Source organism: Bactrocera oleae, chromosome 6 (assembly GCF_042242935.1).
Source record: "Bactrocera oleae isolate idBacOlea1 chromosome 6, idBacOlea1, whole genome shotgun sequence".
Lineage (NCBI taxonomy): Eukaryota > Metazoa > Arthropoda > Insecta > Diptera > Tephritidae > Bactrocera > Bactrocera oleae.
In genome coordinates this window covers 30,890,064-30,962,152 of record NC_091540.1, presented here as the reverse complement: position 1 = coordinate 30,962,152, position 72,089 = coordinate 30,890,064, and the positions used below count along the sequence as shown (strand labels likewise).

General features: G+C 34.3%; 2 protein-coding genes across 5 annotated transcripts; one reads left to right on the top strand and one right to left on the bottom strand.

Moving 5' to 3' along the window:
- Window positions 1–34,669: 34,669 nt before the first annotated feature.
- On the bottom strand, window positions 34,670–66,467 carry Cnot4 (CCR4-NOT transcription complex subunit 4). Of its 4 annotated transcripts, XM_070112245.1 has the most exons (4): window positions 66,228–66,451; window positions 66,111–66,171; window positions 39,021–39,253; window positions 34,670–37,914 (listed from the first exon to the last, which is right to left on the bottom strand). In XM_070112245.1, exon 4 carries the CDS (start codon window positions 37,773–37,775, stop codon window positions 34,761–34,763), a length of 3,015 nt encoding a protein of 1,004 aa, XP_069968346.1. In that variant the 5' UTR covers window positions 37,776–37,914; window positions 39,021–39,253; window positions 66,111–66,171; window positions 66,228–66,451; the 3' UTR covers window positions 34,670–34,760. The 4 variants fall into 4 exon arrangements, 2 of the variants coding, with proteins under 2 accessions (XP_069968346.1, XP_014096644.1); XM_014241169.3 differs by lacking the exon at window positions 39,021–39,253; XR_011397209.1 differs by lacking the exons at window positions 34,670–37,914; window positions 39,021–39,253 and adding an exon at window positions 57,767–61,010 and having other exon boundaries at window positions 66,228–66,467.
- Dred (Dctn1-related) lies at window positions 39,714–45,429 on the top strand. The gene has a single exon (XM_014241167.3). The coding sequence runs from the start codon at window positions 39,967–39,969 to the stop codon at window positions 43,786–43,788; it is 3,822 nt and encodes a 1,273-aa protein (XP_014096642.2). The 5' UTR covers window positions 39,714–39,966; the 3' UTR covers window positions 43,789–45,429.
- Window positions 66,468–72,089: the final 5,622 nt, after the last annotated feature.

The window sequence follows — 72,089 nt, the reverse complement described above, 5'->3', positions numbered from 1 at the left end:
TATTTATTTTAGAAGTTTTATAAGATTTTTTAAATTTTACAATATTATAAATTATGTACATTATTAACAAAATTACAAGTTTTTACCATAAAAATTATTGATGTTTAAAAACTTTCGTTCGGTCAGCTAAAATATCTATGTTTTCAAGTTTCATTTCATTATTTTTTGTTTTAATTTATTCTATAATTTCAAAATTATTAATATGGTTGTTCTTTAAATATTTCCAAATTTTACCATCGAGATTTTCATATATAATATTGTTAATATTTGTATAATTCTCAAAAGTAACAAGGTAAACTCCATTTATAGCATAGCCATCAACTGTGTTATTTCCAGAGACTAATATTGCTCCTGCTTTGATTACATCCTGAATGTCCATTAAATCAGTTATTGTCAACCGTCCGTGTTCATTTTGAATTATATATATGTATTCAAGATTTAATATTATCTTTATGTACTATTCTATTTGTGTACAATAGTTAATTGTAACCTGATTCACTAAATCTTCTTTTATTACTTGTTTCTTGTATCTATTCTTTAGCTCAGTGTTTTTCAATCTGTGGGTCGCGACCCCTAAAGGGGTCGCCAAGCCTTACTCGGGGGGTCGCCAGCTGAAAGAAAAAGTCGAGGTTCTTACACAACAAAAACACAATTTTAATGAGAAAGATATGCTTGTTTATTTTTCATTAATTTATCAAATTGTGGTGTTATTTTTGAAACATTAATAATTTAATCATTTTCTAATTGCAGTCTATTTCTCTTTTTAGTTTTAATGTCTACCATTGAAGAAAATGTCAGTATGAAGTGGCGAATGGCACTAATAATTTAAGAGCTTCCCTAGCCAGCTCTGGATATTCGTGTTTTCTTTTCATCCAAAATACGTCAACACTTTGCGAATAAAATTCCATTTTAAGCATGCCATCAGTAGCTAATTTTAGAAGACATTCTTTCATTTTTGTGTTGACATCAGCCAGATTTATTGATTTGTCCAAAAAAGGGCTTAAAATCCATCTACACCCATTGTCAGCTTCAGAGTGCAAGTCTGGAAAGTATGTCAAAAGTTTATCTTGTAAATTATGCAAGCTTTGTATCATGCAAGGAATATGAGCCGATACTGCAAAACTTTGGTCTGATGCATTATCTTCAACAATCTTCTGAGCACACGGAAAAGACTCAAACATTTTGTTTTGCAGAGAGGTCGACCACAAACGAAGTTTTGCGTGAAATGCTTTTACTTTATCTTTAGCTGTTAAAATCTTTTCTTCTCTTCCTTGAAGGTTCTTGTTCAAATTGTTTAGGTGGCTAAAACGATCTGCCAAAAATGCTTATTTCAAGAGCCAAATAGGGTCAGAAAAACGGTTAGCATATTCTGAATTTGCATCTTGTAAGAACCTTAACAATTCAGCACTCAGTTCCAGAACTCTTGTCAATACCTTTCCTTTGGCGGAACCTTTGCACACCGAAATTAAGTATAATCAAAAGTTGTATACAAATAACAAAGAAATAAACTCCAACAGTAAAAATATAGTATAAAACAAGTAAGGAAGGGCTAAGTTCGGATGTAACCAAACATTTTATATTCTCGCAAAGTCAAATGGTATACTCGTTTGAGATTTCTTTGTGGATTGGCTGATATTTTCGGTAGAAGGTCAACTATAGGCACTGGGGTCCACATATTTAGTACTTAGGGGCTTAAACAGTTTTGGTTCGATTTAGACAATTTTTGGTCACAAGGTGGCATACTTTAAACGTATTATTCACGCAAACTTTTACCCAGATATAATCATTTTTGCTTGATATGCATAGTGGAAAGTGAAAGAATCAGATGGAATTGAAAATGGTGTTATATGGGAAATAGGCGTGGTTGTAGTCCGATTTCGCACATTTTCGCACTATAACATAGAAATATGAAAAGAACGTCATGCACCGAATTTGGTTGAAATCGGTTAAGCACATCCCAAGATATGGGTTTTCACCTAAAAGTGGGCTGTCCCACGCCCACTGTCTAATTTTGAACGCGGTTCCTATAAAGTCACCTCATACCATCCCAGAGATAAAATTTAATGTCTCTGGCGTGTTTAGTGCTTGATTTATCACGCTTTTAGTAGTTTTTAACAGTACCGTTACATGGGGAGTAAGCGGAGTTGCCACCCGATTTCAACTATTTTCACACCGTCAATAGAAGTTCTAAAAGCATTTGCTTCCAGTGAATTTTGTTATAATAGCATTAGCGGTTTAGGAGATATGCACATTAAACCTATTAGAGGTAAGACCACGCTCATTTTTTAAAAAATGTTTTAACTGAAGATGCCCCTTCCTTGTGTGATCTCGTGTACCAAATAACAGTCTTGTATCTTATTGTGGAGCTTAGTTATGGCAATTCATTTGTTTTTGATTAATGGCGTTTTGAGGGCGTGGGAGTGGTCCGATTACGCCCATCTGCAATACCAACCGTCTCACGGTACCAAGAAACATGTCTACCAAGTTTCATAAAGATATCTCAATTTTTACCCAAGTTACAGCTTGCACGGACGGACAGACGGACGGACAGACAGTCACCCGGATTTCAACTCGTCTCTTCATCCTGATCATTTATATATACATAACCCTATATCTAACTCGATTAGTTTTAGGTGATACAAACAACCGTTAGGTGAACAAAACTATTATACTCTGTAGCAACATGTTGCGAGAGTATAAAAATAGTATTATTGTGAAAAAAGGGTGGGGCGCTTTTTAAGAGCTGATTTATAGTGCACCCCACGCTTTTTTCATTATTTTCTTACTTACCTGAATTATAGTATTTTGCTGCAGACTAAGAGCTTTCAACTTTCGTCCAAAGAAATCAAACGGCTTACCAGCTTCTTTTTGATGCTTGGTTGTGAGATGCCGCATACGCTTTGACGGTTTCATACTCTCACGTGATAAAACATCGCCGCAAATTACACATTGATGTTTATTATTTACGACTGTGAACCCGTATTTCAAATAACTGTCATCATAATGTCTATTTTTTTTCGGATTCGATTCACCACCACCGCTATTGATACTCGTACCAGATGTTGAAGGCTGCGATCTTTTGAGAAATTTATCCATTTTATATTTTTATGAACTCATGGGCGACTACGCTTAACTGAGTGATGAGAGTTGAAACAAAAGAACATTGCGGGTGGCAGTATGATGCAGTATGACCCGCGCGAATAATAGATAAATTTGCCAAAATAGGAAAAACTTATTACCTAACGTATGTAGTCTTTTAATTAAAATTAAATTATTTCTTTGACTTACTATGACACAAGGGGGTCGCCAGAATATTTCAACCTGTAAAGGGGTCACGAAATCAAAGAGATTGAAAAACACTGCTTTAGCTTATTTTTATCCCCTATTATTTTTCCATATACATATAACATCTCCATATAAATACTTGTATGTTTGGTTAAATCTATTTTTATTTTGTCTTTCTAGCATCCTAGTTTGTGCTAATAAAAGTTTGTCTGGTAAATTATCATGAGAGACCTTATTTTAAAGGACTTCGAATGGTTTCTTATCAGTTGCCGAATGTATAGTTTTATTGTATTGGTGAGCGGCTCTATATATTGATTCCGAAAAGCTGATTAAATTATATTCTTGTTTTATACATCGTGATATTTCAATTATTGTTGAATATACTCTCTCTATCTGACCATTTGTGGTGAAATGATTTGGGTTGCAGAAATAAATTTCAATCTGAAGTCTCTGCATCCTGGTTCATTATCAATTGTTATTCTCTTTACATTAGGGAACCCTTGTAATATCTCTAACACTTTATCTTCTAAATTAATCCTATCTTCAATTTGTTTAATAACCAAAAACTTTGAATAACTATCGATACATGTAATGAATTTTAATGATTGTGCATAAAATATATCTATGTGTATTTGTATTCTCTCCTCTTTAGGTATAGGGACCTCTCCAATAGGTATTTTTATGGGATGTCTATCATATTTATTTTTATTACAAATTTCACAATTTCTAATGTAGGTATTCTTTAAATTGTTTATGTATTTCTGGCGAATAGTAAAAGGTTGAGATTTGTAAATGTTTTCGTCAAAGCCCCTGTGCGCTCTGTTATGCGTTTGCTCTATTATTGTTCCCTGGTCTTCCTTGTTTGGTATATTCATGGGAAAATATTTTGTAAATAAAACCTTGTTAGTAAATGTTTCTTTTAATTAAACCTTTATTTCATATAAGTCTTCAGGTAAGAATTCTTTTAGAATAGTCATTAAATTTTCAAGTGTATCATATTCAATAATATGCCTAGTTTTATTAAAATTATCAATAGATTCGAGTTAATTCTACTTGATTGGTTAGTAATTGTTTTAATTTTTCAAATGCTAAAATTGCGTCCTGTTTAATCAAACTTCAATTTTCTTTGACATATGCTGAGATACATGTCCATTTTCTTCTGATAAATGTTTGTTTAATGTTTTAGCTATTGCTGCGAAATCCTTGATAAATTTCCTATAATATCCAATCAATCCAATGAAACTTCGAAGTTGTCGTACTGTTTTTGGTAATGGAAATTTACAAAATCAACTTAATGCGGATCCGTTTTGATTACACCTTTTGCAATTATATATCCCAAAAATTCAACGTCATTTTCAAAAAATTTTGACTTTTCTAATGATTTTTATATTCGATTATTTAAGTATGTTGATTACTTGATATAAATGTTTTATATGATGGATTAAGTAGCGTGAAAAAAACAATTATATCATCAATATATACGTGACAGAATTTTCCAATAAATTCTCTTAATACATTATCCATAGCTCGTTGGAAAATACTTGGTGCATTCTTTAAACCAAATGGCATTCTCAAAAATTCGTATTTTCCATTATTTACTGAAAATGTAGTTTTCTCGATGTCCTCTCAGGCTTCATTAAAATTTGGTGAAATCCTGATTCTAAATCGATTGTGGAGAAATACTGTGATCCTCCTAGATTTGAAAATATAACATTTGTATCTGGTATAGGATATGTATCCGAAATAGTTTCATTTAGTTTTTTGAAATCCACTACCATTCTTAATTTTGCTGTGCCATCGTTATTGAACCCTTTTTTGGTACCCCCCAGATTGGAGTATTATAATATAAGAACTTTTACTTGGTCGTAGAACTTCGGGTTTTAAAACATTATCGATTTCTTTATTCACAAAAGCATTTAATGCTAACGGACGTAGGTTCTTATTTCTGCACCAATATCCATTTGAAACGGTAAATTCATGTTTATTGAAGAATGGATTTCATTTATTTTATTTCTTATTTTTTTCCTCAAATATTAAATATTTTCTTTATTTATACCGCTGTTTTTTTTGTTCGGCTGGTGCTTCAGAGAATTCTTCCTAAAAAGTAATTTAGTTTAGATAATTTCCTTTATTGTCGGAAAGTACATCGACTGGCGTTGTAGAACTTTTTTGTTCCACAGTAAATTTTATTCCTTTTTTGCCGGTATTACCATCGGCTGACGTTGTAGAACTTTCTTGTTTGATTCTCCCTTTAAAATTTTTTTTTTTAATTTTATCCCTTTTTGTTGTCTGAGGCGTCTGTCATTAGTCAAAGTTTTGGACATACTATTATTTAAAATATATATATTTTTCGGGAACTCTTTTATTCTGGAGGGTCTGGAGGTCAGAATCGCAGAAATGAGTTTATGTTATAAACCGGAGGGTCCCCCTTGCGGTGGTGAATCGCGGTTTCAAAATATTTTGTTATATGGCTTGTCGAGCCTTCATCTACAAGATGTTTTTTTTTTATAATTTTTGATCCTTTCTAGGAAGGGAAACTCTTTTATTCTGGAGGGTTTGGAGTGCAGAATCGCAGAATTGAGTTTATGTTATAAACCGGAGGGTCCCCCTTGCGGTGGTATATTAAATTATTAACTTACGACTTTTCGTCGGGGTTTGTTGATTGCTGTTTTTATTCCTTTGCTAGTGTTGATTGCTTTTTAGCTTCCCTGGTCGTTTTGTTTTTAATTAATTGTGTCCCTCGTTGGCAACGCTTCGGCTTAGTGTGCAATGCCTTAGTTCTTCTTTTTTTGTGTTATTCTGTTTGTTCTAGTTTTTTTGTTATTGTAAGTCATTTATTCACTTGTGGAATTAAGTAATTTTAATGTTGTTGTAAAATATTTATTCACTTGTGGAATTTAGTAATTTTAAAGTTTTTGTAAAACATATATTCACTTGTGGAATTTAGTAATTTTAATGTTGTTGTAAAACATTTATTCACTTGTGGAATTTAGTAATTTTAATGTTGTTGTAAAATATTTATTCACTTGTGGAATTTAGTAATTTTAAAGTTTTTGTAAAACATATATTCACTTGTGGAATTTAGTAATTTTAATGTTGTTTTAAAACATTTATTCACTTGTCGAATCTAGTAAAACCTTTATTCACTTGTGGAATTTAATAACTTTAAAGTTTTTAGAGAATTCGTTCTTGTTTTTTACTTTTCTCCTCCCGAGAGGATACTTGATTGTTAGATTTGCGGTTCCGACACTCGTCACTGTGATTGTCCTTTCGGCTAGGGATACTTGTTATTTTATCCCTCATTTTTTTCCTAGGATATCACTTAACAAATGTAACACATGCCCTACGTTGTTGGGCGCCAATTAACTTCCTTCTATTAGGAAGTATCAAAAAAATATATAATTATATAATATATAATTTTCTTATTTACTTAATTCTTACAATAAGTGTCAGATACAATTTTCTCTTATTCAGTAATTTTTATACTCTCGCAACCTGCTGCTACAGAGTATAATAGTTTTGTTCACCTAACGGTTGTTTGTATCACCTAAAACTAATCGATAGATATAGGGTTATACTATCGATCGATCGATCGATCGACTAGATATAGGGTTATATATATATAAATGATAAGGATGAAGAGACGAGTTGAAATCCGGTTTACTGTCCTCCGCAATAAGATACAAGACTGTTATTTGGTACACGAGATCACACAAGGGAGGGGCATCTGCAGTTAAAATTTTTTTTTAAAAGTGGGCGTGGTCCCGCCTCTAATAGGTTTAATGTGCATATCTCCTAAACCGATAACGCTACAATAACAAAATTCACTGGAAGCAAATGTTTTTAGTACTTCTACCTACAGTGTGAAAATCGGGTGGCAACTCCGCCCACTCCCCATTTAACGGTACTGATAAAAACTACTAAAAGCGCGATAAATCAAGCACTAAACACGCCAGAGACATTAAATCTTAGATTCGTATGAGATGACTTTATAGAAACCGTGTTCAAAATTAGACAGTGGGCGTTTTCATATTTCTATGTTATAGTGCGAAAATGGGCGAAATCGGACTACAACCACGCCTATTTCCCATATAACACCATTTTAAATTCTTTCACTTTCCAGCAACAATGATTGTATCATGGTAAAACTTTGCGTGAATAATGCGTTTAAAGTATGCCACCTTGCGACCAAAAATTCTCTTAACTGTTCAAGCCCCTAGGTACTGAATATGTGGACCCCAGTGCCTATAGTTGACTTTTTACCGAAAATATCGGTCAATGTATAAGATATATAATTGAAATTCATATAATAAAATTCTCGATAATGGTATGTTTTTGTGTCCAAAATGGGTTCAATCAGATCAATACTTCATATAGCCCTCATATACCTAATATAAAGATTTTTGAACTTCCGGGTGACTTTATACCGCGTATATCGGCCAGTATGTGAGTTATCTCAATGAAAATGAGAGAGCGTGTTTTACTCATAACAAGGTATCTTTGTGTCTAAAATGGATGAAATCGGGTAACTAATATCAGGATTTTCGAACAATTGTCTGACATTACTCCATATGATTAGTGATGTTATGTGAGGTGCCTTAATGAAACAGTGGGAGCATTTTATTAGTCTGTGGCATGTTAGTAGTATGTGGTATTGGCAAAAATTGATAAAATCGGGTTAATACCTACTACCCTCAACTTCCATATACTACTTATAATGCTTTTCGTTATTCTAACCAGTTTTATACCGAATATGTCGGTCAGTGAGTATTAATATCTTTTTATATATAAAATTGATTCAAAATATGTTCTCGAGTATAGCTGAGCAATGTCAAAATTAATATATTTCTCTATCCCCAATATATATATGATTTCCGTCTTTCCACCTGACTTTAAATCGTTCCGGTTGATCAAAATGTGATATTTTAACGTGATATATTAAATTTAATGTGATATTTTAAATTAAGTGGATAAGATTTCATAAAAATTATGTGGTTTGATGCTGAATTAGATTCAAAATAGTATATACCTTGGTCTAAACCTCACACCTTCATATAATGAATTCCGATTCTCTGTTAGACGTTTGCCACATAAGCTTATATTATAATATAAAATTTAGCCACTTTGGTAGAGTTAATATCACATTCATACTTATGTATATCTCACTTCAAGCAATAAACCTGAGACTAAGTTTATGGCCTTTTATATAAGTCAAGAAGATACCAAATTTGATTGTAATTAAATCATTATTTCATTTAATAATGCATGTTTAATACTTTCTCAACATTTTTTTAATATAAGATATGAAGGAATTTCCTGGCCTTTGAATCTATCTTTAACATATTTTATGTAAAAAATTAAAACTTCCACGAATTTTCCAGCTCACATACACTACTTATGGTATAATTTTTTTCGTTAATTTGATAATTTAATGAATTTAAATGGACAGTTTTTCTTAAAAATAACGTGGTATATCGCTGCATATGAATGAAATTGGTCTAGACCTTTGTTTAAACCTTATATAAGTTAATTAGATACCAAATAATAATCGAATAATGAATGTTAAATTCTTTCGCAACATTTTTATACTTTCGCAACATGTTGCAACAGAGTATAGTTTTGTTCACCAAACGGTTGTTTGCATCATCTAAATCTAATCGAGATAGGTATAGATTTCTATATACATATATTTCTTCTAATATTTTGTGATAATCAGTGGATAGGTATATTTTCTCAGCCATCATGTTGAACTTATTACAAAATATACCAAACAACAATGTAAAAAAGTTTCTTAGAGCGCTGCACTTTGTATAGAGCAAAAATATCTTTCTAGAAAAAATCGCATGAAATAAATAATAGTGAAGGCTAAAGACCCTTTTTATGTGGTTATAGATAAACTGCGACTCCTTCGGTTTAAATGCTACTGTCTATTATTTCAGTTTTACATCACATTTTTATATGAAGGTCATGAGGTGAACTGTAAACTCAAGAAAATTACATTTTTACCCAGCGCCGTTGGCAGCTTATGAAAGGTTTAGATATTAAGACAGAAAGAAGAAAATCTACATACCTGCTCTACATATGTGTATACCATACTTAATTATATGTCAGTTATTGTTAATTTAGCCTTCATGGGCAGACTCTTCAAAATAGGTACTGTTTTAAAAGTGTTAGACAAAAGCAATTTAAGGAGGGGTTTTCCAAGTACTTAATTTCAATACAATGAAATAAACTACTAATTTCTAAAATATAAATTTTATGTATTTCATGTTAGTGAATATCTAAGTAATATATAGGTATACAAAAGTACGTGTGTACAAAATATACAATCACAAAACTATTACACTCTGTAGCAATATGTTGCAAGAGTATAATAAATATCAGTACACTGTGCGTGTAGTTTCAGTTACACTAGATTTCTTTACCAGTAAAGTGCTTTATTCAAACTAATTTTAGTGTATTAGTAATATAGTGTTATTATATACAGTGGTGAGCATACACATATACATATGTGCACTAGTATACCATAGTACCTAAACACCGAACAGGAAAGAAGTCATAACAAGGACTAACAAGGAGTTACAGTGAAAGAGAGCAGCACCTAGGATCCAACTTTTCACACCAGGACGGACTGAATTATATAAGTATTATCCATAAGTATTTTATACATTAATTCATTTATTATTAATTAATTATGCCTAGATTAAGTAGAAAATTTGTATTACTAAGTCGTCTTCAGAATAGAAGACGTATGAGAGTTCTTCGTGCAAACTCTTTATATAGAGATAGTGAGCAGTCACAAAATACTGTAAGTCACGCTAATCGTAGGTTAGATACTGATGTTCGTCTGTCAAATTATCAATACAAATCAACATAGAACCAGGCGGGAAAATCTCGAGGTACGGTCTTTTGAACAAAATTTAAATACTGTTAAACATAGGGCAAGACGTCTAAATTCCCAAATCCGCTCTGAAGAGCAAAGCGGAAATACTCGACATAGATTTCGGCGCGAAAATCTCGAGGTTCGATCTGTTGAGCAAGTTTTAAATACTGTTCAACATAGAACAAGGCGGCAAAATCCACAAACTCGCTCTGAAGAGCAAATAAGAGATACTCGAGGTCATAGATCTCGGCGTGAAGATACCGAGGTTCGATCTGTTGAGCAAGTAGTAAATACTGTTCAACATAGATCAAGGCGGCAAGATCCTCAAATTCGCTCTTAAGAGCAAATAAGAAATACTCGAGATCATAGATCTCGTCGAGAAAATCCCGAGGTACGTTATGATGAACAAAGTAGGAACACTAGGGATCATAGAGAACTTCGCGCAAGAAATCCTGAGTATAGGACTTTAGAGCGCATTCGTGATCAAATGCAAAGGGAACATGCAAGAAGAAATCCTGAAATAAGGAGAGAAGAGTGATAGAGAAACACAACAAAGACAGCTTAGTGGGAGGGGTAGGAGGGAAGAAATTTTGAATCAGAGACGTCTTAGACAAGGTCAAGTTCGCCTTCGTAGAGATAACCCACTCAATAGGCAAATTGAAAACCAAAGGTAGTCCCAACGAATCCGATTAACGAGAGAAAATAATGTTATAGAAACTGACAATAGTGACAATTTAACAGATTTCAAATACATTTATTTCCAAAATATAAATAAGGGCCCTACTGAAATATGTATTTGCTGTGGCGGCTTATGGTTTTCACACCAAGTTCGCAAATTAAATTTCGAAACTATTGCGCAAGGTCACCCGAATGCTGCATCCGCCTTCTTTTTAATGCAAAAATTTCCTTCATTACAATTTTTGTGCTACTTGCAAAAATGCCATTGTTAAAAAGAACATTCCAAAAATATGTTTAGCTAACGGTCTAGACTTTCCTGAAATACCGGATTGTTTGAAAGGTTTGACCCCAATTGAAGAACGTTTCATAATGCCTAGATTGCCTTTTATGACAATCCGTCCGTTAAGATATCAAGGTCAGAGTTTGCTCAAAGGTGCTGTTGCTAATATACCAATTTCTGTTAACAATATTGTGACATCTCTACCAAGGTCCTTTGATGAGGCTCATGTTATACAAATTCACTTAAGAAGGCGTTTGGAATACAATCATGATTACATGATCGATACCATACGCCCCGCAAAGATTATGGAAGCTTTGCAGTTCTTAGTGAATACCCCTCTGTATCGTGAAGACAATATACATATTAATAAAAACTGGATTTCAGAATTTAATAGCCAAGAAGAAGCTCCGTTTGTTGCATCTGCAGAGGATTTCCGATTGGTTCAATCTTTTCATGCGGCACAAACTTCTCATGATAATCCCTCAGGTAATAATATTCCCACGGCTCTTTTACCTTCAGAGCTAAATCCAGGCGGTCAAGAAACTCTTTTGGACAATATTCCTGTAGAAAACTTAGACTATAACCGTTTATTTATAGCGCCAGGTGAAGGACAAAGACCAATTGACATAATTTAAAATAATAATTCAGAAGAGTTGTCATTTGGAACAATATACGTTGGGCAGAAGCGTACATGCTCTGAAACATATAGCAAGATAATACGTTCTGAAATTCGCCGTTTTGACAGAAGAGCGTGTACCATTCCAAAGTTGTTCTATGATTAAAAAAAATTAGAACTGCTACAAATTAAGAATAGTACATCCATTTGCCATAGAAAGTTTTCAGGTCGCAACCGAGTTACGGCCCAAAATCTATTAAACGAAAACTTTGTTCAAAACTTGATTCAACACGATGATGGTTACAAAGTTTTGAAAGGCGTTATATCCTCACCTGCGCACTGGGAAGCTGAGAAGAAAAAGGCAACTTTACTTGTGCTAGATATTTTGACTACCGCTATCGACAAATTCTTAAGCTTTTAAAAGAAAACGCCGGCATTTTCACAAATTTCTACTGGAGAGTGGAGTTTCAACAGAGAGGTTCCCCGGATGTACATGGCATGTATTGGCTTAATAATGCTCCCAGGATCAACCTTCAAGATCCTCAGACCTTCCCTGATGTCATTAGTTTTATTGACAATTATTGTATATTTCTACCGATGGTTCGATCAGCCACTTACAAAATTATTTGGGTTATCAAAAGCATAACCACAGTCGGTCTTGTACTAGGGAAATAAGAGGACAACAGTTTTGTCGTTTTAGTATACCATATCCACCAATGCCTTCAACGCAAATACTGTTACCTCTTACAGAAACAAGTCAAAATTCAGAAATACACAAGGAAAACTGTTTCAAAATTCAAAACGTTTTAAATTCAAATATGACTACAGAAGACACTTCTAATTTAAACGATTTTGAACACTTCCTGTCTGATAGTAGAATAAATATGTCTTTTGAAGACTATTTGTTAGCCCTTAGGTCAAGTTTAACAAAACCCAAAATTTTTCTAAAAAGAAAACTACAGGATCGTTTTATAAACGCTTATGATCCTCTGATTTTGGAACTCCATAGAGCAAATATGGATATCCAATATATACTGGATGCATATGCTTGCTGTTCATATATAATTAATTATATTAACAATTCTAACAGAGGAATTTCTACTCTCCTAAATGAAGCTATATCAGAGGTAAATGCTGGAAATTATACTATTAAGCAAAAACTTCAACATATAGGTCACAAATTTATATCAGGTACAGAAATACCTGCACAAGAAGCAGTATATTGCTGCATTGGGCTCCATCTTTCGGAAGCAAGTAATGCAGAAATATTTATAAATACCTCTCGACCTGAGGAACGTGTTCGAATGGTAAAACCTAGAGCGGAACTTCAGAATCTTCCTTCAGGTTCGACTGAAATATTCGTAGCCGGTATTTTATTTTTGCATCTAGGTATAAATATTTTAAATCTACTAGAAGAGCACAAGATAGTGATCATGAAGAAGAAGAGAGGGAAGACGATAATTTACCAGAAAGCGGGATTGTCATGCCTCTTAAAGACGGTAGCGGTTTTGTGAAAAAACGTACCAAACCTTGTATTAATCGGTATAGAAGGTTTAACCCAGATTTGGCCAGAGTTGAGTATTTCCGCGAAATGTTAATGCTTTACTATCCTTGGCGGAATGAATAGCAAGATCTCATTGAAAACGATAATGAGCAGACTTGCATAACACATCGTACTATAATTGAGGAAAATCAAAGAAAATATGATGTTTTTGAGCAAAGAGAACTTGAAAATGTTCTAGAAAGTCTTTATAATGAAATAGACTTGGACGAAGGTGCTCAAAATGAAGTACCTATCGCGAAAAATGAGTTCAGAGTGTTGGCACTTCCAGAAATAAACCCAAATATAAATTTGCTGGACTTGCATGGCGAAGATTCAACAGATAATGGCCTGAATCTGATTGCAATATTAGACTTATTAAACTACTCCCTTTAATTCCAGTTGAAGAATTATTTTCTTTAGTTAAAAGTCTAAGTACTAAGCAAAGAACCTATTTGACACATTTGATGCACCACCTAAAAACAAATCTCCCATTTTATAAGTTCATTGGCGGCGGTGCAGGTGTAGGAAAGAGTCGTTTGATATCTGCAATATATCAAGCTCTTAACCATCGTTACAATCTACACCTGGATCCAATCCAAGTTCATTAAAAGTTCTTCTTTGCGCACCTATGGGTAAAGCAGCATTCGGAATAGGTGGAATGACTCTTCATTCAATATTCTCTTTACCTGTTAATCAGTTGAATAGAGAGTTGAGGCCACTTAGCAATGACACAGTTAATTCATTGTATTCCAGACTAATCGATTTAAAATTAATCATAATTGATGAAATATCGATGGTACTTTAGTTGGTTCCCCTTTGTGGGAGTTATTTAAGTACTTTGAATTAACAGAGATACTGAGACAACGGGAGGATCAGGAGTTTGCAATTGCATTAAATCCTATGGCATCTGGTACTATGACAAATGAGGACATATCACTCATTGAAACTCGAGTAGTTAATTTCAAAGAAGTTCCCGATGATGCCATACATTTATTTTGGCCCAATGAAGAGACAAATAATTTCAATGCCCTTAAGCTCAGTCGAATCCCAACAGAAGCTTTCCTTTCAACTGCAAAATACTCAGTTAAAGGAATTGGTATAAATGAAAATGATAATATTTTGGAAAGAGTTAAACTTTTCAAAGCTTCTGAAACGCAGGGACTGCCCTATGAATTGACACTAAAAACCTCCGCCAAATATATGATTACAGTGAATATAAACACGTGTGATGGCTTGGTTAATGGGACAGCTGGACAACTTATGCAAATTGATTTCCATTGTTCTTTTCCAACAATTCTGTGGATTAAATTTTTGGAACCTTCTGTTGGTTTGATAGCACGATCAAAAAGGCCTCATCTAAAGGATGAAAGTTCTTGGACACCAATTGAAAAAGTTCTAAAATCTTTTCAATATAAAAGAAATGAACAAATTTCAATTGAAAGAAATCATTTTCCAGTTGTTCCGGCTGAGGGAATAACTATTCATAAAAGTCAGGGTGCCACATATAATAAAGTTGTAGTTCATACTCGACCCAGAATGCCTAGAGCTTCAATATATGTCACTTGTAGTCGAGCTACTTCTGCAGAAGGTCTATTCATCATAGGAAATTTTATTCCTCCTAACAAATTTTCTGAATCGGATGCTGTATTTAGGGAACTGAAGGAATTGAACACAAATAAAACTCTGACAATATCCGAACATCAGGACATCAAATTTTATTCCATAATGTTCAGAGTCTTCACGCTCACATTAATGGTATAAAAAGCGACTGTTTGATGCTATCCTCAGATATTTTATGTTTTGTAGAAACTTGGAGTTATCCTTGCGAAAGCTTTTGATATACCAGGATTTACTCCAATTAACGAGCTGAGGGTAGATAGCAAGGAAACAAGCAGCAGGAATAAACGGGGCATTATAATATATGCAAAGCATAGTATTGCTTGCTCTTTAGAATCAAAGGCTGTAAAGAAAATTTATTTAGGCCGCAAAGTTTTAGAAGCGGTTTTGTTTAAATGTTTCAATATTAATATTCTGGTTCTATATAGAAATTCAGCTTTCTCTGTCAGACATTTAATTGTAGAACTTCAGGAAGTCCTTACTTCTGAGTTAGGCAATCAAAATGTGCTAATTGTTGGAGATTTTAACATTTGTTTAATGTCTACAGGGACTGCAATAAGAAATCTGCTCCAAAAAAAAACTTTAGTTCCCTGCTTGGTGCAGAATATTCAACTACACCTGCCGGTACACAAATTAATTGGGCATATTCAAACATGGATCCTTCCCGTGTAAATGCAATTACTTTTGAGACAGTACACAGCTATCATGACAGTATTAGTGTCTCTATTTCGAACTAAAGTTTTCAGACTTAATGCAATAGTTCTTCATTTTTTTTCAAATATAATCGAATTGGAATGGTATAGCAACTTTGACAGTAGTTTTTAAGACAAATTTAAGAAAAATATGTAAATAATCTAATTAAGAAAATTTAAGTTATATGTATAATTTGTTATTATATATAACATTATTGTATAAATATATGACAGAAATTAAATATCAGCTGTGTTATTTCCAGAGACTCTCCTTGCTCCTTCTTTGATTACTTCTATTTCTATATTTTTATACTCTCGCAAAATGTTGCTACAGAGTATAATAGTTTTGTTCACCTTAAGGTTGTTTGTATCACCTAAAACTAATCGAGTTAGATATAGGGTTATAGATATATAAATGATCAAGATGAAGAGACGAGTTGAAATCCGGATGACTGTCTGTCCGTCCGTCCGTCTGTCCGTCCGTGCAAGCTCTAACTTGAGTAAAAATTGAGATATCTTTATGAAACTTGGTAGACATGTTTCTTGGTACCGTGAGACGGTTGGTATTGTAGATGGGCGTATTCGGACCACTGCCACGCCCACAAAACGCCATTAATCAAAAACAAATAAATTTCCATAACAAAGCTCAGCAATAAGATACAAGACTGTTATTTGGTACACAGGATCACATTAAGGAGGGGCATCTGCAGTTAATTTTTTTTTTAAAGTGGGCGTGGTCCCGCCTCTAATAGGTTTAGTGTGCATATCTCCTGCTTGAGATCTGCTTACCATATCTTGAGATCTGCTTACCAATTTCAACAAAATTCGGTACATAACGTTGTTTTCATATTTCTATGTTATAGTGCGAAAATGGGCGAAATCGGACTACAACCACGCCTATTGAGTACTAAATATGTGGACCCCAGTGCCTATAGTTGACCTTCTACCGAAAATATCAGGCAATCCACAAAGAAATCTCAAACGAGTATACCATTTGACTTTGCGAGAGTATAAAATGTTCGGTTACATCCGAACTTAGCCCTTCCTTACTTGTTTTCTTTGTTTTTTTTTACATTTATCTTTTTTTCTGTACACAATATCTGATAGGCAAGTATTTGTATTATTAATTTTGCAATAGGTGTTTATCATTTATTTTTTACAATTTTATTAATATATTCTTTTTTGCATTTTGCATTTTTTTTGTTAATTCTTAATTTACCGTCTTCTTGTGTGATTGCCCTTACTTCATAGTATTTGCAATCATTTATAATTTTTGGATACTTAATATAAATATATAACAATTACATCTTTATTTTGTTATATCTTAAAGTTAGAAATGTCTATTAAATCAGTTATAGTCAATCGTCCGTGTTCATTTTGAAATATATATATGTATTCAAGATTTAATATTATCTTTATGTACTATTCTATTTGTGTACAATAGTTAATTGTAACCTGATTCACTAAATCTTCTTTTATTACTTGTTTCTTGTATCTATTCGTTAGCTCAGTGTTTTTCAATCTGTGGGTCGCGACCCCTAAAGCGGTCGCCAAGCCTTACTCAAAAACACAATTTTAATGAGAAAGATATGCTTGTTTATTTTTTATTAATTTATAAAATTGTGGTGTTATTTTTGAAACATTAATAATTTAATCATTTTCTAATTGCAGTCTATTTCTCTTTTTAGTTTTAATGTCTACCATTGAAGAAAATGTCAGTATGAAGTGGCGAATGGCACTAATAATTTAAGAGCTTCCCTAGCCAGCCCTGGATATTCGTGTTTTCTTTTCATCCAAAATACGTCAACACTTTGCGAATAAAATTCCATTTTAAGCATGCCATCAGTAGCTAATTTTAGAAGACATTCTTTCATTTTTGTGTTGACATCAGCCAGATTTATTGATTTGTCCAAAAAAGGGCTTAAAATCCATCTACACCCATTGTCAGCTTCAGAGTGCAAGTCTGGAAAGTATGTCAAAAGTTTATCTTGTAAATTATGCAAGCTTTGTATCATGCAAGGAATATGAGCCGATACTGCAAAACTTTGGTCTGATGCATTATCTTCAACAATCTTCTGAGCACACGGAAAAGACTCAAACATTTTGTTTTGCAGAGAGGTCGACCACAAACGAAGTTTTGCGTGAAATGCTTTTACTTTATCTTTAGCTGTTAAAATCTTTTCTTCTCTTCCTTGAAGGTTCTTGTTCAAATTGTTTAGGTGGCTAAAACGATCTGCCAAAAATGCTTATTTCAAGAGCCAAATAGGGTCAGAAAAACGGTTAGCATATTCTGAATTTGCATCTTGTAAGAACCTTAACAATTCAGCACTCAGTTCCAGAACTCTTGTCAATACCTTTCCTTTGGCGGAACCTTTGCACACCGAAATTAAGTATAATCAAAAGTTGTATACAAATAACAAACATTTTGTTTTGCAGAGAGGTCGACCACAAACGAAGTTTTGCGTGAAATGCTTTTACTTTATCTTTAGCTGTTAAAATCTTTTCTTCTCTTCCTTGAAGGTTCTTGTTCAAATTGTTTAGGTGGCTAAAACGATCTGCCAAAAATGCTTATTTCAAGAGCCAAATAGGGTCAGAAAAACGGTTAGCATATTCTGAATTTGCATCTTGTAAGAACCTTAACAATTCAGCACTCAGTTCCAGAACTCTTGTCAATACCTTTCCTTTGGCGGAACCTTTGCACACCGAAATTAAGTATAATCAAAAGTTGTATACAAATAACAAAGAAATAAACTCCAACAGTAAAAATATAGTATAAAACAAGTAAGGAAGGGCTAAGTTCGGATGTAACCAAACATTTTATATTCTCGCAAAGTCAAATGGTATACTCGTTTGAGATTTCTTTGTGGATTGGCTGATATTTTCGGTAGAAGGTCAACTATAGGCACTGGGGTCCACATATTTAGTACTTAGGGGCTTAAACAGTTTTGGTTCGATTTAGACAATTTTTGGTCACAAGGTGGCATACTTTAAACGTATTATTCACGCAAACTTTTACCCAGATATAATCATTTTTGCTTGATATGCATAGTGGAAAGTGAAAGAATCAGATGGAATTGAAAATGGTGTTATATGGGAAATAGGCGTGGTTGTAGTCCGATTTCGCACATTTTCGCACTATAACATAGAAATATGAAAAGAACGTCATGCACCGAATTTGGTTGAAATCGGTTAAGCACATCCCAAGATATGGGTTTTCACCTAAAAGTGGGCTGTCCCACGCCCACTGTCTAATTTTGAACGCGGTTCCTATAAAGTCACCTCATACCATCCCAGAGATAAAATTTAATGTCTCTGGCGTGTTTAGTGCTTGATTTATCACGCTTTTAGTAGTTTTTAACAGTACCGTTACATGGGGAGTAAGCGGAGTTGCCACCCGATTTCAACTATTTTCACACCGTCAATAGAAGTTCTAAAAGCATTTGCTTCCAGTGAATTTTGTTATAATAGCATTAGCGGTTTAGGAGATATGCACATTAAACCTATTAGAGGTAAGACCACGCTCATTTTTTAAAAAATGTTTTAACTGAAGATGCCCCTTCCTTGTGTGATCTCGTGTACCAAATAACAGTCTTGTATCTTATTGTGGAGCTTAGTTATGGCAATTCATTTGTTTTTGATTAATGGCGTTTTGAGGGCGTGGGAGTGGTCCGATTACGCCCATCTGCAACACCAACCGTCTCACGGTACCAAGAAACATGTCTACCAAGTTTCATAAAGATATCTCAATTTTTACCCAAGTTACAGCTTGCACGGACGGACAGACGGACGGACAGACAGTCACCCGGATTTCAACTCGTCTCTTCATCCTGATCATTTATATATACATAACCCTATATCTAACTCGATTAGTTTTAGGTGATACAAACAACCGTTAGGTGAACAAAACTATTATACTCTGTAGCAACATGTTGCGAGAGTATAAAAATAGTATTATTGTGAAAAAAGGGTGGGGCGCTTTTTAAGAGCTGATTTATAGTGCACCCCACGCTTTTTTCATTATTCTCTTACTTACCTGAATTATAGTATTTTGCTGCAGACTAAGAGCTTTCAACTTTCGTTCAAAGAAATCAAACGGCTTATCAGCTTCTTTTTGATGCTTGGTTGTGAGATGCCGCATACGCTTTGTCGGTTTCATACTCTCACGTGATAAAACATCGCCGCAAATTACTTATTGATGTTTATTATTTACGACTGTGAACCCGTACTTCAAATAACTGTCATCATAATGTCTATTTTTTTTCGGATTCGATTCACCACCACCGCTATTGATACTCGTACCAGATGTTGAAGGCTGCGATCTTTTGAGAAATTTATCCATTTTATATTTTTATGAACTCATGGGCGACTACGCTTAACTGAGTGATGAGAGTTGAAACAAAAGAACATTGCGGGTGGCAGTATGATGCAGTATGACCCGCGCGAATAATAGATAAATTTGCCAAAATAGGAAAAACTTATTACCTAACGTATATAGTCTTTTAATTAAAATTAAATTATTTCTTTGACTTACTATGACACAAGGGGGTCGCCAGAATATTTCAACCTGTAAAGGGGTCACGAAATCAAAGAGATTGAAAAACACTGCTTTAGCTTATTTTTATCCCCTATTATTTTTCCATATACATATAACATCTCCATATAAATACTTGTATGTTTGGTTAAATCTATTTCTATTTTGTCTTTCTAGCATCCTATTTTGTGCTAATAAAAGTTTGTCTGGTAAATTATCATGAGAGACCTTATTTTAAAGGACTTCGAATGGTTTCTTATCAGTTGCCGAATGTATAGTTTTATTGTATTGGTGAGCGGCTCTATATATTGATTCCGAAAAGCTGATTAAATTATATTCTTGTTTTATACATCGTGATATTTCAATTATTGTTGAATATACTCTCTCTATCTGACCATTTGTGGTGAAATGATTTGGGTTGCAGAAATAAATTTCAATCTGAAGTCTCTGCATCCTGGTTCATTATCAATTGTTATTCTCTTTACATTAGGGAACCCTTGTAATATCTCTAACACTTTATCTTCTAAATTAATCCTATCTTCAATTTGTTTAATACCCAAAAACTTTGAATAACTATCGATACATGTAATGAATTTTAATGATTGTGCATAAAATATATCTATGTGTATTTGTATTCTCTCCTCTTTAGGTATAGGGACCTCTCCAATAGGTATTTTTATGGGATGTCTATCATATTTATTTTTATTACAAATTTCACAATTTCTAATGTAGGTATTCTTTAAATTGTTTATGTATTTCTGGCGAATAGTAAAAGGTTGAGATTTGTAAATGTTTTGGTCAAAGCCCCTGTGCGCTCTGTTATGCGTTTGCTCTATTATTGTTCCCTGGTCTTCCTTGTTTGGTATATTCATGGGAAAATATTTTGTAAATAAAACCTTGTTAGTAAATGTTTCTTTTAATTTAACCTTTATTTCATATAAGTCTTCAGGTAAGAATTCTTTTAGAATAGTCATTAAATTTTCAAGTGTATCATATTCAATAATATGCCTAGTTTTATTAAAATTATCAATAGATTCGAGTTAATTCTACTTGATTGGTTAGTAATTGTTTTATTTTTTCAAATGCTAAAATTGCGTCCTGTTCTAATCAAACTTCAATTTTCTTTGACATATGCTGAGATAAATGTCCATTTTCTTCTGATAAATGTTTGTTTAATGTTTTAGCTATTGCTGCGAAATCCTTGATAAATTTCCTATAATATCCAGTCAATCCAATGAAACTTCGAAGTTGTCGTACTGTTTTTGGTAATGGAAATTTACAAAATCAACTTAATGCGGATCCGTTTTGATTACACCTTTTGCAATTATATATCCCAAAAATTCAACGTCATTTTCAAAAAATTTTGACTTTTCTAATGACTTTTCTAATGATTTTTATATTCGATTATTTAAGTATGTTGATTACTTGATATAAATGTTTTATATGATGGATTAAGTTGCGTGAAAAAAACAATTATATCATCAATATATACGTGACAGAATTTTCCAATAAATTCTCTTAATACATTATCCATAGCTCGTTGGAAAATACTTGGTGCATTCTTTAAACCAAATGGCATTCTCAAAAATTCGTATTTTCCATTATTTACTGAAAATGTAGTTTTCTCGATGTCCTCTCAGGCTTCATTAAAATTTGGTGAAATCCTGATTCTAAATCGATTGTGGAGAAATACTGTGATCCTCCTAGATTTGAAAATATAACATTTGTATCTGGTATAGGATATGTATCCGAAATAGTTTCATTTAGTTTTTTGAAATCCACTACCATTCTTAATTTTGCTGTGCCATCGTTATTGAACCCTTTTTTGGTACCACCCAGATTGGAGAATTATAATATAAGGACTTTTACTTGGTCGTAGAACTTCGGGTTTTAAAAGATTATCGATTTCTTTATTCACAAAAGCATTTGATGCTAACGGACGTAGGTTCTTATTTCTGCACCAATATCCATTTGAAACGGTAAATTCATGTTTATTGAAGAATGGATTTCATTTATTTTATTTCTTATTTTTTTCCTCAAATATTAAATATTTTCTTTATTTATGTCGGTATTTTCTTCGGCTGGTGCTTCAGAGAATTCTTCCTAAAAAACAATTTAGTTTAGATATTTTCCTTTATTGTCGGAAAGTACATCGACTGGCGTTGTAGAACTTTTTTGTTCCACAGTAAATTTTATTCCTTTTTTGCCGGTATTACCATCGGCTGACGTTGTAGAACTTTCTTGTTTGATTCTCCCTTTAAAATTTTTTTTTTTAATTTTATCCCTTTTTGTTGTCTGAGGCGTCTGTCATTAGTCAAAGTTTTGGACATACTGTTATTTAAAATATATATATTTTTCGGGAACTCTTTTATTCTGGAGGGTCTGGAGGTCGGAATTGCAGAAATGAGTTTATGTTATAAACCGGAGTGTCCCCCTTGCGGTGGTGAATCGCGGTTTCAAAATATTTTGTTATAGGGCTGGTCGAGCCTTCATCTACAAGATGTTTTTTTTTATAATTTTTGATCCTTTCTAGGAAGGGAAACTCTTTTATTCTGGAGGGTTTGGAGTGCAGAATCGCAGAATTGAGTTTATGTTATAAACCGGAGGGTCCCCCTTGCGGTGGTATATTAAATTATTAACTTACGACTTTTCGTCGGGGTTTGTTGATTGCTGTTTTTATTCCTTTGCTAGTGTTGATTGCTTTTTAGCTTCCCTGGTCGTTTTGTTTTTAATTAATTGTGTCCCTCGTTGGCAACGCTTCGGCTTAGTGTGCAATGCCTTAGTTCTTCTTTTTTTGTGTTATTCTGTTTGTTCTAGTTTTTTTGTTATTGTAAGTCATTTATTCACTTGTGGAATTAAGTAATTTTAATGTTGTTGTAAAATATTTATTCACTTGTGGAATTTAGTAATTTTAAAGTTTTTGTAAAACATATATTCACTTGTGGAATTTAGTAATTTTAATGTTGTTTTAAAACATTTATTCACTTGTCGAATCTAGTAAAACCTTTATTCACTTGTGGAATTTAATAACTTTAAAGTTTTTAGAGAATTCGTTCTTGTTTTTTACTTTTCTCCTCCCGAGAGGATACTTGATTGTTAGATTTGCGGTTCCGACACTCGTCACTGTGATTGTCCTTTCGGTAGGGATAATTGTTATTTTATCCCTCATTTTTTTTCCTATAATATCACTTAACAAATGTAACACATGCCCTACGTTGTTGGGCGCCAATTAACTTCCTTCTATTAGGAAGTATCGAAAAAATATATAAGTTCCGCGGACACGCGGAAGAAATCAAATATGATAGTTTGAGTGATCCTAATGGATAACTGATCTCTTTATTTCAATTTACTCCTATTTATACAATTTTCTTATTTGCTTCATTCTTACAATAAGTGTCAGTTACAATATTCGCTTATTCAGTAATTGGTTTTATTGTAATTTGGAATTTTTATTACATTTTTTGGGAGTTTGTAATTTCCACCCTACCGCTGAGGTATACAAAAGGCGCATTACAGAAGTTAGTTTTGGGTGCTCGGTTCCCCCATAGGCCTATATCAATTATATAGGTACAAAATGAAATCACAATAATTTTAACGAAATAATTATATTTTTCTACTAAATTAAATAATTTACGAACCTGGATCCATCCTTCCCATTGTTAGGGAAATTGAAAAAACGTCGCGCTCCTATATTTTGGCATTTTGCTATAATTTATTATGAAAACATAATATAATTAGATACATATATTTGCTACGGCTTTAATAACATACTTACCAATTTTATTTTATATATAAACACTTATACAAATATTTTATATGTTATTAAAAACAATATCACTTTCACTGTTGCTGCTTCAGCATAAAACTTTCTTATGAAAAATAATGAACTGATTTTGTTAGTTATTTTTAACGGGATTTTATCTGGCAGTTCATTTTTTTGCTTTTCATCTGTTCAGTAGCTCATGAACTCGTGGTTTTCTTTGACATCACTGAAAGTTCATGAGATCTCTCAGAAAGCAAAGAGAGGAGTTTCGTATCATGTTATCCATGCATAGAACAACCAACAAATATTGTACTGTGTAACAAAATTGATAATCGATCCATAAAAAATTTTAATTTCTTTACTGCAATATAATTTTGGTTCCGTGGCTTAAACTACACTTATTTAAGACTATCAGACTCAGCAACTGCTGTCTTGCCAGAAATACGTAAAATACAAACAAAAATTTTTAATTCACTACGAAAAGAGAGGATGTACATAAGTTCGTTGTTGCCGTACTAAAATCTTCAACTTCAATAAAATGTAAATGTTTTGTTCAAAGTGATATTATTTGTGCCATAGATAACTAAATAGGTCGATTAGTTGATACATCAGAGCTATTTTATTTTTCTGTTGGTAAAATAACGTTAGACTAGTTAGAGCTTTGAACAATTTTAGATTTCACATATTAGTAGCAACACTACAGCTGCCCATTGAAGTCGGAAAAATTAAACGCTGGACACATAGATAATTTATAATAACACAACATAATTTCGCTGTCGGGCAGTCCTGTCGTGCAGTCGTCTTTGTGTTCAAAGCATGTGAAATGGTTTTAATTTAGAGACAGCGACAACTTTCTTTATGCAAGCTACGCACTTATAGTAAATAGCTATACAGACTGTATGGTTGAGTATTTTTACTCCAGCTAACCCCACCCATGAACACACTCATTTACTACAAAATATATTGTATATGCAAAATCTTATTCATAAGTATTCGTAGATGTACAAGGTGCAATTCAAAAGTTTCAGAACTTTTATTAAAAAACGAATATTATTTGTTTTGTTTTATTGGTCGCCTTCAAAATAGTCTGTTATCGAATAACTTTTTTAGGTCATTTGTCGGTTTAGCGTTGAGGATGGCGGTCGTCGCCTTTTGGATGGCACCAATGTCAGCATAGCGGTTTCATGGCCAAATGTAGTTCATGGCCAAATGAAGTTTTCCGAACAAATAAAAATCGCAGGGTGCCATATCAGGCGAATAGGGTGAATGGTTGATGATATGAATGCGATTTTTGGTCAAAAAATCTGTCTGATTCTGAGGTCTTTTTCGTGTTGTTTCAAAGTGTGCGGGACAAATCGAGCATTGCTTCATAATTTTTCGTCATCAAATCATAATATACAAATTGATGCGATCCCATATATTTTCCCAGCAATTCGAAGATTCTCCTATTCGATTTACATATGAGAGCTCAAAAACTACTACATGTCACAATTCTTTAACTTTTTAGTCGGTATCTGGATTGATACTTAAGTTATCTATTACAAATATAGTATGAAAAATAATTGTTCAGAGAGTTGTTGGCTTGAAAATCATTGCTTGCATGATGGACTGCCGAAGGGTCAGACATACATTTAAAGTATAAATATAGTATGTAAATTATAAACATTAACATATATAAAGGCTTTTTCAGAACACGGTTTATCCACTAGGAAACATTTTAGATTCTCTTCGTTCAGAAAACGTAAAAGAGACTGAAGCACTCAACAAAAGTTTACAAAAAAGCGATGATAAGAACATATGTATATTGAATATTTGCTTATCCATATTAAGAAATTTCAAATAAAATAATAAGTTTTTAAATTCAACCAAACGGTATGTTTATTTAAAATGTAAATAGTACATATGTTTTATGGAAGAAGTTTATCTGCATAAGAGCATCGTTACGGAAATTTTATCATTACCTATTTCAAATACGTAACATGCAATAAGATTGGGCCTAACAATTAAGACCGACCCTATTGCAGAGATAATAAATTACGTTGCCATTGCTAAATTAAGATATTACCAAGGTGGGTTGAATTCGAATCTGCAATAATAAGCCCAGACATACACCATAGACAGAGAACGTCAATGAATAGAGAAGGCGCAAACAGAGAATGTTAATGAATAGAGAAGGAGCAAATGTTAGCTGTACTAAAATGTTAATTACGATTAGGAAACATCGAAAACGCGCAAGTTCGAAAATAAAATGTCACCACCACTCTCTAAGCAAAATGTATATACATACATATGCACAGATGTTCTTTGATATGCGCATAAACAAAAATTGAAATACTAAAAACGAAAGTAATTGACTTCCGACAAGAAAATATAAATAATGAGGAAAATAATATTAAAATAGAATTGAAATATCATTTAATAAAATAGGGTTATAAAAAAAAAAAAGACTATATACAAATATGATAGGATTTGAACTTAGGCAAAATATTTCACGTTGCAATAAACAAGTCTGCTATACAAGCAGCACCACAAACAATATTCTAACATGTGAACTCAAACAGCTATTATCGTTTACTTGCTTCAATGTTCATATGTCTATATGTGAATATTCTTAAAATTGCCTTCCATCATTCGCATGTCCAAATATATTTGTATATATGTACATATGTATGTCTTTCGAAAAAAATCGAACCAGAGAACGTAAATGAAAAGAGAAGGAACAAATGTTAAACGAAATCTTTTTGAGTACTAATTTGTAATTCAAGATGAGGGAACATCGAAAAATATAACTTCGAAAAAGAAAAATACACCACAAAATGTGCGAAATGCTATAAATTGACATAACGAATGTTCCTAAATGAAAAATCGTTGCGCATTCCTATTTTGATTAATGTTTTTAATTTCTATGATATGACAAAATTTATAATTATGAAAAGTCTTCTGAATTAAAAAGCTATATTACCGGTAAAAACCCCAGAATTCATAATAAAATCAACATTTAATAGGCTATTTTTCCAACTTATGTAAGTATGCCGTTGCGTGAGCAATTGCTTATTGAGCAAAGGATAACAATAAAACGGTGCCTAAGCGGCCGCATTTCCACTTTTGTGGTGGCTTAGGTCGTAAGCGTGAAGGAGTTAAGCTCATTCCGAATACGAGCATATAAGTTCGAATCCTAAAACTCATGTACGCTGATGTTTGTTTCTTCTTGCCCCGCACAAGCAATGACTTTTGTCAACACCTTTTTCCTTTTTGCGTGAAGCAAGTTGAACGATCACAAGCAAGAAGGGGTTAGGGGCGCACTGCCACTAATTATATCAGATATATATTTAATTTATCGAATTTATTTTAAAAACGATTATAGGTATGAATTTATTTGTATTTATTTCACGTATCTATTAATTATATTACGTCAATAAGTCATTAATGCATCAGTATTTTTCAATACAAATTAAGCAACATATTAATATATTAGGAGCCCTCACTTGACACGCCTCTGTGCATGGTGGCAAGCCAAGGAAATAACGGCGAGTTCGCGACATTGTGTTGTTGAAAAAACCCAAATGACGACATACATACATACATATATGAGCTCGCATACATATTGACACCAAATTGTGTAAATCGTCGCGGAGTTGTCAAAATTTGTTTGAATCGACAATTTTACGACAATTTCGGTTGGCTATGTTGTCTCGTTTGTCCTTTTTGTAGTGGTTTGCTATTGAAAGTTGACTTATGCCAGAGAATGTAAATGAGTAGAGAAGGAGCAAATGTTAAATGAAAACTTTTTGAGTACTAATTTGTAATTCCACATGAAGGAACATCGAAAAATATAACTTCGAAAAAGAAAAATACACCACACAATATGCGAAATGCTATAAATAGACACAACGAATATTCCTATATGAAAAATCGTTGCGCATACCTATTTAGATTTATGTTTTCAATTTCTATGATATGACAAATTTATAATTATGAAAAACCTTTTGAATTAAAAATCTGTATTACCGGTAAAAACCCCAGAATTCATAATAAAATAAACATTTAATAAGCTAGTTTTCTAACTTATGTATGTGCGTTGCGTAAGCAATATACTTATTAAACAAATGATAATAATAAAACGGTGGCTAAGCGGCCACGTTTCCACTTTTGTGGTGGCTTAGGTCGTAAGCGCGAAGGAGTTAAGCTCATTCCGAATACGAGCATATACGTTCGAATCGTAAAATACATAAAATTAAAATTGTATTTAATTTTTTTATTTTATTAATTGGAATCTAAGCATATCATAATTCAATTACTTTAATAGCATTTTTTACTTCCTGATATAATTAAAATATATCAGGAGAATATGTTCATATGTTTGGGTTTATTGCATATTCCTTTATTTATGCGTATTTACACAAATGTGATAATCACACATACATTCATGAGTACACGTACGCTGATGCTTGCTTCTTCTTGCCCCGCACAAGCAATGACTTTTGTCCACACTTTTTGCTTTTTGCGAGTTGAACGATCGCAGGCAAGGAGGGATTGGGGCGCACTGCCACATAATTATTTCAGATATATATTTTATTTATCGAATTTAGTTTAAAAACGATTATAGGTATGCGTTTATGTGTATTTATATATATATATAATATATATTATAGTACGAAAATAATTCATAAATGCATCAGTATTTTTCAATACAAATTAAGCAACATAATAATATACTAAGAGTCCTCAGTTAGAACGCCTCTGTGTATAGTGGCAAGCCAACGAAATAACGGCGAGTTCGCGCAGACATTGTGTTGTTGAAAGTAACCAAATGACGACAAACATACATATATACATATGAGCTCGCATACATATTGACGCCGAATTTTGCGCATCGTGGCGGAGTTGACAAAATTTGTTTCAATCGACAATTTTACGACAATGTCGATCGGCTATGTTGTCTCGTTTGTCCTTTTTGCAGGGCTTTCCTGTTGAAAATTGACTTATGCTCTTTTGAAATATTGCGATTACCGATTGGGCTGCATTTTCATAGCGTCGTATTTGGATAAATGGGCTAAATCGACAAACTATGAAATAATGATAATAAATAAACATATAAAAGTACTATATGGACTGTGCTTAGAATATATAGAAGTAGTTAATGATTTCATATGAATGGAAATTTAATATAAATTTTGTAATTTAATGCCATAAATAGTGCATAATATGCAAAAATATAAATATTATTTAAATTCGCTAAGAGGTCATGTTGCCAATTCTCCTTTTTGAAGTGAACATCAGACAAATTCTTCAATTTCTGATTTTTAGCAAATGTTGTGAGGAAGCAGCTTGTGGGCAACATACAAACGCGAGGGGGATGGTAGGATTTTCAGTGATACAAATTGTAAAATTGAAATTTTGCTGATTCTTCAATTTTACTGAAGACATTCAAATTCAATTTCATTCATTTTTATTTTCGCGCATTTGCGGTAGGAATTCTATATGAAAACCAAATGTGGTTTACCAGGCGCACAGAAAAAATAGCGCGGCGCAGAGTTATGAACGAACGCACTTTGCTTTGAAGCAGCGCACGTTCCTTATGAATGAATTTGTTGTCGTTGTAATATGAAATACTTAGAAAATATGCCGCGAGTTCGCTTGAATATTATTGGCCGATGATGGTGCGTCTACGTTTTTTTGTCACTTGCGCGAATGTTTGATTTTTTGCGAAAGACATATTGAGGTACATACATATGTACATATGTGTACATATATGCAAATATATATGGACATGCGAATGAAGGAAGGCAATTTCAAGAATATTCACATATAGACATATAAACATTGAAGCAAGTAAACAACAATAGCTGTTTGAGTTCACAGATTAGACAAATATGTTCTAATATGATCTGTGGTGCTGCTTGTATAGCACACTTCCTTATTGCAATGAAATGTTTTGCCTAAGTTCAAATCCTATCATATTTTTATATATTATACTATTTTTTATTTTTATAACCCTTTTTTATGAAATGATATTTGAATTCAATTTTAATATTATTTCCCTGATTATTAATATTTTCCTGTCAGAAGTCAATTTCTTTCGTTTTTATTATTTAAAGTTTTGTTTATGCGCATATCAAAGAACATCTGTGCATATGTATGTGTATACATTTTGCTTATAGAGTGGTGTAGTTCGTTTCGTACCCTGATAGTTGTGGTGAAATTTTATTTTCCAACTGGCGCGTTTTCGATGTTCCTCCATCGTAATTAACATTTTAGTACTGCTAACATTTGCTCCTTCTCTACTCATTTACATTCTCTGCTTATGCTCTTTTGAAATATTGCGATTACCGATTGGACTGCATTTTCATAGCGTCGTGTTTACATAAAATGTAAACTCGCTAATAGTGTATTTTAACTCGCTAATAGATCATGTTGCCGATTCTCCTTTCTGAAGGGAACATCAGACAAATTCTTCAATTTCTGATTTTTAGCAAATGTTGTGAGTAAGCAGCTTGTGGGCAACATACAAATGCGAGGGGAATGGTAGGATTTTCAGTGATACAAATTGATTGATACTGAAACCATTCAAATTCATTTTCATTCATTCATTCATTTTATAAACTTAATTTCGCATTTGCGTACTTAATTATATGAAAACCAAATTTGGTTTACTAGGCGTACAGAAAAAATAGCGCGGCGCAGAGTTATGAACGAACGTACTTTGCTTTGAAGCAGACGCAAGTGACAAAAAAACGTAGACGCACCATCATCGGCCAATAATATTCAAGAGAACTCGCGGCTTATTTTCTAAGTATTTCATATTACAACCACAACAAATTCATTCATAAGGAACGTCAATATGTATGCGACCTCGTTTGTATGTATGTAAATATGTATATTTGTCGACAAAGTCGTCATTTGATTTTTTTCAACAACACAATGTCCGTGCGAACTCGCCGTTATTTCGTTGGCTTGCCACCATGCACAGAGGCGTGTCAAGTGAGGGCTCGTAATATGTTAATATGTTGCTTAATTTGTATTGAAAAATACTAATGCATTAATGACGTAATATAATTAATAGATACGTTAAAATATAAATACAAATAAATTCATACCTATAATCGTTTTTAAAATAAATCCGATTAATAAAAACTATCTGAAATAATTATGTGGCAGTGCGCCCCTGACTCCTTCTTGGTTACGATCGTTCAACTTGCTTCTCGCAAAAAGCAAAAAGTGTTGACAAAAGTCATTGCTGTGCGGGGCAAGAAGAAGCAAACATCAGCGTACGTGTATTTAAGAATGCATGTGTGATTATCACATTTGTGTAAATACGCATAATAAGGAAATATTCAATAAACCTAAACATATGAACATATTTTCCTGAAATATTTTAATTATCTCTGAGAGTAAAATATGCTATTTAAGTATTTGAATTGAGATATGCTAATTAATTCCAATTAATAAAATAAAAAAATTAAATAAAATTTTAACTTTATGTATTTAACGATTTGAACGTATATGCTCATATTCGGATTGAGCTTAACTCCTTTACCCCTACGATCTAAGCCACTATATAAATGGAACCGCGACCGCTTAGCCAGTTTTATTATTATCATTTGTTTAATAAGTATATTGCTTACGCAACGCACATACAAAAGTTGGAAAATTGCATATCAAAGGTTGTTTTATTATGAATTCTGGGGTTTTTGCCAGTAATCCTCCTTTTTAATTCAAAAGGCTTTTCACAATTTTAAATTTTCGTTGTATCATTGAAATTGAAAACAAATCTAAATAGGTATGCGCACCGATTTTTCATTCGTTGTGTCTATTTATAGCCTTTTCTCCGTTTCGCACACAGCGTGGTGTATTTTTCTCTTTCGAAGTTATATTTTTCGATTTTCCCTCATGTGGAATTACAAATTAGTACTCAAAAAGATTTCATTTAACATTTACGTTCTCTGCTGATGCATTAATGACTTATTTTTGTAATTTAATAATATTTACGTAAAAATATAAATACACATAAATTCATACTTATTTAAAAGTTTTTAAAATAAATTCGATTAATAAAAAAATATCTGAAATAATTATGTGGCAGTGCACCCCTTGACTCCTTCTTGCCTGCGATCGTTCTAGCTGTTCTCGCAAGAATCAAAAAATGAAGTCTTTGTTTGTGTCGGGCAAGGAGAGGTAAGCATCAGTGCACGTGCGAATGTATGTTGATTTTCACATTTGTGTAAATACGCATCAATAAGGGCATATTCAATAAACCTAAGCATACATACGAACATATTTTCCTGAAATATTCTAATTGTTTCAGTGAGTAAAATATGCTATTTAAGTAACTGAATTGAGATCAATAAAATTAATAAACAAAAATAATCTGAAATAATTATGTGGCAATGCACCCCATGATCCCTCCTTGCTTGCGATCGTTCAACTTGCTTCGTTCTAGCTGTTCCCGCAAAAAGTGAAGAAAAAGTCTTTGTTTGTGCGGGTCAAGTACTAATTTCAGCTTTTCACAAGAGGGAACATCAAAAATATAACTTATCCATGAATATAAATGAAAAAGAGAAATATACCACGCAATGTGCGAAACGAGTAAAAGGCTATAAATAGACTCAACGAATGTTCTTGAATTATAGATGCGCATACCTATGTATTTAGATTTGTGTTTTCAATTTCTATGATATGGCAAAATTTATAATTATGATAAGCCTTTTGATTTAAAAAGGAGGATTACTGGTAAATCGGCAGAATAAAATAAACATTTAATAGATAAACTCTTCAACACATTTATGTGCGTTGCGTGAACAATATCTAATAGGCAAAGAATAATAATAACGATCAATCAACGAAAGAGATATGCAAAAAAGCGTTATATATTTCTGCTTCTACTTTACTGCTATTTCAATGAACACAGTTAGTAATGAGGCTACGTTGTTGGTACATTCCCATTACAAAATATCATGATTTTAGTCTACTTGTAAAATGCAACAGGTTTACCAGAAATGGAAATATATCCTTCTCTTGAAATGATACATAAGTAAGAAAATGCATGCATTGTCTGTGGAATTAATATGCAATGCTTTGATACAGTGGAAAAAATATTAGTTATCATAAGCTAAAATTACAAAACCTTTACAATTCACGGCACAACTGTTGGCTGTGCAACATTTTTAAATGTGCTTTACAATTCTGCAAGTTGTAGATATTTTAAAGGAAGTGCTGTTCTCTTGTATAGGGATCTAACCTTTTTTTGAGCGACTACGCCAACTGCACCGCACAACCACCAAAAATTGTGTACCGTGAATCAACAAAAAACTGTAAAATAAAGGTTTGCCATTTCGTACCCTTTTTAAATTCAGTCACCCTAACAATCACTGAGTTTGCGTAAAATGCGATCTGATGAACCGGATTTCACAGCAGTAACATCTGCCCAACATCCAAGGGAACTTAACTCTGTTTTTTACCTACACACATGCACACATACATACTTATGCAGTTTTTTCACTAATTGTTTGCTTGCACTGGCGCGAATGGAAGAGTTGCAGCTGCCCGATTGAATTTTTTAAGCGCATGCGCGCGCACACGTATCACACGGAGCAAACTGCAAATATATTTTCCCTGTACTCAGATTTATATGTATTATGTACATGTGTAAGCTTATTGCGCACCCCTTTGCCATTCGCTGGCTGCATACACTCTTTGTAAAAATATTTTCTCTAAAGTGTGCTAGGCGTTAGCAGTCTTCTATAATATTTCATTTACTCTGAGTGTCTTGAATCGATTCCACTCAAGTACTCTGATCTGTCATTAATTTATGTAAATTGAAACTAAAGCCAATACTCTGTAGTCAATCATCTAAGTAGCTAGAGCGAAATCTTACTCCGATATACGTAAATATGATTTTACCAAACATACACACATTCTCCTGTGATAAAGCAATTTCTCCAAGTATTTATAACACTCACGCACAAGCCAACACATTTAAAATTGTAAATCAAAGTAAAAGAGCAAACCCTCCCTTATGTTTTGGGTAATTTGTGTCTCGTGCACTTCATAGTGTGACTTATCTTCACCCCTCATATGCGCAAGCCGAAGGTAATTGAAGGATTGTGCAAAAATATTGAATTTTCGCCCAAAAAACCCTCTTCTAAGTCTAATAAGCCAACGAATGTAGCATCAATGGGATAGGGTTTAGGCGATCGGTTTGCTTATCATCACAACAAACAACCAATCTATCATAGAATTTCATTTGGCACATCGATTGCGTTTTTGCAAGACCCCACAAAAACAAAACTTTTACAAAATAATTTGGAAGGCCCCACTGCAAGTTGGAACCACAAATTTAGAAGAAATAGGAACAAAACATATACTTATAAGTAGATCATGCATAAAAATCCGACTGACTCGTTGTCGAAATGTACTAACATTGGCGTGCATAACTGGATGCATGAATTTTGTTTGGTTTTTTTATGAAATCATTGGTTTATGTTGGCTTTTTTAATTTTTTATTTTACTTTACGTTTAAAGAAATATATAAACATTTAAAATTAAAAATTTCAAGCAAATTGAATAATTATTGACTTACGTTGAATTTTGACAAACATCCGACCAGTATTGGTCTCCACTATATATGAATAATTCACAAGATCTACGTAATAGATTAAGCAAGATTTAGTTCTATTTTATCGATATAATTCCACTCTTCCTAAAAAATATTTCGTGTTGTAAAGCCTTGAAGCTAAAAGGTGCACAGAACCTAATCATACTAAGTGATAAATGAAAAAGTATTTAATCCATTAAATCAAGAAAAGATAAGCAAGCGATAGATTTATTGTTTTAAAGCAATAGTTTTACAATTTTGATATATTATCCAGTCGCTTAAAATAATTGATTATTTTTTAGATATTCCAACATCCCCTGGACATTAGCATTAACCTGCGCTTGAGCGACAGACTGGGAGCTCAACTGGTTATTTGGCATGTGAATATTTGCACCGCCATGAGTTAGGTTGCCAAAATTGGTTTGCTGCTGTTGTTGTGCCAAATGTGGAGCAAACAAATCCTTTTGTTGATGATGATGAAGCATTTGAGATGGTTGAGGGCATGATGGGAATTGTCGAAAAGATAGTATGGCCGGATCCATCGCAGTCCAGTCATTGCCCAAATTACCAGCACTTCGATTATTTTGATGTGCCTGCATTTCACTAAAGTTTGGTAATTGATGGCGTGGCGATTGCAAATGTGAATCCCAAGTGTTAAAAACGGACAAATGTGGAATATCATTTAAATGTCCTCTATTACCTCCTGCCATATTTAGGAATGGCATAATTTTGCTTGTATTGTGCTCCCGCGGTGCATTAAATCCAAACGAATTCATATGATTAAAGCCCGGTGGCGGCATACGAGCACGTTGCATATTATCAATGTTATGTTGATGTTGTAGTGGGTGTTGATGCATCATATTGGAATCGGCGCCTACAAGAATATTATTGCAATTGGGTTTAGAGTGCTGTGATTTAACTATTTCATTTTCCATCAGCTCAGCCAAACCCTTTTGAGTTTCTGTGAACGGATCGAAGCCCAATTCGTCGTCAACAAAAGCATTACTGGAAAATTCATTTTGCATTCGGCTGTGATTTTGCAGCAAAGTATGTTGTGGGGTCTGTATGGCAGAATGGTGTTGTTGCAACGCCAACATTGAGTCAAGTTGACCAAGAGCCCGATGTTTTTGCTGGTTCTGTTGATGTTGCTGCTGTTGTTGTTGTTGTTGCTGCTGCAAATTCGTTAGACTCGAGTGTTGCATAAACTGATAAGAATTCGAGGTATTTTCTAAAATAGTATTACTTCCATTCAAAAGAGGCTGTTCATTGTTTCCACAATGTTGCTGCAACTGTAATTGCTGATTCTTATGAAAATCAAAGAATTTCGACATATTTATGCCATAGAGATTTTGACTCAAGAGAAGTTCTGATGCATGCTCCAAAGTTGTCAGTGGTGATTGCCCAATCTCAGATAAGCTGCCGAAATGATTTTGTACACCACTTGGTGGTACATTAGGTTGTAATAAATTCAAATTGCCAAATAAACTATTTTGTTTGTGTAATTCGAGTAGGCGTGCCAGTTCTTTCTGTTGATGTGGGTGTACTTGTTGAAACTGTTGCTCTTCAATGCCCTTTAATAAATCTGGCAATGGTGATATTTTTACATTATTCATTTGATTTGACAAGTCTTCGACCTTGTCTTCTAAACAGTTTGGATTCTGCAGAGTTGTGCTGTTGTCGAATGGATTAAGTTGTGAAAGTGCTGGTTTTGTATTAACCAGATTTTCGTTTTCCTCGGATTTCAAATTAGTGTCTTCAAATGATTTATCCGCCATAAATTCTTCTCCTTCGCTATTTTCAGTCTTCTTGGTATCAGTTAATTCGTTTCCTGATACTTCTGGACTTTCGAATGGTTCTGTTGTTTTATTTATATTACTGCTACTTTCACTTACCCCCTTCTCACTTTCCTTTCCACCAAAATTGTTTTGAGAATCCTCAATTGGTTTAATGTCGCTTTCGTTGAAATTTTTCCTTGAAGCCTTTGGCTTACTTATTTTGCCTTTTATGGTATTGCAACTCATATTATTTGGGGTAACGTTACCTTCTTGGACGGGGCTCTCGAATATTGACGCATTTCCATCAGCAGATGACGATTCCGAGCTATCTTTGACATCACTGTTATGACTGCTATTTTCACGCTGTGCATTAAGAACGTAACTTTTATTGACATCGTTTGAACAATTTTTATTTTTTGATTTTGCACTTTTGTCGTTTTTAACTTTTTCGTTTCTACCCCTCTCCTTTTTATTTTTACCGTCACCAGAACTTGCTGCTAAAATATCTTTATTAACTGGCGAAACTGATAAGATAGGGCAAGGATCTGTTGCGCTTTCTACCGAAGCCCCGTTAGATGCCGCTAGTAATGAGAGTGACGGTACATCAGACGAAGCTGCCGCATGAGGAGGTGTACTGGAATTTGTTTTATTTGTATTACTATTTTTGCTAACGCTGCCATGATTACTTTCTCCGCCGTTACTTCCCCACACAGGCACGCTACCATTACCATTTGCTTGACTTGATTCACATGAACCGCTCGTATTACCACTGTTAGTACTCACAACTAATGCGTCATGTAAGCGTTTCTCATATTCTTGATGTTTCCCCTGATGCATTTCCTCCTTAGTAAAGCTAGCCTCTGGATCGCCCAACTCATGTAGATACATACAATCGCCTTTGGGACACACTTGATTCTTCATAAAATGACTGCAATACTTTGTTGTACCCAAACTGGTTTTAATAAGTCTGCCATCTATTATTATATTACGGGTATTGACACTTTGTATGGCTCTCAGAGCATCATTATTTTGTACGTAAGTGACATATGCCGAAGCAGACGGACCCTGAACCCCAGCATATGCAGTACTTGGATTTATCACAACTTTATGTATCTTACCATATTTGCCAAAGTACTCGTGCTTCTTAAGTACCTCAGCATCGGCTAATCGTGGCGGCAAGCCAACTACAAATACTAAATTCTTTTGCACCACTCTGACATTTGACAAATGCTTGCGGTTTTCAGTCACGCGTACTTTTTGCTTACGCTTTTGATCGCGTTGTTTCTTCTGCGACTTGAATGCCAAAATTTGCTCTTGAGTTAGAGGCGTAAAATCCGCAGGATTCTCCGTATATTCCTTTCGACATGCAGGACAAAGTTTATTCTCATCGGTGCGTATCCTGTGCCAGCAGAATCGGCATATTTGATACCCGCATGTACAAGGAAAGAAGTTCAAATCATCGACCTCAAGGGGCTCCATACAAAGTGGGCATTCAACTGAGTCTTCGTTGTTATCCATATTGGTATTTTTTGATTTCGTACTTATTTATATTAAATAAAGCAAGTCTATAATTAAGACAAGCAGACAAAGTTGTTCTAGTTATACAATAGATTTTTTTCTGTCGAATGTAAGCCTTTCTTAGTAGGAGCCAGGAGCTCTGTAGAGAAGAAATATAAAAAGATATGTTAAGTTAAATTTATTAAATATATGTGTAATATTTTGAATAATAAACTCCAAAAAAATATAAAAGTGTGTCCATATGTGGTAACAACATATTTCAACAGCTGCGAGAACTTAAAACACCGTAACTAGTCAATGTGCAATAGTATTAATACAAATGTTAGCACAATATTGTTTCGAACATATTTACATGCCACAACACAACTGGTTAATCCTATGCCATCATGGCGAGACGTTCTTATACTATAGCAAAGGAAATATTTCATTTTACAATATTGGCCTTTGTGCTGTTGTTGTGATGTTCTGTTAGAAATTTACCCATAACATTTTCGAAAATATAGCCAATTAGATTTTTACCTTACATTAGTGGACTACATGCGTATATTTGCACTTAAGTTTGTATGTGTGTTTATTTTACTGCACTTTGATAGGAGCAGATTGAAATACTAACACTTTTAACTTTAAAATCAAAACACAAATCCAAAGGCACCGCGAACCGTCCAATCTGTCACTTAGACATGAGGATACGGGAAAGGAAACAGAACAAAATAGACGAAATGGAAAACGAATTCGTTCCGTGCTAACGGGCTTATACATATACGTTAATCAGTTGAGCGCTCGTATTCCGGCAAAATTGTTTGTATAAAGACTTGGTGGAACTGGTACGAATAGAAGTGTGCGGCATGTAAAATTGTGCTTGTCATAGAACCTCTATAATACATACAAGTAGTATTGCGTTTGAGTATGCATCTTATTTGATGTAAAAAAGGATACGCGTCTCGCGTAATGCTACACAATAGCAGCAACAACCCGTTTCACCGCACCACTGTCCTCTTGAATGTATTTTCTTCGTTCATTCGCTTTTTAGTTTAAACTGTGGAAGGGATGATTTGAGGGTTCACCCCTTCGTATAACTTCCAAGCAAAAAAAAAACAGAAATTCAATGCAATCTCGCAAATGTACGAACGAAAACATTGGGAGCATAGATTTTTTACTATGCGTGTATTCTTTCGCTTTTATTGTGCGTTCGAAATTTTTAAAGTAAACTCTCTAGCGCTGCAGTAGTCGCAAAAGTTAACTCACACGTCGCAGATGAGAAAAATGACGCGAAAGGCCGTTTTAAAATTTCCAAAGTTGCACACTCACACCACCAATTTACGCAGAAACTCTCGCCAAAAAGTCGACGATACACTCTTAGCGTGGAACAGTGAAAAGGTTGACGGTAAAATTGACGTTTAAAACGTCAGACGCGCTTATACACTCAAGAACTAACGCTTGTCGATGTCCTCCATGTGCAACACCACCAACCGACCAATCTACGAAATAAAGACAAATATAAATTTTTCCGCGTGTGCGCAAATTACAGTTTAAAGTATAAAAAAATCAGCAAATATAACTTTAATAGTAAAATAATCAAGTGAACACCGGCAAAAGAGGCATTCTAACCGCCAACATGTATTTTAATCAGGTTGAAATAGTAAAATAGTGAGTTTTGTTCGATTTGTTGTAAGTGCCGCAGATAAAGTTAGCATTTAGTCGCCGCTGCCTTAACTGGGCAAAGTTGAAAACCAATTTCAATTTCAAAATGACGTGGTAGGGAACTGGTAAGTTGTGATAGTTTCCAAATACTAGCTTGTATGTCTTGTGTTACATATTGGAAGCATACTTTTAGGCTTTGCAATTGGTTACATAAAATTACTAATAAAACTAATACAGTCATTGCATGCTCAATAAAGCTTCTCTCAGCGACTTTAAAGTTTTGCAATGCCAATCACACTTGTGTTAGAGGGGGTTGCAATACATTTGAACATACACATGTATATATATGATAGATATACATATGTACACGCACAAGCAAGTAGGTGTTTGAGTGTAGGGGGAAGTCTAGCAACAACTATGGTGGCGGCTATGCGCCATATTGACTCGAATCTTTCATCTACTTTGCTGTATACGTTACGTCGTGGTTTTGTGTGAAAATAGATTCTTGCAGAAATTTAAAATTGTGAAAATGTTAAAATAATGCAGTAAAATGGATGAGCGCAATTATAAAATTGGCCAAAATGTGCAAATTGTGGGTAGAAATCTGCGTGGCCAAATAGCATACGTGGGTTTGACCAGTTTCTCACAGGGCAAATGGATAGGCGTGGTGCTAGACGAAAAAGATAAAGGCAAAAATAATGGTACTGTCAAGGGCATTACCTACTTTAAATGTTCTGCTAATTGTGGACTCTTCGTGCGTCCAGCACAATTGAATTTAATTCGGGATAGGCAAACCGTTGAAATGGCAGAGCCAACAGCTTTAGAGTTTGGAAAAAGCTGTAGCATGAAACCAGTAGGAAGCAAAAAATCTTCAACAGCAACATCGCACTCACCCGGAAAAACAGTGGGAAAGAGTGAAACAAAGAATCAAAAATCGAATGGATCAACAGCAACATTGCATACGGAAGCACTTGAACATATTTCGCCAACTAATAGCAACATTGCAGCAACATCGAATGGAAATCTGCTGAAGGCAACCAAAATTAATCAACCTTTGCAAGCAAATCAGCGTGTTATCTCCTCCAATACTCAACTGGAACTATCCTTTACTGGAGCAACCATATCAGTTGCAGCACCAAAGCGTAGTAAAACTACAGTTAGTCCTTCAGAGTCATTTTGTTGTGTAAGACAGCGTTCAGCATTTGTGGAAACAGGATTTCTGGAGATACTGCATACACAATTCACACCAGGTCACCCACTACGCTCGCCTACAGTGTTTAACATCAACAATGGAACGCACAGCGCTCTTTCAATCAGCCCCACAGAACAATTGCAACAACAGCAGCAGCAACAACAGATATATAAAGATTTGGAGGAACAAAATGCCAAGTTAAATGAGGAACTAAATGATTTGAAGGGTCAACGCTTAGAGGAAAAGCGGCGTTTGTACGAACTTGAGAAGATACGTTTGCAAAAAGACCACTTAATCGAGTTCAAAACTCAGATTATGGAGCAGCATAGTATGCTACAACGTGAACTGCAACGCTGTCGTCAAGAGCTGAGGGAAGCTAATGAGCACAAAACAATATATAAACGTGAACTAGATGAAGTGGCTGAAAACATTGAACTTCTCACGTTGGACAAGGAAATGGCAGAAGAACGTGTTGAAACACTGCAAATAGAATTGGAAACGGCAAATGAGCGTATTGAAGAACTGGTGTTAGATATTGAGATCTTGAGAGCTGAAAATGATAATACAACATCAGCTACAACTGGCGTTCGTTCAGATAATCAGTTGAAGGAAGAAATAATACATCCGACAGCGACAGAAATCAAGCGTCTCGAACAGTACAATCAACGACTACGTGAGACTGTTGTGCGACTGCGCGATCATTTGACACACGAAAAGCAAGACCTACAGAGGGCTAAAAAAGAATTGGAAACGAGAACATCTGAAATCTTAGAACTTAAGAAAACCAAGGAAATACTTTCGAAGCGCATTGATGTAATGGAAATCCACATAATCGACTTAAAAGAACAGGTAGACGCTGCACTTGGCGCGGAATCGATGGTTACATCGTTAGCAGAATCTAAAATAGAACTAGAAGAGCGCGTCAAATTATTGGAGGAGGAAGTTATGGAGCTCGAGGCTCTGGAAGAGATTCACGAACAAATTATTGAAGGTAATCAAGAACTAGAATTGGATTTACGAGAAGAGATTGATGCTCTTAATTTAACGATCAAAATGTTACAAGAGGAAAAGAATAATACGCTAGAAACAATATATGATCGAGACGTAACTATTATGAAATTTAGAGAGCTTGTTAAAACATTAAATAACAATATTCTCTCTAAAGACCCACCAACAAATGTATTGGGCATCGCTACAGGAATTGGCACTTCCACATCAGATGATCTCAGCAGCACCCTCTCAAATCAGGACGAAACACAAAGTATCGACTTTAATCAAATGTTCTCGGTGACAAAGGCTTGCGAAAGGGCCATCGACTTGCGGCTAAATGCAATTGAACTCAAACTGTGTAAAACTCACATTGGGCACCTTCTAGCGTTTGTGCCCGAGGAGATCATGCTGCGTGGCTGCGAATATGACATCATATTGGTGTTGCTATTACTGCAGCGTTTGTATGAGAAAATTGAAATCATTTGCCACATAATTAATGAAAAATTTCCATCATCCTGTGAATTTGCCAAAAACACTATATTTGAAGGATTCTCCGTACACCGCTTTGCCTTCCGTTGTAAATGCCTCTATGTATTGCGAAACCTTAAACTGGTAATTAAACAATTAATTTTCGGTTTGAATCATTGCGATTATGAGGTGTGCACACATGCAGCTATTTATCGCGGAGAAATGGAAGCACAAGAAAAATCTATTGATGAATTGATTAATCGGCTAAAAGGCGACATGCTCGATGAAAATACACCCATGGAATCGGTGGAACGAACTCTGTCATTTTTTAATACGCTTTACACTAACCTCATTTGCTCGCAAAATCTTGTCGAGTTAATAGATGAACAACAACTTTACGTTATGCTAGTGGAAGTACTAGATGTATGCCTGGACTGCATCAATACTAATGCTGGCATACTGCATACAATTATTCAGTTGGGAGATGAAAATACTGAATCATTTTGGGCCATGCAATTTTTAATGGAAAACGTTAGTCAATTCAAGCAAAAAATACGAAAATTACAACGGAAGCTTCCGTCAGCTGCAATAGATATTTCTGCCATGCAGCAACAACAAATTCAGCGCATTCAGCATATACTAACTACTAATGAAACTTTTGGCCGATTCATTAATATTTTAATAGCAACATCCAAAGATGCAACGAAGAACATATCAACAAGCAGCTTTTCGAACAATGCAGAGCATCCATGTGACGCAGCCATTGAACATAAAAAACTTTGGAAAATTATTATTTCAAATTGTACAAAATATGCTGCTGAGGAAAAACCAACACCAATTGCCTTATTCCATCACTGCATTCAGCAGCTTGACGAAATAATCAATGAGCTGACTATTTTCATATCGGAAAATGAGTCAGTGCGCAGCGCAAACAAAAATACGATGTTTATGCGCTCTTCAGCTACAACGCTACTGCAACGCTCAATGCAATTAAAGCAACATTCGGATGATATAAAAAGTTTGAAGCACTCATTAACCGAACGGGATAAGGAAATCAAAACGCAAAAATACTTGGCAAAAATGAAACAGAACGAATTTTCCGAAATGCAAATCCGAAAAGAGATCGCCGAACGTAACTTGTCAAAGGTACAACGCAGCCAAGAGGAGTCCCTGACGCAGATTACGGAATATATTGAGCAACTCGACAAGCTAATGTGCCAACGGGAGAATGTAATCACGCGATCATTCAATATTATAAAAGAGAAATTATTTTCCATGGAGCAGAACTATACTCGCCTTGAACAGAAACTCATCTCACGCAAGGATGTCATCAATATTTCCACAGACGAAAATTATCGCGAAATTGAAACACTCAATAAGTGCTTACGTTACGAACGAGCGGAACGTTGTAAACTTCACTTCGACGAAATGAAGGTGCGCATGCGCAGCCTAGAGCCTCTATATGTCCCACACCAAAGGCGTATTGTAAATGCATCAGAAACACGACTCGCCAAGGAATTACGAACTTTAAAAAACCAATGGATTCTTTCACTTATCAAATTAAAACCAACTACACAAAACGAACGTTATACGCTAAAACAAAAATCAAATGAACTGCTGCAACGTACATGGAGCACATATTTTAAGACACATCAACACCGCAGCGCATCTAATCATTTTGGCGGTTTCGGTACGAAAGATCTACACCAAATATTTAATTAAGATGTTTTTAGAACGCGTGAGGCTAGTGTTTCCTTTTATTTAAAAAATATATCGGGGGCTATATATAAGTGAATTAGTAAGTTTTTCTTAGGCTACATTTGTTGTTTGATTTTAAGGCATTTATAAGTTATTGTAGTTATTGGAGAGTAATATTTTTTGTTAATTCTTAGCTGAACGAGGTCAATGTTCTTATGTACATTTTTTTGTCAAAATTGTCTCTATAAATAGAAAATAGAGAAGATGAAACCAAATCAAATTGATTAAAAGATGATTATAAATAAATATGAATAAAAAAGCATAAGAAATAAATCTCTAGAATATTATTTTTTATTAATACCATTTTAGTTAATACATATGTTATAGTGGTCCGATTTTCTTTATATTCACTGTCATTGTTATATCTTAGGGGACAGTTCTGCCCTAAAATTACGAGCTCTTAACTTTTCAATTGAAGGCATTATATCGAAAAAAAATAAAATAACTAAATAATCGGTTGTATGGGAGATATGTGATATAATCTGTCTTCGATTTGCCAAGCGTTTCTCTCCAGCCAATCGAACAAACTACACCAGATGCACAAATGATCAGTATTTGTGGTGCAACCCTGCGCCGACATGTCTTCTGACGCATGTGCAATAGTGTTATGATTCTTTCTTAGTGGATAAATTATTTTTTTCGCGTTAAAAAACGTTGCTGTAACAATTTATTTTCGTTTTCTATAAATTATTACAATTGATTATAAGTCTTAAGTTTTAACAATATAAGAAACAAAACAAATTTGTATTTTTCTTTATCATTTGAACCATTCACAATAGTAAAAGTGAGCTAAAATATACAAAACAAAACTTGGCAGCATTGGAGATAGAAGTTATACCACATTAATGAGGTATCCGCATAATCTCTTGCTTCAATTTAACATCACTTTGTTGTTGTTTTCACATGTGAAATGTAATAAACAAAAAAATATCCAATGGAAAACAGCCACAGTTTTCCGAACTGGCCGATTCCGGAAAATGATTAATAGAATATCCAAATGCACCTATGTATTAAATTTTATTCAGATATCTCAAATTTCTATAATCCCTAAAAGATAAGCTTCGCCTTAAAAATTCGCTTGTTCGAAACCGGTTTTAGACACATACTCTCTTAGGCAAAATTGTTCAGAACGAACCTTAGAATATTTCCCGCATACGCGAATTCTCCGTTTTTTGGCTCCCTGTAAATCAACCCGCTTTAATATGTATAGATAATAAATTATAACTAATAATGGCGTGTTTTATTTGACCACCACGTTAAGCCATTAGCTTATTTTGTATGGAAGACTTAGCCAACTTAGCGTTGTGTGTTGAACTAGAGGCATTGCTAGTTGATTACTTTTTTTCAGAAAAAAAGTCGTTGGCAATTCCAACAAACCTTACTTTGACAAATGAAACTGAAAACAAACCAAAATTTTAAAAAATGCAAACTAATCTTCTCTTTATGTCAGATATTTTGAAATAAATTTAATAGTAGATGACTCTTAGCATTGCCAACACAATTCGATATTATCAAATAAGCTAAGTGCGTTTTATTTGCCAACGATTTAGCTATTAGTTATGACGGTCCAATGAAATACGCCTAATAATAACGACTTATTATACTCATTGTTTTAACTAATATAAAGCTTTGTTATCGGCTTTACGAATATTTAATAAACTAATAAGCTATAAATACTGTTAATGGAATAATTACTCCTTGCTAACACAACTTAGCATACTTTAAACCAATTTTAAATTAATTTTTCAAATTTAGGCAAAAAATTTAACAATTTATTAAGAAGCCCAATGAGTGTGTAAAATTAATATCTAGAAAACATAAGTGGAATATATATTTAATTTCTTATTTATAAACTTATTTTAATCTACCTACAAAATATAAATTATAATAAGTATAAGTTAGACCTTCATACAGATTAAAGAGGTATTTTTTAAAAATTGCAAATAAATCATACTTAGATTCGTTATTGGATATGTTCTTTATTATTGAATGCTGCATAAATATTACTTGGCCTTTACTTTCTGAACAAAAACATTGGCAAAAAATCTGATTTTGAAACTTATTTATGCTTATCAAATTTTCACGATTTATTTCAAGATACAAAGTTGTAATTTATGCATTATCAACAAAATTGATTTTAAAATTTAAAGTGCAACAGAAATTATTTTCAGATTGAAGTTTTTATAACTTCATTCATACATATATTTCCACCCACTGCCAATTCTCCATTTTATAACATTGATCAACCCTCCGTCCAATGAGCCGCAGCCGTATACATTTATAAAGGATTACCTATTGTACACTACCACAGACTACACGCACGCTCATTGGATTGTTACACATTTCGATCGGCATTGGTCATCCCTTATTGTCAATGTATAATCTTACTTATTTACGTCCACACATTTTATGTAAGTACTCATGTATATTTTACCAGTAACCTTATATTAGTATATTTCAGTTCAATACATGCCAAACCACCATTTTATTTTAGGCTTTTGTTTTCATTTTCTAAGTGGTGTATGCTAATTTCGATGCAACGTTTGTTTATAATCTATATTTCATAAGTTGTGAGTCGGATATAAGGACATAATTGCATTTTTATGCAATGAAGGCTAGACTCACGTGTCCGTTCTTCCGTCATATGTCTGTGCAAGCGATAACTTCAATAAAGATTGAGACATCGTGATTAAACTTAGTACACAAGTTCTTTGACAATATTGTAGTATACAGCATTGTAGACGAGCGTAACCGGACCACTGCCAAACCTACAAAATCCTATTAAATGAAAACCGATAAAGTGCCCTAACTAAGCACTTAATTAAGATACAAAATCCTAATTTTGGGACACCTGAAAAATTAGGAAAAGGGAAGTCGCTCCGACCTCTAAAAGGTGTAATGTAAGGGGGGTTTTCTTATAATGCTTTCATTGGCTTCACCTGTATATTTGTATGTATATATGGTTGTATGTTTGTAACTTTTTTCAGTGGCACTGAAACTGAAAGGCACTGTGACAAAAATATCAATATTTTGATAGGCCCTGCAAAAAACCAAAAAATTCCTCTAAAACTATGCAACTAAAAGCAACATCCATGCTGTCATTATACCCTGAATGGGGTATATTAAGTTTGCCACGAAGTTTGTAACACCCAGAAGGAATCGTCGGAGACCCTATAAAATATATACATAAATGATCAGCATGATAAGCTGAGTTGATTTAGCCATGCCCTTCTGTCTGTCCGTCCGTCTGTATATGTATATGCAAACTAGTCTCTCAGTTTTTAAACTGTTGACCTGAAATTTTGCACCTGTCCTTTTCTCACTAAGAAGCTGTTCATTTGTCGGAACGGCCGATATCCGACCAACATAGTATATAGCTGCCATACAAACTGAACAATCGGTATCAAGTACTTATATGGGAAACTTTTTTATTTGACGTAATGTCTTCACGAAATTTGGCATGGATCATTATTTAAGGCAACAATGTATTAGCCGAAGAAATTGTATAGATCAGATCACTATATTATATAGCTGCCATACAAATTAAACAATCGGAATCAAGTTCTTGTAAGGAACCTTTGTATTTGTGCAGGGTATTATAGCTTCGGTGCAACCTCCTCAAAGAAAAAGAAAACAACACGTATGCCTAAATAATAAATATGGTTTAAAAAACTAAAAAACATGCTTTTAAAGTACAACAAATTTAGCGAAAAATACTTGTACAAGTATTATTGTGAGTAAAGTGTGGTATGCTCGATATACGAAAAATATGACAAAAAGCATCCCACGTTTTTCTCACAATAGCTAATTTCGAAAACGTATTAATGCAGAGTATTCATACAGTATAACTGCAATGTTTATATTATACATCATCGGCATACAACGTCAAAAAATATTGCAAAATGATGCGTTGTATAATTTGATGTTGACACTTTTACTGCAAAGTTTACTTTCGCAATAAGCTGTTTTGTTTTTGCGAGCATATTAAGTTAAACAAGTAAGGAAGTTCTAATTTCGGGTGTAACCGAACATTTTATACTCTCAACTTGCAAGGATCAAAGCACGGGGAATTACTTCAGGTGTTGGCAAAATTTTATATTAAAGGAAGTATTGATCCGATTCAACCCATTTTAGACCCAAAACATACTATTATCGAGAGACTTAGTTATTTTATTATATGAATTTCAATTATATATCTTACACATTCACCGATATTTTCGGTAAAAATTCAACCGCACTGGGGTCTACATATTTAGTACCTAGGGGCTTGAACAGTTTAGGTTCGATTTAGAAAATTTTTGGCCACAAGTTGGAATACTTTTAGCGCATTATTCACGAATAGTTTTACTTCGCTACAATCATTGTTGCTTGATTTGCACAGTGAAAAGTTAAAGGATCAGTTGGAATTTAAAATTGCGTTACATGGGAAATAGGCGTGGTAATCCGATTTCACCCATTTTCGTACTATAACATAGAAAAGAATGTTATGTCCCGAATTTGGTTGAAATCGGTTAAGCAGATCCCAACATATGGGTTTTCACCTAAAAGTGGGCGGTGCCACGTCCACTGTCTAATTTTGAACGCTATCACTTTAAAGTCATCTTATACCATCCCAGAGATAAAATTTAATGTCTCTGGCGTGTTTAATGATTCATTTATTGCGCTTTTAGTAGTTTTTATTGTGTTTGTTTTTAACAGTACCGTTATATGGGAATTGGGTGGAGATGCCACCCGATTTCACCCATTTTCACAATGTCAACAGAGGTGCTAAAAACTTTTGTTCTCAGTGAATTTTGTTATTATAGCTTGAGCGGTTTAGGAGATATGCACATTAAACCTATTAGAGGGGGGACCACGCCCACTTTAAAAAAAATTTAACTGAAGATGCCCTTCCCTAAACTGATCCTGTATACCAAATAACAGTCTTGTATCCTATTGTGGAGCTTAGTTATGGCAATTTATTCGTTTTTGATATGGCGTTTTGTGGGCGTGGCAGTGGTCCGATTACGTCCATCTGCAATACCAAACGTCTTACTGTATTTGTACCAAGTTTCATAAAGATATTTCAATTTTTACTCAAGTTACAGTTTGCATGCACGGACAGACCGTCACCCGGATTTCAACTCGTCTCTTCGTCCTGATCATTTATATATATATAACCCTATATCTTCCTCGATTAGTTTTAGGTGATACAAACAACCGTTAGGTGTACAAAACTATTATACTCTGCAGCAACTTGTTGCAAGACTATAAAAACTTACTTGATTGAACTATATTTATTAAGACGTGTAGTTTTCAAGAAGAAATAAAGAAGAATACAGCTTTATTATAAAGATAAGGATATGCCATTATGTTTTAAAAATGATTACGGGTTAATAACCGCCGCGGCGGGCACACTAAATTCCAGCCGAAAGGGACCAAAGGTCGTTCACATCAACATCCTCCAAATTTAGGCACGAAAATGTCATTAGTCATGGCTTAATAACATTCCCTATTCACTGTAACATTATGACTGACTTCAATTAGCACACCATAAAGTTACTTTTTTAGGATGTAACGGCGTCTCAATAATGGCTTGTGGATTATCATCAGTCCAAATGCAACAATTTTGTTTATTAACGTTTACCATTATTTTGGTAATATCTACATTATGAAATGGCAAACTAAACGGAGTAAAAATCAAGTAATAGCTGTCAAAAGGACTAACTCCGAAAAATGTATTGCCTCATTGCTTTATAAGAACCGATATAAAAATTGGAAAATGGACGCAACCTCGTCCAATTTAGGTGAAATCCTATATATCATATTAGTGCATAACTTTTCATTTATATGCATATGTCACAGTGCGTTCCTATATAACACAATTTCAAATTCTAAATGAATTTTTCATTTTGCAGTATTCAATCAAGCACCAATGAGGATATGATGTAAACGAAAAATTAATTTTATGAATTGAATCATTTGTTTCTGAAATAATGGAAGGAAAAAATTCCATTATTGCGTTTTTACCGCTTTCCTGGATTGAAAAATACAACTCATACTTTGTGACACCCTTTGATGAATTTGTACAAAGCTTTATAGTTTATATTTAACATAAAAAATGTTTCGCTAAATGTTATGTTTTTAATATTATAATTTAAAACGATACACCTTTTGAACTAACTTAAAAACATTTTGTTCAGCTTTGAATAAATAAAGTAAAGTAATTTTGGTGTAAACAGTTGCGTATAGTATAGCGATATACTGTGTCGGAAAAATATTAACGATATGGTGAAAGTTATGCATTAAAAAATCTAAAACATGTACTTCCAGTTACTTCAAAACCTTAACATAATCTGTTAAAAAGAAAACTTCACATTTATATAAACTATTTAGTTTGTTTTGATGTTTTTTTAGTGTAAGTCGGGGTAAACAAATACCGGTTACCTAATTTAAGTAAATATATTTGGCACTATTTTTTAGGAAGAATGAGGGTATTATGTTTGGCCGTAACTAAAAGTTGGTTTTAACTTATTTAAATTAAGTAGGATGTCTTCTTCAGAAATACAAGTAATTGGAGCGTTAAATAAAGTATTCGGACACCGCACATCGCAGACGGAAATTTGGAAATCCTGCGTTTGGAGTTAACAAAATCATAAAACGATTTTGCATTACTCACAATATTCTGTTTTATCTTATTTAAGATATTATTATAACATTTCTTGTTTAGGTCAAAATACTGTCGACGCAATACAGAATATTTAGAATAGCCGACAAATGAACCGGTTTTTATACCCTGAAGTTTTTAAGCTATCGATCTGAAATTTTGCACTGTTCTTTTCTCACTGAAGAAGCTGTTCATTTGTCGGAACGGCCGATATCGGACATATAGCTGCCATATAAACTAAAAAATCGGAATCAAGTGCTTGTATGTGAAACTTTTTTGTTTGACATAATATCTTCATGAAATTTGGCATGACGATCGGAATAAAGTGCTTGCATGGAAAACTCTTTCATTTGACGAGGTATATTGACGAAATTTGGCATAGATTATTATTTAAGGCAATAATACAATATCCGAAGAAAGCGTATAGATCAGATCTCTATAGCATATAGCTTCCATAAAAACAGAAACCTCGGAATCAAGTGCTTGTATGGAAAACTCTTTCATTTGACGAGGTATATTGACGAAATTTGGCATGGATTATTATTTAAGGCAATAAGAGAATATCCGAAGAAATCGTATAGATCAGATCTCTATAGCATATAGCTTCCATACAAACTGAACGATCGGAATCAAGTTCTTGTAAAGAACCTTCATATTTGAGAAGGGTATTATAGCTTCGGTGCAACCGAAGTTAGCGTTTTTTCTTGTTTTAAAATGTTTAGTTTTCGCAAAGTTATACCGAGTACAGAAGCTAGTAGTTTGATGATTACTATCTCGTACATTGCCTATGATTTCGACAGATATTTTCAAAGCAGGATGATACGAGTCCTCTGGTAGAACAAAAGGATCCTTATGAATAACGGAACACTTTGAAGAGGTATCAACGTATATTAAATCTAAGCATTTATCAAATTCATTCGGAATTAAATTAAGTAGGCTCAGACTCAACTCGGACATTTTTTTTAAAAACTCATTAAAACATGACCAATTGCAAATCAGTACGATATGGTCATCGAATGCCTTCCCTTATATCTACATTAATTGCCATCGAATAGGGTGGTATATAAGATAGGGTTAAATAAATAAAGCAAATATTAACGAAGACTCTAATACATTTGAATTCACAAGAGTCGGCTCCTGGAACGAGAACATCTTTAGATGGGATAGAGGAATGTACGGCAAATAGAACACCTTCTCCGAACCTGTTCAGTCGATCACATCTTAATATTAGAAATTCGCTGTTTAAGATCTCATTATCAAAAATCTGAGATCTTTTTGAAGGTTTCAAGAGAAACGTCTATTTTAAATGATGATATAGTTCGATCATAACTGAAGTTAAATTTACGGATATTGATATCATCAATTTTTAAACGCGACGATATGTAAGACTTAATGTCCTCCACCGAGGTATCTTTGACAAGTCTAGAAATAAATAAAAAATTTTTAAGGTGGAATAACTACCAAATTTTTAACAGATGCTACTAAGTTAGAGGGAGCATCTGGAATTGTGAGACACTTATTACTATTAGGTAGAGCTTTTGGAGAATTGAGCTCTTTGGAAGTTGGCGATTTATCACCTTGAGGGCAAGGAGAAGAGAGATTTATAAGGTCAAGTGGAGTAGACGTACTCTTCTGTACAGAAGAACTAAGTGTTACTTCATCAAAAGGACGTTTATGCTTAGGAGCAGGTTTTGAGGATTCGTGAGAATCATTCAGGCACTTAAAATATTTGATACACCGTAAGTATGCTTTGTAACTATTGGGCTTTCATAATGAGTACATATCTAAAATATGAACCATACATACATACATATGTACATATTTTAATACTTATATCAACTAAAATTTCACAAGTACACTTTGCCGAATAGCCTTTAACGATCAATATTGCGTTCTGCATTTTATACCCTCGCAATTTGGAAAGATCTTTTTATACTCTCGCAACCTGTTGCTACAGAGTATAATAGTTTTGTTCACCTAACGGTTGTTTGTATCACCTAAAACTAATCGAGTTAGATATAGGGTTATATATATATAAATGATCAGGATGAAGAGACGAGTTGAAATCCGGGTGACTGTCTGTCCGTCCGTCCGTGCAAGCTCTAACTTGAGTAAAAATTGAGATATCTTTATGAAACTTGGTTGACATGTTTCTTGGTACCGTGAGACGGTTGGCATTGCAGATGGGCGTAATCGGACCACTGCCACGCCCACAAAACGCCATTAATCAAAAACAAATTACTTGCCATAACTAAGCTCCTCAATAAGATACAAGACTGTTATTTGGTACACAGGATCACATTAGGGAGGGGCATCTGCAGTTAAAACTTTTTTAAAAAGTGGGCGTGGTCCCGCCTCTAATAGGTTTAATGTGCATATCTCCTAAACCGCTAATGCTATAATAACAAAATTCACTAGAAGCAAATGTTTTTAGCACTTCTATTGACGATGTGAAAATAGTTGAAATCGGGTGGCAACTCCGCCCACTCCCCATATAACGGTACTGTTAAAAACTACTAAAAGCGCGATAAATCAAGCACTAAACACGCCAGAGACATTAAATTTTATATCTGAGATGGTATAAATTGGCTTTATAGGAACCGCGTTCAAAATTAGTCAGTGGGCGTGGCACAGCCCACTTTTAGGTGAAAACCCATATCTTGAGATCTGCTCAACATATAACGTTCTTTTCATGTTTCTATGCCATAGTGCGAAAATGGGCGAAATCGGACTACAACCACGCTTACTTCCCATGTAACACCATTTTCAATTCCATCTGATTCTTTCACTTTCCACTATGCAAATCAGGTAACAATGATTATATCGGAGTAAAACTGTGCGTTAATAATACGTTTATAGTATGCCACCTTGTGACCAAAAATTGTCTAAATCGAACAAAAACTGTTCAAGCCCCTAAGTACTAAATATGTGGACCCCAGTGCCTATAGTTGACCTTCTACCGAAAATATCAGCCAATCCACAAAGAAATCTCAAACGAGTATACCATTTGACTTTGCGAGAGTATAAAATGTTCGGTTACATCCGAACTTAGCCCTTCCTTACTTGTTCTCTTTACCATTATACTAAATTATTAATTTATATTTAATATTTATATATCAGAAAGTTTCCGGAAATTGTTTCTTTCGATATTCGCGGTTTGGTTCATCATAAATTCGTTCCAACGGGACAGACGGTCAATAAAGAGTATTATTTGAGCGTTTTGAGGCGTTTGTGCGAAAACATCCATCGTAAAAGGTCGGAATTGTGGGCCAACAATTTATGGATTTTTCATGACGATAATGCGCCATCGCACTGAGCTGTAGTTGTGAACGATTTTAAGACCAAAAACTAGTTCGATCAACCACCGTATTCACTCCCATTTTGGCCTCATGCGACTTTTTTTGTTTTCAAAACTCAAGTTACCACTCCGTGGAACCCGTTTTAACTTGATTGAGGCCGTAAAAGAAAATTCGCAGAGGGAACAGAAGGCGATCCCGGACAGCACCTACAAGGCATGTTTCGATGATTGGAAAAAGAGGTGGCATATGTGTATCGCTTCAGAAGGTACATATTTAGAAGGCGACAAAATAAATATTGATGAAGATTAAACATTTTTAGTTTTATTTACAATTTCCGGAAACTTTCTGGTCTTAATGTATATGTTATATTAAAAATTGTTGCACAAGACTTTAACATTCATTTTTCGACGAAGTAGTGAAAGGATTACAATCAAATTTGGTACCTTATTAATTTATTTTTATTATAAGTATATATTAGCTGTCTTCGATTTGCCAAGCGTTACTCTCCACCAAATCGAACAAGGTATGCCAGATGCTCAAACATACGGCCAGCACTTGTGGTATAACCCTGCGCTAATAAAAAAACTAAAAATTTGTAATTACATTTGTTATTTGACCCATGCACAATAGTAAAAGGGAGCTAAAATATGCAAAATAAAACTTCTCAGCATTGAAGATAGAAATTATACCACTTAACGAGGTTGTTGTTGTTGTTGTAACGGTTACCTAATCCCCGTTTGGGTGATAAATTCCAGATTCGTTGTCGTCGAGGTCATCTAACGGGAGGCCCAGGAAACGAGCTGTTTCGACGGGGTCGGACCATAGGGAGAAGGGTGTTAGATGAGTGGGGTTTGTTGGGCATGCAAAGAGGTGGTTAGTGTCATGCGGAGACTCATTGCACGCAGGACATGTGTTTGGTATGTCGGGGTCTATTCTGGATAAGTAGGAGTTTAACCTGCTACAGTATCCAGAACGAAGTTGCGCGAGGGTCACTCCGGTTTCGCGAGGCAACTCGAGCTCTACGTCTGCTATCGGTGGTGGTTTGACTTGTAATACGCCATTTAGGGAGTCGGTGAAGGTGTTGATGGCTCCACTGTGAATGGCGGTCAGTGCCTGTCTGAAGTTCGTTGCGTCCGAAGTCCGGTCGGCGTACTGTCTAATGTCGTCGATGTAATCAAGGAAAGACCTCTTGATGTTCCTAGGAGGCGGCTCCGCTAAAAGCAGGCGACTACAGGGGTGGTTTCTACGAAAACACCCCAGCAGAAACTGCTTGGAGAGGAGTTCGTTGTGTTCCTTAACCGGAAGCATACGGGCCTCACTATGTAGGTGTTCGATTGGAGACATCAAGAGGCATCCCGTGATTGTCCGGAGTGCAGTGTTCTGACAGGTCTGAAGCTTCTTCTTCTGCGTGTCACTGCATCCAGGGCCATATTGGGGCTGCATAATTTAGAATAGGCCGGCCGATTGCCTTTTATGTTGCCAACAACGTTTCTTTGTCTTTTTCCCAAGAGCTGCCGGCAAGCGACTTGAGGATTTTGTTGCGGCTCTGTACTTTGGCAGTTATCGCGGTCGTATGACGAGTGAAAGAGCACAGACTGTCCAATGTGACGCCTAAAATTTTAGGGTTATTAGCTGTGGGAATTTTTGTGCCATCGACTGAAATGTTCAGGTCCAGTCTGTACTCCTTCGTCCAATTTGTGAAGGTGGTCGCTGTGGTTTAAGTGGGGGAGAGTGTTAGGCTCCTTACAGAGAAGAAGCGAGAAAGATCGGAGAAGTAGCTATTTACTTTTGAACACATGCCATCGTTTCCATTGCCCGACGTCAATATCGTACAGTCATCAGCGTACGAGGTCACTGAAATTCCCGCTGGTGGCTGGGGGAGTTTCGAAATATAGAAATTAAACAGTAGTGGGAAGAGGACACCGCCCTGCGGAACCCCCTGTTTAATTTTCCTAAGTTTGGAGTTTTGAGCTCGAAACAGTACGGATGAATGCCGACCGCTCAGGTAGTTCATAGTCCACCGCTTCAGCCCTGGAGGGAGCGTTGGTTGTTCTAGGTCCTCAAGTAGCGTTGTGTGATTGACTGTGTCAAAAGCTTTTGACAAGTCCAACGCTACGAGGATCGTCCTCTCGCAGGGTGGCTTCTGGTTCAGGCCATGAACTATCTGGGCGTTTATGACGCTAAGTGCTGTGGAGGTACTGTGCACTTTTCGGAACGAGGTATTCGTATACTCTCCTGCCTCAATTCAACTCGATAACTTTGTTGTTGCTTTCACATGTAAATTTTTTGACAAGAGTATAGAAGCGTGCAGAGAAATAACCAATCAACAGCTATTATAAGTCGTAGAATCACTTAGTTTCATTACTACATGTTGCATGTCCGAAACATTAATATTATGATCAATCTAATATATGTATGTGATATAAGCTCAATCTAAGCTAAATTTAATATATGAGTTACATAAGGAAAACATCAACCATAGAATGGGAAATCCCAATTTCATTCTGGACTAAATATTGCCAAAGGGAAGTTTGAAATTCTTATACATTTCTTATGTAAGGTTTATGGGGGCTGGGAAATGTTTTGACCGAGTTTTCCCAGTTTTGGTATTATGACATATCATTTTCAGAAAAAACAGCTATCTGAATTTTATTAACACACACATACATATTACGTGATACATATGTATATCACGTACATGTAAAGCCAATCGGAAGTTCGAAAATATTTATATTACGTATATGGGAGAGAAGGGAAGTATTGACCCGATTTTACCCATTTCAATACTAGACCTCACAGATTGACAAATATGCTCGGTAAAAACAAGGAGCCGTATGCACTGGGGTTCATATATAATATATGGTGTCTGGGCCCTTGGAAAGTTTTAGTCCGATTTCGACAATGTTTGACCGTAAAATAACTTCATTGATGTTTGATTTGTATACTGTAAAGTGAAAGAATTAGATGGAATTTAAAAGTTTGTTATTTGCGATGTAGGCATGGCTGCCACTCGATTTTTACAGTGTGAGATTGGAATATTAAGGCAACCTCATAACTTCAACTCATTTGGTTGAAATTGGTCAAGTACTTTTTGAGATATAAGATTTCACCTAAAGCTAGGCGGTGCCACTCTTATTGTCCAATTTTTAAACCTGGTCTTATAAAGTCTGCGATTTTGGTTTTGAAATTTAATACTTGTGGCACATTTATTCGCTGGGCTTTTGCACTTTTAGTAGTTTTCAACCTAAGTGTGTACTTAGCTTCAGCGGTTTAAAATATATGTTCATTAAACCATTTAGGGGACAAGGCCACGATCACATTTTAAACATTTTTAGCCAACAGATGTCTTTCGATACTGCAACCTCCTGTATCAAATTACAGTTCTGTATATTAATTAAGTGCTTAGTTATGGCCTTTTAAATGTTTTCGGTTAATGGCGTTTTGTATGTTCAGTGGTCCGATTACGCCCATCTGCAATACCGACTCCATTGGGTGCTAAGTAACACATATAACAAGTTTTATCAAGATATCTCAATTTTTTACTCAAGTTATCCCTTGCACGTACAGACGGACGGACGTCGTAGACTCACTTATAGCGTTTTCTTTTTTCACAAAAATGTTGCATTTATTCTTCCTTATGCCTTGGCTGCTTTTCAGAATGTTGCCCTCTAATCTGAAAAGAAGTGCAAAATTTTCGGCCCTTCTCATAAAGTAAGGGTGAGAATTGCCCAGGCGATGTTAATTTTTCGTTTTAACTTTAATGAATCGATAATTTACAATATGTTCAGCTCAATAATAGATATTGCAAACTAGTTGGTTGTAAATTCCTTTGTCATGTAAAAAATGGAGCATTTATAACGGTTTTTTTCGAGGTGTAGAACTTTAAGTTAGCATTACTGTTCAAGATGGCGATCGATTTAACAGCTGTCAAGTGATTTATTCTCAGTTTGGTTGCGCAATTCATCATGAATAAACTCACGCCTGAAAATAATGGTTCTGTGCGGAATACGTATCGCGCACTACGTTCATTTTATCGTCGACAATTTTTTTTAGCGAAGAAGCCCATTTCTGGTTGAATGGCTTCGTCAAAAAACAAAACTACCGCATTTGGAGTGAAGCTTATCCTGTGTGTGTCGAAACACCGTTACACCCAGAAAAACTGACTGTTTGGTGCGCTTTATGGGCTGGTGGAATCATTGGTCCGTATTTCTTCAAAAACGATGATGGCCAGAACGTTACAGTCAATGGTGATCGGTATAGAGCCATGATTACTAACTTTTTCATTCCTGAATTGAACAACCATGATGTTCAGGAGCTGTGGTTCCAACAAGACGGCGCAACATGTCACACAGCTCGTGCCACAATCGATTTATTGAAAGACACATTTGGTGACCGCCTAATTTCACGTTGGCTTCCAAGATCTTGTGATTTAACACCGCTAGACTACTTTCTGTGGGATTATGTAAAGTCATTGGTCTATGTGCCAACATTCGCCGTGTTATTGCCGATATACGGCCACAAATGTTGGAAAAAGTCATCGAAAATTGGACTCCAGATTGGATTACATCCGAGCCAGCCGTGGCGGTCATATGCCAGAAATCATTTAAAATGTAATGATTATCTTTTGGATAAATAAAATTCATGTCAATCGAATAATCCATCCTTGTTTTATTGCAATTTATAGTTCTATACCTCTAAAAGAAAAACCCTTTATAAAGTTGCCATATAATGAACAACATGTTCATAGAAAATGGTGTTAATTTTATTACTACATTTCGCTTGTTCGAAATATTTATATTAAAATTAAGCTAATTAACTCAAATGAGATATAATAAGTATAATCTCAACCAAAGGGGCTAAATTTAACGCATGGTAATATTATAACCCATAAACCAGCGCATCGTAAATCAGTATATTAGGTATATGAGGTTTAGACAAGTCTAAACCACATTATTTTAAGAAAAATTATCAACTTAATTTCAATCAAATGACAGACGTTTTAACGGCAGATGGAATGTCAAAATGGATGCAAATCACTATATCGCATATATTGGAATATCTTGAATAATTGCATTAAGTTTGGCATTACTCAAGTATACTCGAGACATGTTTTCACGCCATTTTGTGCATATAATTAACTCATTGAACGCATATTGGTCATAAAGTCAACTAGACTAAAAAAAAACCCAATTAAATGCAGTATTTGGGACCTTGGGTTATTCGTGGACATATTTCAAACATTTTCGTCATTAAACTATAATATATCCAAGATTATGCGTTCACTTACGATACCGATACGAGCGGTATAAAGTCAACCGAAAGTTTTTACATATATTGGGGATATAAAATTTAATACTAGCCGTCACAAATTTACAACTATTTTCGGTAAAAATTCAGCCACAAGTACTGGGGTCCACATATTCGATATATATAGGCTTGAGAAGTTATAGTCCGATTGCGACAATTTTTAAACGTAAGAGGCTATACTTTAAAAGCATCACTTATGCAAAATTTTATTTGGATTAAGTCATTGGCTCTTGATTTATACACTGTAAAGAGAAAGAATCAGATCGTGTATAAAATTGTGTTACATGAAAAATAGCTTGATTTCGCTCATTTTAACACAATATAACATAAGAATTCCGGAGTAATGTTATTCATCAAATTTGGTTCAAATTGATAGAGTAGTCTCTGAGATATACTATTTCAGCTAAATGTGGGGGATGCCTCGCCCATTGTCCGTTTTTGATACCGGCTCATATGAAGCCCTTTCGTATCATCCATAATGTACATACCATTAATGCTTCTGAGTTAATTACTAGGAAGTTATCACACTTTTAATAGTTTTCAACATAACCGTTATATACGGGGGTAGGCATGGTTATCATCTGATTTTTCCTAACTTCATAGTGTTTGAGGAGGAACTAGGAAGACTTTTTCTCAGCAAGTTTGATTGATTTAGCTTGACTGGTTTGTGAGATATATAGATTAAACATATTAGGAGACAGGACCACGCCTACTTTTAAACAAATTTTAAACCACAGATTATCAATTATACTTCTATGTCCTGTACCGAATTATAGATGTGTATATTAATTTGTGGCTTAGTTATATCATTTTATAGTTTTTTGTTTAACAGCATTTTGCGGGCGTGGAATGGTACATTTTTGCTCGTATGCAATAGCAACCTCTCTTGGGTGCCAAGGATCATACCAAGTTTTATCAGGATATCTCAACTTTTACCCAAGTTATAGCTTGCACGGACATACAGACAACCACTCAGAATTCAACTTGTGTCCTCATCCTGCTCATATCGCACTCTAACTGCAAAAGAGTTACAATTTGAAAAATTACAAATGTTCAGGATCAGCAAAAAAAAACAGTTCCTGTAAAAAGTATTAAAATTTTACAGTCAAATCGTCGTCCATAATGTAGAATATCTACGCTCTTACTGAAATATGATTGATTTTCCAGTTTAACAGAGAAATTAAGAAAAAATTTTAAGTTAAGACATCGAATAACAGTGTAATTATTACAATTATTTCATCGAAAGTAACACCTTTAAATAGTACAGATGATTAAACTCACTTTTTTTTTAGACAAAGAGACACAATTTCGCAAAATACAGCAGAAAAATTACGAATTATTTAAGCAATAGCGACACAACTACAAATAGTAATCTTTAGTTGAAACTGCACAAGCGAGGCAAACGACGCAATTAACCGTTCCCACGGCTGTCGGTTCTAAGTCACCGGAATGGAACCGGATTTTTATCCGGCCAAGGACTGTCAACTCGGCACCATTTCTCGAAATTACTAAAGGAATGTTTTCTGCCGCTACAGCAACAACAAAAACACTATTAACACCAAAGTCCTAACGATGATTTTCCAAATAAATAAGATAGTGATGACAATGAAATTTCTTGTGTAGGTGGATACGTGTATTACGAATTGATAGATTGAGACAAATTTATTTTGACCATTTTTGAGTTGTGACTCTTTTGTAGTTAGTATGCGATATATACTCGTACATATATAACTCTCTACCTGTCTCGATTAGTTTTAGACGTTACAAACAATGCTATGTGAACAAAACTATTATACTCTGTGCAACATGTTGGTCCAGACGGACGGTGCGCTCCTTTAACCACTACACCAGAATGGATAACATGATACTAACTCTTCGATTCGAGAGAGCGCTGTCAAAGTTCACATTATTTATAACATTCAAGACTGGTGCCACTGTGAAAAGAATTAAGTTTTGAGATTTTTAATGTATTTTATGGGTATTTTTCGGTTTCCATTCCACAGAAAAGAACACATAATTAACATTGGTTTTAGAAGGATATATTAGGAATTAATATATGTAAATATATATTTTAGTCACAAATGATTTTCAAAATTAACTTTTAAACCTCAATACAACAAATCTTTTCAATATTTTAAAACAATTACACGTTTTAAATAACCTAAACGTGAACCTTACTTCTTTTTCTGTGCAAATTTTATAATTAATAACCAAATACTCTTTGATAATTTATTCGGAAGTCAAACATTAAATAACATATGCGGCGAATTCTAACCAAAATATGTACAGTTATACGTTAACATTTGATACTGCTAGCAAAAAAAATGTGCGACAATTATCCGCTCTTTCTTAACAAAAATCAATTAAATCTTTTTAAAATAAATACTAGACACATACGTAAAATTTATTAAAAAATCGAATTTCTGAAATAACACACTGTAAGAGTAGTTCTTGTCATCTGTTCAGTAGCTCATGAACTTTCAGTTCAGCCAAATTAAACCACGAGATCATGAGCTCTCTCAACAAGCAATACGAGGAGTTTCGGATCATATTATCCATATACACTAGTGCAGCCGACAAAAACTTATGGAAATGAAGAAATTTTGCGATGTCTATGATTAGAGAGTTTATTAAATGGCAATATGCCCAAAAATTAATTTGAGAAAATCGTTTAATTGGAGCTACGAATCACCATTTTAGTAATACATTTCCCTAAACATTCTGTAGGATAGCAGTATACTTACATCTGATCAAATTTTTAATGGGAAATCTTTGTTAATTCAAGAAAATATATATCTTAAGGTATGCATACTAATAGTTCAGTTTCACTTTTTCCTGACAGACAGGTCTATAAAACTCGAACGGCTTCAAAATAATTTGAGAAATGCTGCCAAATTGACTGGCCGGATACAAATCCGGGTCTATTCTAGTTACATGGGCACACGATGGAGCCTTTTCGTAATGAGCCCGTTAAGCTTCAAACTAACAATGGGATTTGAGGACAGTGTTATGCGATGACACTGATATATTAGTGGGGCAATTTTCAAACCAGTTTCTGCGACATTATATAAATTGGTTTATGTCTGGCAAAGGGATGGACTAAATATCAGCCCGGGTTTAAGGACCATAACTCTTGGTAGGGAATAAGCCATGACTTACACTAGATTCCGCCTTTCGGTGATAGTAGGCCTATGAGTCCCTATGAAACCTCAGACCTTAATTAAATTCTATTTATTCTGCATAAATAGATCCCAGTGTCGTGGAAACGGTAAAATATATAAAACACGAGTGAACTCCTTCGGTTATAAATCAGTCCTCATATCATCGTTGTGATTGGATTATAACAACTGCAATATTTAGCGTGGTTTTATCAAAGCTAAAATGATAAATTTAAGCGGCATTTGCAGAATACTGATGTTTCCTACTCTGAAGATATTGACGAAAAAATTATATTTTGAAAGGGCAAATAGTGTGAATTCTATCATTACCTACATGCATTTTTTTTATTAAAGATAAAAATTTAGTTGTAGTAACGGGTGATCCAAATAGAGATTGTTACAGCGATGAGGCTCATTTCTGGCTCAATGGGTATGTAAACAAGCAAAACTGTCGCATTTGCGACGAGTAACGTGAAGAGATGCCATTTCATCCAGAAAAAACAACGATTTGGTGTGGTTTGTGGGCCGGTGGAGTCATCGGTCAATATTTCTTCAGAAACTATGCCGGTGAGAACGTAACCGTCAATGGCGACCGTTATCGCGCCATGATAACCGACTATTTGATAGCTCGTGATCTCGGCGACATTTGGTTTCAGTAAGACGGCGCCACAATCAATGAATTTATTGAGAGAACACTTCGATGAGCAGATAATTTCACGTTTTGGGCCGGTCGAATGGCAACCAAGATCGTTAGACTTTTTCCTGTGGGGATATGAAAAGTCTAAAGTCTATATGACAATCCCGCTTCGATTCAGGTCTTGGAGCAAAACATCACTCAGTTACCAGTCTAAATGCTCGAACAACTCATCGATAATTGGACTAAACAGATGGACCAACTGAGACATAGCCGCGGCCAACATTTGAAATATATGCCAAAAAATGTTCTTTCGAATGATAATAAATATTCCCCATTAAATTTGAATTTTCTGTTTTTTTTTCTTTAAAAAAGTAGAGTACATCAATGTATTATTTCTTCCTATCAGGATGATGGAAAGGCTAAATTTAAACCTATACTAATCCTTCACACCTCACATAATACATACGTCAATTAGAGTCAAAAGCATACTCGCTGGTAATGCTTTAATAAATGTATTTAAAGATACTACATACGCTCATATCAGTGTATTTGTATGCGGAGAGGTACGAAAAATTTTGCCCGAATACATGTCCCGCTGTCGCCATCTCATAGCCTGTTCAAAGAAACATTAACAAGCCGAAATTTGGAGTGTGGAGTACGAAATATCTACCTATGTATGTTAATATGTGATTCAGTATAATTGTGTTCATGTACATATGTGCAACACATCAACGCGGTTGACAAGTGGCGAGATAAAACATATTTCTGAACTCTCTACGTTTTACAGCTATAGATAGCCCTTATTCGCCATATCAATTTTTTGAATATTTAATTTTCAATTAAGCTTTTTGAGCAACAGTTACATGAAAAGTGCATTTCGCGTCAAGCCACTCAATTATAACAAAGTAATGGCAAATGTAAATAGCAACTTTTTCAAACTTTTTATATTTTCCATACCCAGCCGCATAAATAAGGGCTAAATTCAAAACAATTTAATTCTATTTTGTTATTTTACATTTAATCGAATTCATTAATAAACAAACTGGAGGGAACGCTCATAGAGGTGTTGTTGTTGGCAGTTAAAGTTTGGATACCATTAAACATCCTTTAAGAATTTTAACTACTGCTTCACGTCAATTATTATACTCTAGCTACATGTTGCACGATTATAATATTTTTGTTCACCCAACGGTTGTTTGTCCCCTAAAAATAATCGAGATATGGAGTTATGTATATATAAATGATCAAGGTGACGAGACGAGTTCAAATCCGGGTGACTGTCTGTCCGTGCGTCTGTCCAAGCAAGCGATAACTTGTCTAAAAATTATATTTCTTGATGAAACTTGCTACATATATTCGTTGGCACCCAAGGGAGGTCGGTATTGCAGATGGGCGTAATCGGACCACTGACATGGCCACACAACGCCATTAACCGAAAACCCTAAGCACTAATATAAGATACAAAACTGTAATTTGGTACAGGGGATCGCAGTAGTGAGAAGGTTGTAGGCTAAACATTTTTTTAAAGTAAGGGTGGGCTCGCCCTTTAAATGATTAAATATACATATCTTCCAAACCGCTGGATCTAACTCAAACAAACTTAGTGAGAAGAGCTGTAGTACTTCTACATACAATGTGCAAATCAATAAAGTCAGATAATAAACACGTCCACTCCCTCTATAACGGTAATGTCGCAAACTACTAAAAGTGCGATAACTCACTGAATAAATGCGCCAGAAGCATTTTACAACCCGGATGGTAGGGAAGGGCTTTATAGGAGCAGGGTTAAAAATTCGACAATGGGCGTGGCAACGCCCACCTTTAAGTGAAATCCTACATTTTAGGAACTACTTTACCAATTTCAACAAAATTTGGTGTGTGAGGTTACCCAAACATTCCTATGAAACACTGTGAAATTCGGATGTGGGTGTCATCCTACCTACTTCCCATATTACAATCTTTTAAATTCTATCTGATTCTTTCACTTTAAAGTATACAAATCAAACATAAATGAAGGTATCATAATAAAACTTCCCACAAATAGAGCCCTTAAGTTATTTCCAAAATCCGACTATAACTTTTCAGGGTCACAGACACCAAATATGTGGACCTCAGTGAATATGGCTAATTTTTACTGAAAATATCGGTCAATCTGTGAGGTTTAGTATTGAAATTCGGGGAGAATACTTTTGCCAAAAATTGGTAAATTGGAAATATTATAGTTTATTGCAAAAAATTAGCGATAACGATCCACAAGTCCAGCTTCCATATGCTACAAAAAATTATTTTCATTTGTTCAGAATGAAATTGAGATTTCCCATCCTTTGGTTGATGTTTTCCGCATGTTTCTCATATATTTAATTTAGCTTTGATTGAGTTTATATCACATACAGTTGGGCGCAACTAATTAACAACGACATGCCCCAGTAATTGAAAAATGTATGTTAGGCGCTCAAAACGAAACGAGCTGGATCCTATTTGCACTACTCCAACATTGTAGCATGGTGGCAGCAATATAATGCTTTGGGGTGCAATGTCATGGCGTGGCATCTCACCCTTATTTAAAATTGATGGAGAAATGGATCAATTTAAGTACATATCTATTATGAACAACGCGGATCTACTAGTAGGATAATGATCCAAAATACACAGCAGGACGCACAAAGCAATGGTTTTATGACAATTGGGTAACTGTTGAACGTCCTTATAAAGATGGCTAGTAAAGTGTTTACATTTGTTATGAACCTCCTCAATTGAGGGTGTTGTAGTGGTAGGAGTGTAAGTTTATCGTGTATTAGTCATGATTATATTCATTCTTATAAAAAAAATATTGCATTAAAACCAATAAGTTAAATTTTGTAGAAACTTTACTATTTTGAAGCATTCCATGAAGCAAACATTTTATAAGTATAGGAATTAAAAGCCTTTTCGAAAAGTAAATAATATAATTAACTAAATTTTAATTTGTGAAGCATTCAATTCTTAATATTTTCATATTGTAAATGTTTTTCTATTAGATTCATGTTTTAGTACTTCCCCAAATAGGTTAGCCCTAAATATAACTTTATTTGCTATGGACGATTTTACCTTGATATTATATACATATGTATACATACGTATTTATGCTGAGCTATATATTGCAAATGCAATTTGTATATACATATAAAGACCTAATGTTAAATCACAGAAAACACGAATATTACGCATTCTTGCACTATATTTTTTAAACACTCCTTTACCTGATCCAATTTTCCAAACTTTTGCAAGTTAAGAGAAGTGGCAGACGTACTAGTTTAGCTCCTGAAATGAAATTATTATTCGAACATAAAACACTTTTTTTTCGTGATTTTGCTTACTTGGCAAAGTTGTTGCGCGGCAGTATCCGGGTGTCTTTGCAGACAAAATAATTTTAGCCAGTAAAGAATTATGCAATTCAACTTTCCCCACAGAAAATATTAATGTTAAATTGCATGAAAAAGGAAAATTTTCACAATAAAATTGGAAAAATCTTCTTTAAAACAAAATAAATCCACTTGTGCGATTCTTTTACTGATAGAGACAGCGCGTTGATTATTTTGACAGATTATATCAGCTGATCTTTCCATTCTCATTGTGAACTGTCTATTATCGAAATAACTATCAAGAATATTCGAATATCACAGGTAAGAACCAAAATCGAGATGACAGAAAACTTATGAAGTTTTTACTAACTTATAAAATTAATTTCAACTGAATCATTATATAATATATGCATCTTTGCTTACCAAAAAATTACAAAGCTGCTGGACAATTACCATATTCCGATCGACACCTAATCACAATATTTATGCTGTTAAGTAGATTAATCTCCTAGATTTATTAAGATTTCGCTATAGAAAAATGAAACTTGTTAATCTCGTCACTGATGAGATTTGAAGTTAATCTACTCGAAATCATCCCGTGCAACTCTGATTTAGCGGCGTCTGTTTGTCAGAAGACATCACAGCAAATTTAGACACTAAGAAGAGAAAAATCTATAAACTAATAAATTAATAAAAAGCAAGACATGTGAAACAAGTACGATAATACTATGTTTTCTTTCAACAAATATTAAACGATGTGAATTTTTTAATGTCATAAACAACTTTTTATAAATCTCAATCGAGAACAGTGTAGATTAGTGAATAGTTTAAATATAATCTAATCTTTTCATATTATTAATGGGAACATGATTTTAGAGACCAAAACATAATGTATAAAATTACCCCTTTTCATCCCTGCTAGCGCCATCTATTTGTCAGTTTTTTTGTAGTTTAATAACTACAACCAAAGCAGAGAATGTTAATAAATTGAAAAGGCGCAAATGATAAAAGTACTCATTTAAACTTTTTACAAGAGGGAACATCGAAAAATACAACTTCGACTCTTTTGAAATATACCACGCAATGATCGAAACGGGGAAAAGGCTATAAATAGACACAAAAAATGTTCTTAAATGCATTATGCGCATGCTGATTTACATTTGCATGTTTCCAAAAATCATATTTTTTGTAATTTAAAATAATCCTTCAAATTGTATTAGAGGATTATTGAATAAAGCCCCAGAATTTACAAAAAAACAGGTAATTAATAACGGATGTAGTGCGTTGCATGAACAATATCTAATAGGCAAAGGATAACAATAAAACAGTTCGAATCCAATAAATCATAGTTTTTGGTGATCTTTTATTTTAATATTTGACATTTTAGCTGATTTCAATTCAATTATATTAATAGCATATTTTACTTCTTGAGATAACTAAAATATTTCAGGAAAATATGTTCATATGTTTAGGTTTATTGAATATTCCCTTATTTATGCGTATTTACACAAATTTGACAATCGCACATACATTCTTAAATGCACGTACGCTGATGGTTGTTTCTTCTTACCCCGCAAAAACACTGACGACACTTCTTGCTTTTTATGAGAACAGCTAGAACGAAGCAAGTTGAACGATCGCAGGCAAGGAGGGATCAGGGGCGCACTGCCACATACTTATTACAGATATATTTTTATTACTCGATTAAATAAGTATGAGTTTATGTGTATTTATATTTTTACGTAAATATTATAATATTACGTAAATAAGCCATAAGATATCAATGGTGGCACGCCATGGAAACAACGGCGAGTTCGCGCGGAGACGGGGCGGTGTTCTGACAAATGACAAATATGCCGACAAAAATATATACATACGAGCGCGAATACATATTGACACCGAATTTTGCGCATCGTCGCCGAGTTAACAAAATTTGTTTGAATCGAAAATTTTGCGACAATGTCGGTCGACTATGTTGTCACGTTTGTCGTTTTTGCAGTGCTTTTCTATTGAAAATTGACTTAAGCTCTTTTGAAATACTACGACGACCGATTGGACTGCATTTTCATAGCGTAGGGTTTAGATAAAATGGGCTAAATCGAAAAACTATTAAATGCTGATAATTCACTATTTGGCAACACTTCAAGCTCTTAAGCTGTAATTTTTTAGCTGTGTACATTTGTGTTTTTATTTTAAAAAATTCTTGAATTGATTTTTATTACCGTGTTAATACAAATTTTTAGTGATTAAACTCTCAGTTTCATGATAAGTATTAAATGTTCTGTTTTGTGCGGTATTAAAAAGTTTAAACTTTCCAATTTTCGGTGCCGAGTCAGCCTTTTGTTTCATTTTGTTTTATTTTATTCTATTTTCTCTCTTTGTTTATCTTATTTACTTCTTTATTCACAGCTGTGTTGCGTTTAGCTTTTTATTTGTTACAGTGCTTCTAAAACTGCTCGCTATATTGCTTCTTCAAATTGTCTTGGTTTTAAACTTTGATAAAAAAAATTGTTCTTAATTGAATTTATTATTATTAATATTTTATTAACACACTAATTTATTATTTATCTATTAAATTTTGTTCTACTTACTCTTTTATTTGATCTTCATTCTTGTGGTTTATTATGTCTTGTAACTTCCCCAATTGTAACATTAAAGGCGAGTCAGATCGCTACGTTTCATGCTGGCTTTGTGATGGGCTTGCCCATATTAAATGTGCTGGACTGACTGGTAGAACCTTAGATTCTATTCTCGACTGTAAGGGATTGCGTTGGTCCTGTTTAAATTGTAGATCTATTGAAATCGAATGAAATCGGTCGTTATCTTGTAACCCTCACTGAAAAATTTAGGCACTATGAAAAATTGTTCAAATCTTTTAAGTGCCTGAATGATTCTCACGAATCCTCTAAACCTGCTCCTAAGCTTAAACGTCCTTCCGATGAAGTAACACTTAGTTCTTCTGTTCAGAAAAGAACGTCTCCTCCCAATGACCTAATAAATCTATCTTCTCCTTGCCCTCAAGGTGATAAGCCGTCAACTTCCAAAGAGCTCAATTCCCCAAAAGCTCTATCTAATAGTAATAAGTGTCTCACAATTCCAGAGGCTCCCCCTATTAACTTAGTAGCATCAGTTAATAATTTGATAGTTATTCCACCTAAAAAGTCTATATTTATTTCGAGACTTGCCAAAGATACCTTGGTGGAGGACATTAAATCTTACATTTCGTCACGTTTAAAAATCGATGATATCAATATACGTAAATTTAACTTCAATTATGATAGAAGTATATCATCGTTTAAAATAGACGTATCTCTTGAAACATTCAAAAAGATCTTAGATAGTTCATTCTGGCCACCTGGGGCTTTTGTACGCGAATTTAAACCTAAACTTAGAAGTAAAACTGAGGAAAACTTGAGGAAAACAAAATGTTAGAGGTCTTAATACAAAATTAACTGACTTGTATTTGAACAGTTCCAATTTTAATTTCCATATAATTGGATTTACAGAAACTTGGTTAAAACCTCACATTTTTGATAATGAGATTTTAAACAGCGAATTTCAAATTTTTAGATGTGATCGACTGAACAGAATCGGTGGAGGTGTTCTATTTGCCGTGCATTCCTCTATCCCATCTGAAAATATTCTTGTTCCAGGGACCGACTCATTTGAATTTAAATGTATTAGAGTATACGTTAATAGTTGCTTTATTTATTTAACCCTATCTTATATACCACCCCATTCGGACTTATCTGTATACATGCAGCATGCTTCTTTAATAAATAGTGCTACCTCGATGGCAAATAATGCAGATTCAATAATTGTATTAGGTGATTTCAATTTACCGTGTGCTTCGTGGAAACCTTTCGATGACTAGTTTTTCGAAAAAATGTCCGAGTTGGGTCTGAACCAAATTAATTTGATTCCGAATAAATTTGGTAAATGCTTAGATTTAGTATACATACCTCTGCAAAGTGTTCCGTTATTCAGAGTAATCCTCTTGTTCTATCAGAGGACTCATATCATCCTGCTTTGGAAATATCTGTCGAAATCTCAGGCATTGTACGGGATAATAATCATCAAACTTCGTGCTTCTGTACTCGGTTTAACTTTGCAAAAGCTAATTTAAAAAAATTAAATACAGAACTTTCTACAATAACATGGCCTAATTATAATGGTGACATTGAATTGAGTGTCTCTCATTTTAATAACATTATTATGAAATTATTTGAAAAGTATGTTCCAATAGTAATTGTTAATAAAAGCAAAAGTATAAGTCCGTGGTTTTCGAAAGAGTTATATAAATTGAAAAACAGAAAAACTCGAGCCTTTAAACATTTAATAGTGCCAAATATATTTACTTGCCTTTGACAAGGATATTTAATTCCTCTCTTAAACACGGTATATTTCCTTCAATATGGAAACAGTCATTTATAATCCCTATGCATAAAAGTGGATTTAGATCCAACATTGAAAACTATAGAGGTATCGCAAAACTATCAGTTATACCTAAACTTTTTGAAGCTATCATCACTGACCATATAACCTTTTCGATTTCTCCGTTAATTTCCTCATATCAGCATGGATTTCGTAAAGGGAACTCGACTATAACAAACTTACTTGAATTTGTAAACCATGTATCATTGGGTTTTAGGGAACATAAGCATACGGATGTTATATACACAGACTTTAGCAAAGCTTTCTATAAAGTAAATATCTCGATTCTCATACATAAACTTGATCTGCTGGGCTTTCAGCCAAGATTCCTTCAATGGGTATCTTCCTATCTTTATAATAGAACACAACGAGTGATATTTGAGAATAAACCTTCAGATACAATTAATGTTTCTTCTGGTGTTCCGCAAGGTAGTCATCTTGGCCCGATTCTGTTCTTGTTGTTTATTAACGATATCTCTTCAGTAATAGAATTCTCATAAATTTTATTAATCGCTGACGATGTAAAGCTTCTTAAATCATACACTTCAACTGAGGAAAGGTGTCTGTTGCAAACAGACTTAAACAATTTGGTTGCATTGATTTGCCATTGAATCGATGTGCTTTTCCCGTAGATCTGTGCACCCCTCTTCTTATGTAATAAACACCATATTCTAGAGCAAGTTTTAAACTATGTTGATTTGGGAGTTAATATGGACCCTAAGCTTAATTTCAGTCTTCATATTGATACCATGGTCTTGAAAGCAAAAGCTGTCCTCAGTTTTGTTAAACGTTGGTCTAAAGAATTTAGAGATCCGTATAATACTAAAACACTTTATACAACTTTGGTTAGACCTATATTGGAATATGGCTCTGTGGTATGGAACCCTAGCTACCAAATCCATTCTGACAAGTTAGAGTCGGTTCAAAAACAGTTTTTACTATTCGCCTTACCGCATTTCCGATGGGATGCTAGGGTAAGTCTACCTCCATACACTAGTCGTTTAAAACTTATTAATCTACCTACACTTTCTAGTCGTAGGGAAATGCTTGGCATAACATTCTTAGTTAAACTTTTGAATGGAACTGTTTGCAGTTCTTTTCTCCTGTCTGAAATTAAATTTAATATCCCGGTTCGCCTTTCGAGGCAGTTTAGACCTTTACTGCTAAAATCCTGTAGATCAAATTTTGAACTAAACGAGCCATTCCGCCGTATATGTCATGATTTTAATTCTCATTCCAGCACATTTGACTTATCTGACTCACTTTTCAAAATTCAAATAACTTTATTGTTTTCTCTTAATAAATGAAAATGTAACAATTTATTATATTGTAACTTTAGATCTTAGCTGTTGAAATTTTTGTTTCTGTAGCTGAGCAGTTTTAGATCTCAACACTTAAAAAACTATCTTGCCTTTTCTGACTCGGCTAATTCCGCACGTATGC

What these genes read in the sequence shown, in the direction of transcription:
- Dred (XM_014241167.3), top strand. Translation starts at nt 39,967, where the DNA reads ATGGATGAGCGCAATTATAAAATTGGCCAAAATGTGCAAATTGTGGGT.
- Cnot4 (XM_070112245.1), bottom strand. Translation starts at nt 37,775, where the DNA reads ATGGATAACAACGAAGACTCAGTTGAATGCCCACTTTGTATGGAGCCC.